General features: G+C 34.6%; 2 protein-coding genes across 4 annotated transcripts; both read right to left on the bottom strand.

The window, feature by feature from the left end:
• Positions 1-18,294: 18,294 nt before the first annotated feature.
• LOC149160167 (S-type anion channel SLAH3-like) lies at positions 18,295-25,638 on the bottom strand. 3 transcript variants are annotated; one of them, XM_089433656.1, is made up of 7 exons: positions 25,591-25,615; positions 22,890-23,094; positions 22,654-22,741; positions 22,032-22,279; positions 19,201-19,971; positions 19,033-19,064; positions 18,295-18,771 (listed from the first exon to the last, which is right to left on the bottom strand). In XM_089433656.1, the coding sequence occupies exons 2-7, from the start codon at positions 23,079-23,081 to the stop codon at positions 18,486-18,488; spliced, it is 1,617 nt and encodes a 538-aa protein (XP_089289782.1). In that variant the 5' UTR covers positions 23,082-23,094; positions 25,591-25,615; the 3' UTR covers positions 18,295-18,485. The 3 variants fall into 3 exon arrangements, with proteins under 3 accessions (XP_089289782.1, XP_089289781.1, XP_089289783.1); XM_089433655.1 differs by lacking the exon at positions 25,591-25,615 and having other exon boundaries at positions 22,890-23,260; XM_089433657.1 differs by lacking the exon at positions 22,890-23,094 and having other exon boundaries at positions 18,296-18,771; positions 25,591-25,638.
• A 23,894-nt stretch (positions 25,639-49,532) lies between these two features.
• On the bottom strand, positions 49,533-51,508 carry LOC149160166 (uncharacterized). Its single transcript, XM_089433654.1, has 2 exons — positions 49,958-51,508; positions 49,533-49,863 (listed from the first exon to the last, which is right to left on the bottom strand). The coding sequence occupies exon 1, from the start codon at positions 50,400-50,402 to the stop codon at positions 50,070-50,072; it is 333 nt and encodes a 110-aa protein (XP_089289780.1). The 5' UTR covers positions 50,403-51,508; the 3' UTR covers positions 49,533-49,863; positions 49,958-50,069.
• Between the last annotated feature and the right edge of the window lie 20,581 nt (positions 51,509-72,089).

Below are 72,089 nucleotides of genomic sequence, written 5' to 3'. Positions count from 1 at the left end.
GTGGTCTTTGCAAATACTCCTTTGATTGTATGAATTGAAGTCTCGAGTACCAAATGCAAATTTCTCTATCACTTTCCCTTTGGTATCTGCAACTTTCAAGTTCTTAATTTCATTCAATCTGATTTGCATAGGAAGAGATAGCCAAGGTGCTTCCTTCTTCTTATGCAAAGTCGCTGACAACCCTGTGGAGAGATGACATGAAACTTCTTGCATGACTAATTTATCGGTGTTATACCTCGGTAAAAGATGTGATGACTTCTGTCTGTCGAATACCCTGAGGAAAGTGCCAGCCGCTGATATTGCTTCCATTGTTGCATGTGACATGCAAGGTGGCTCTTCCTCAAAGATCATATTGTATAGCAGAATGAGGAAGTCATCAATTAGCTTCTCCATTACTCCTATATGGTTGCACTTCGAAGGAAACTTGCAATAAACATACACGGAAGGCTCCCTTGGTGTCCAAGTCCAATTCATGTCAGGGAATGTATTACGTGCATAGATTGTATCCAGTAGATATGCAGACATATAAAATATAGATTTCAAACCCTGAAGAGGACTAAGGGTGTTAGGTACATGGATCTGCAACAGTTGATCCAACAAACATGAAAAGTTGAATGGATTACCTATGTTCACAACATGGTCCAATAAGAAATCCCACCCTTCAGGAAATGTCTCGGTGCTCTGCTAACCGTAGATTCTGCAACATAGGATCATCAACAGATGATAGACCCTCCTGAGAGATTTTGTCTTGTATGTGTTGGTGGGTGTCTATCGGAACTTCATTGGCTCTTTCACCTAGCCTTTAATAATTTCCTTGGTGCTCAATTGGATGGTCTTCACATAGAAGTATGAATCCATGAGCGATTATGGGTCAGGAAAATGGTACCTGAGATGATAATCTTTCGCCAAAAAAGAAGCAAGCCTCCGTCCACTGGTACTACCAAGAGCCATAGTCTTTGGATCTGTGTGAGGCAACATCCAACTAATAACATCTGCACATGGGAATGATGGATACCTGCACGCAACTGTGTGTAACCATAACTTTTGGTCATTAATGTACACCTGCGAGTCTTCCAGTTCTGTTTTGAAGGTTCTTGCTGAGAATATTTCATTCACCTTCTTCCATGTGAGATCTGATTCCTTTTCTACAAACAGTTTAGTGTCTAAGTATACTGGCAAGTAAACTAGTGTACTCTCAATGACTTCCTTGATGCTTCTATTTGTTGTATCCTTTGAAGTAGTTCTCTTGGGTTCCATGATAACAATGACTAATAAAGAGAATTGCTTAACACCTACAATACTTGTGTGTGGAAAAGGAACTCATGGAAGACAATAAATTAGTTTCAACAAATCAACCTATAAAGAAAGATCAAGCATAAGCAAATGCATTGACTAGGAAAATTGTGCAACTATGGAAGTGAAGGGAGGGAGGTTAGTTGTGGGAACTGCACATTGTGTAGTGTCAGTAGCCATTGATGCAGCTTGAGGTTAGAGACTGCGCAATGCGCAGTCCATCCTAGGCAGATAGAGGGAGAGACTATGAATTGTGTAGTCTTAGTGGCCAAGGTGGTAGGAATGAGCCTTGGAACTACATAATGTGTATTTGGGCCAACCTCTACTATGCATTTCATAGCTTTAGAGGCCAAGCTTGTAGCTTGAGCTCCAGACTTGAGTAATGGTCGGCTAAACAAGGTGAAAATTGGCCAAGGGAAGGGTAGATCTGCCTGGTGAGAGTCTAGGAAGCAAGAAGATATGAGTGATGGTGAATTTTAAAGTGCAGATATGACCAATTATGGATATATTAGTGAAAAACAAGTGTATAATATTAACATGCAAAAGGAAAAACAAACATTTAAGAAGAGTCGTCACAACAACGATTGCTAACGGGAAAAATGAAGAAAACTAATGCAACACTTATGAAAGGAAAATGATGAACCAAATCAACAATTGAAAAAGCTAATATATATTAAAACACCAACAACCAAGAAATGAAATAAGAAAAATAACACTCACAGAATCTAAACGACAAAAAGCGACAAGAAAAGGCGACAAAAGACGATAAAAGAAAAACTCACCTAGAAAAGCGTCACAAACTCTACCGAAGGCTCCTTGATCTCCTCAGGAATGCTAAAGATCCAAGATTGAATGTACAAATGAGCTATAGGGGTGTCAATTAAATAGATCTTGACTAATTGATGTTTATGATGCGCATGCCTAAAATCAAGGAAAATGTGACACTTGGTTGAAAGTTATAAAAATAATAAGTGTGCCACCTTTGGGAAACTAATTAGTGAATCCTTATTTTCTAGGGATGCTTTTTTATTTTTTGTGTTGTTTTTTTTTTCAAGAAACTTTGCATGCACATTGCCAAGGAGGATTGGGCAATTCTTGATGATTAGGAAACTTCTTGACTCAATGCATTGGATAGTTTCTGAGCTCAAGGGATGCTTTGTGCAGTTCCCATCATCAAGGTTGGCTTGCCATCTATAATTGTGAATTTATCAAGCTCAAGGCTTGCCTACCAAGAAGCATTGTGTAATTTCTGGAGGAAAGGTTGGCCTGTCTTCGAATATTGCACAGTTTCTAGAGGTAAGCCCAACAATGTTGCAAGGTCAAGTTAAAAGGTTTCTTGTGACTTAAAATATTTAGATATGATCAAAACAAGCTAACACAAGCATGCATAAAATACAAGTCTTTGGCATACCATGAATGCTTGACGACATTACAAGATAGGCTCCTGTGGATAGAAGGAAGCTCCAAAATCAAAGCATTAGAAAAATTTTGGAGGGTGGTTGTAGCAGCTACAACAAGTTGTGTCTAATGCATCAGAAGATATGTGGAACAAATTTTTTCAATTACGACCTTGTAATATCGGTGTTGTTGAAAGTAGTTTCTTTAATTTTGAAAAGGCATTATCACATTTTTTAGTCCAAATAAATTCCACATTTCCCATTAATACATATAATGGTGCTGCAATTTTTCAAAAATATGATACAAATCTTCAATAATAACGAACATAGCCAAGGCAATTGTGTACCTCTTTTGGTGTCTGAGGAATAGGAATCCTAAGAATTACCTCAATTTTTGTCAGGACCACTTGAGTTTTTGTAGTAGAGATACAATGTCCCAAAACCACACCATCTATCATTATCCTATGCCACTTTTCATGGTTGAGGCACAACTTGGTTAATATACATCTGATGATGGCTTTATCCAGGTTATTCAAAGCGTCTTCAAATTCATCACCATAAGGTGTGAAATCATCCATATAGATTTGAAGTCCATCATTAACTAAATTGGAGAATATACCCAGAATTTCTCTTTGATAGGTTGTGGGTGTATTGCAAAGACTGAATGGGAGAACTCAGTATGCAAACATTCTCCATGGGCAAGTAAATGTAGTTTTATATTGATCTTCTAAAGCAATTTGGATTTGGTTATATCCACTGAATCTGTCCATAAAAGAAAAATATTTCTTCCTAGAGAGGCTATCAAGGACTTGATCAATAAATGGAAGAGGGAAGTGGTATTTTTGTGTAGCCTTGTTTAATTCCCTATAATCTACACAAATGCACCACTTCCCATTATTATTAGGGATGACGCCGAGTGGCAAAACCCATTGATTATCTAATATAGGATATATGAAATTAACATCAAGCAATTTTCTGAAGTTCCTTCTTAACTATATCCTTAAGGTATGGGTTCAACCTTATTTTAGGTTGACAAATATGGAAAGCATCTTTCTATATATAAATATGGTGTGTACATAATTCAGGATCAATGCCCTTCTAGTGTGTAATCCCAAGTAAAATCTTGTTTATGCTTCTAGAGGACTTGTATAAGTTATTCTCATTGTGAACTGGTAAGATTGGGATTAATTTTCAATGTTTTACCAGGCTCAATTTCCACTAGAATGTTATTATGAACAACTATTGTAGGGATATGATCGCTAGTGGAATCCTCCATAAAGTTACCTTGAGCTTCATTATACTTTACAACTTCAAGCATTCGACAAGTTGGATGTTCTACTGTAGAGGGTTGACTAATGGAGCTACTAATAATGTTATCCTCAATCTATTGTTGAAAGTAAGGGCTTTTTTATAGTCAAGATAAGACACAACTTCTTTTTTTCACAATCAAGAGAGAACCATATTGAGCTACCAAATTCTATGTTGGGTTTAGGAGGTGGATAAATAGTAAGAGTCTTAACTACTATTCCCCGAGCAATCGTCATATTCCCAGTCTAACATCTAATGTAAGCATCAGTGGTATCAAGCCATGGTCTACCCAAGATAAGGGGATGTCCTTCTAGATTTTCTTTGAGATTAGGAACCAAGAAATTGGCAGGGCACTCCCAAGATTCCATCGAAAAAATTACATCTTCAAGAATTCCTTCTCGTTTAACTACAAATTTATCAACTAATTCCAACGTAGTAGGGGTTGGTCTTAACTCATGTAGTCCAAGGAAAGCACATACCTTTAGTGTCATAATAGTAATAGCAACTCCAAAATACACTGAAGTATTTGGAAAAATAATACTCTGTACTTGTATAGTAACTATAGGAATTCCAAGGTCCTCATATTTCATAGGAATATATTTTCCTAGAATTAAATCAGACAGTTTTCCAATTACATGGATGGTGGGAGGGTATTTACGCTTCCTCTCGGGCTTCTTGACACACAATTCCTTAATATTTTTTGTGTAAATGAGCATGTATTTGATAGACTGCAAGAGAGGAATATTTTAACACACATATTTCTTAATTCCCATACAAATCAAATTCAAGGTATGTTGGTTGTTTGTATTACAGTCAATCTTTCTGGGAATGGGGGAGAAGTAGTTGTAACCTTAGTTGAATTATGATTTCTAATATGTCCAACAAGTGAATTTGATGTTGCTGGCGAGGATGAATCTCGGCCACCATAGGTTGCAGCAAATGAAAATTTTCAGGTTGAGTTTCATTTTCTCTTTATTACACCTTTCATTTTTTGATAGCTTAGAAACTATTGGAGGATTTTCTACAAAAATTGTTTGCCCCAATCTCAATTGTATTTCATCGCATTCTAAAGAGGGAAGACAATAATCAAAAGTATATATTGTTTATACAAGTTGAACGGGTCCATGATTTGGGTTGGTATTAGGTTATATGGGCAATTGAGGGCATAATAGGGGTGAAATATTCGAAGGTAATTGGAGTTGTGGTTGTGGTGGTTGTAATTGTCGTGGTGGTTATGATTGAGGTAATGGACCTAGAAATTGATTAATTGGACCAGGAAGGAATTTCCAATTCTGAGGCCATGGTGACCTCTAAGTGGCTTGATTTATCCATTGGGAAGGATATTGTGTATATTGCATACTTTGCCAAGATGGTCCAAAATATTGTTGGTTTTTCGAAGGGGACCGAGAGTATTGTTGGTTCGACCAGGAGGGTCCGGGTTATTTTTTATTATGTTAGAATGGTCCAAGGTACTATTGTTGATTAAATTGAACAGTAAAAAATGTAGAAGGATCTTGGACCATACATGGAGGATGAGATTGACATTATCTTCATTGAGCTACAATTTACACCGACTCAACTTCCTTCCCAACCTCCTTGTAGACAAATTTTAATCCTGCCATGGATGGACAATGATAAGTTAAATGATCTTTTGCACAAATTCCACAAATTTCAATCACATATAATGGTCATTCCTTTCATCCATGTTTCCAGTAACAATGAGGACAAAAGATTTCTAATGCTTGCTCCATCTCTTCCTGTTTCTGTTTCACCTACAAGACATCCAATTGTGTAGTCAGGATACTCAGTACATCAGTTTTAAATTATTCTAACAAATTATTGATTTATGTATGAGTACTCCCCTACCAGTGCGCTTCCTCGGGAACACCTGATACACAACTTAATAATTTCATCATATTCTTCTTTTGAAATATCTCCCTATCCCATGAAATTAATTGTTTCTAACCATTCATCTTTCATTCCCCTAATAAGGACAAACTTCAATACATATTTCGTAATAATAATATATGGTGACCTCTACAAGTTATATTGAAACCTTTCTATTTACTCTTCTAAACTCTCATCCTCTTTGTAGGCCATCTTAAATATTTCTTCTCTCAAGTCCCTAAACCAATAGTAGTCCTGGTATTTTTTTAGAAATGCTTCCTTCATTTTTTCTAGAGTATTAATGGTACCACCTCCTAATCCCATATACCATCTTAATTTTTCTCCATTCAAAACAAAGGGGAACGACTTCAAATTTTGTGGATTGGGGTTATAATCATACCCTCTGCAAAGGACATTGAATTCAAAGAAGAATGCATCCAGATATTCCAAAGCCAATCCATGGAAATTCGTAAGACCTTGTAGTGGCATAGCTTTCATAGGTGAAATTTCCTATGAGTCAACAATAGGAAATTCTATTGTTGAATTTTTTGTGGCTTATTGGTTCATTTGTATTGCCATTTGGTCGAAAATTTTCCAATACCCTTCTAGGATCCCAAAGTCAAGAGGTATTAATTGATAAGGACCAATGTAGTGTTTAGATCCTTGTTTTGGCTATGTGGAAATATGTCTAGGCCTCACAACACTACCTAAGTCATGTATCACAATCCCTTCCCTTGATATTGGTGTTGTAGGAGGATCTTGTTCAAATTTTTGAAAATTTGGGTTAATTGTTTAATCTCCTCCCTCTCCTAAGTTACAAGAGTGCCCTTCACTCTTATTATGAATACCGGGATGCCCAGTTGATGAGGATTGAAAACTCTCCTCTTATTTTGTCACCAATCTTGAAATTCTATTATGAATCTTATCTTCCATTGCACCAAAGGCTTTTGTCACAAGAGTAATAACAAAACTAAATCCTTTTACGGATACTGATCGAGGTCCCACTGAAGCTTGAGACTTTTCTTTATGTATGATATCATCTATAAAGGTCGGTATCCCAAGGCTGATTGGCTTTGGGTTTTATTACTCATGGGAGTTCTTTTTGGGTTCGTTTCATTTTGATTTTTACCTCTATTTCCTCCTTTATTCATGCACACTATATGACCTGAAACTACCAACTGAGGGAAAACTCCACCACAAGCTTATCTAGGGTGTGTGCGCAGGTTCTTACCTTATGTATTTAATATCCAACCCTCTTGGAGTCAAGTATGCATCTACAACCAATTATTAGTATAGTAGTACCCTTTTGAAAGCCTCCCCAACAATGATGCCAAAATGTTGGGGATTTTAATTGCTCAAAGAAAGCAACTAATTAACTAAAAATTAATCTTATCAACCCAGGAATCGTCTTTTTAATTCAAGGCAGCCGACAAAGTCTATGCAGGGAACTACTAGGGACGAATAATGGTGCTACATGAAATGATTTAAAGTCATAATCTTTCCATGAAAAGCAACTTTATTTTATACTCACCCTTACAATATTTTAGATCTAACAACACTTAAAATAAAGAAGGTAAAATTAAAAAAACAACGACAATACCGGAAATAAACTCTATATGTAAACTAAATTGTAACCTTTCTTGTAGGAATTAACTTCAAATGCATAGGTAATCAATCACATTGCTTCAAATAATATATCAATCAAGGAACAACATATAAAAACCTTGATCCTGATCTAAAACGATTTCAGCTATTTAACTATTGCAAGATAAACTAACATATATAACTAAGTAACAATAATATTTCAAGGAACAACATTAAAGAATTGAGGAAGCAACAATCACATGTTCTAAGGAAATAACTATGAAGAAATACTGTGATAAGCTAGATTGTTGATAAATGTACAATATGTAAACGAAACCCACAATAATTATTTACCATACATATGAAGAAACAAAAAATGATTAAGAAGAAACAACACAAGACTAAGATACTATACTTTAGATAAGAGAGACAACACTTTTTCCAGGGAAGCGGACTCGAACTTCCCAGGAGTCAATATGTTCTTAGAAGAAACTCAGATGAAAATAAAAATAAGTGAGAATTTAAATCAACTAATAGCTCTTTACAATAAAAGTATTTAGAAATTAAACACAATTAGAACTAAGTTCACATCTTTGTCTCAGGTTTAACAATTTTTCATCATTTGTCTAGAGGCCATTTCCTCTTTTTATGTAATACAAAAAGAGATTACAATAGAATGTTGTAAAATGAGGAATGTCCTGAATATCAAAGATTCTCAGGGCGTTCTTTCTAAATTAAGATAAATCTTTTATCTTCGACAGAGAGACCAAAAACTCATCTTCTGCAACTAGCTCCTTATTATAGGAACAAATCCCACCTGGATCAACCAAGAATTGTCCCAGATGCAACTTCCCTATAGTCGCCTTCGAATATCTATTTATAGCAAAACCTTGTCCATGAATCGTTAGCTCAATTATACGTAAAACGACCTTATTCTTTTCATTAAAAAATAATTTCATAAATAAATGAATTTCACCAAGGTCTATATCATAATCAGCAAAAGAATATAAATGTGGATAAAAAAGGACAACAAATTGATACAAGAACTAAAAAGTTAATTAGAAGAAATGAAGCAATTACAAGGCCAAACAACCTCGATAACCATTTGGCATCCATGTTGTAAGTTTTTCAGAGGATTGGGAGCCCTATTTAGTCACTCCATGAATTTTTAATGAAGGCTCATAACTTCCTCTTAATATTTTTTCTTGCCTTCGTAGATGGGGCTCCCATTGTTAAGTTGTAACACTACATTGCATAGTCATGCTTTTGTTTTTTAGCCTAATGTTAGCTTCAAGTTGATGTTTGATAACCTGTCACTTATGCATTCTCTTCAACTGCTAGCCTTGTATCTATCATTTTGCATATTAACAAATTTATTCCTAGAGGAAACACTCCTAAGAGTGTCCTTACCCTACACACATTCCTTGCATTGAGCATAGGTGTGTTCCCTATACTAGGAATTAGTTTTTTTTCCCATGACACTTGTTTCCTCCACTATATAATACATTATTTTATTCCGTTTCAAGCATGATAATATGAAAAAGATTAAAAAAAATCTCAAATATACTAAAAAATAGGGAAGGGAAAGAAATGCATTATCTAATTGATTTGGCAACAATCATGAGTAATATCACTCTTGAACAAATGACCAATTTTGAGTCTTTGTCTCAACAACTTGGGTTTTTAGTATGACTCTAAGAATTTGAACCTTATTTATTAAGACTTTACTACGCTATATGGTTACTCTTCCAATAGTTATGGAGAAGTAGTTGATGCATCCTATGTTGCAAACTTATAGCACTATTCATTATTGAATCAATGCATCAGAGAAATTTTGAGGTCTAAAATGGGCCTCAAAACAAATTTGTATAACCAAAATCAACTATAAGAACCAATAGGATTCAATATGATTATGTTAACCATCGGGGATGAATCACCAATTTGGAGTAAAAAAGTAAAAAGATTAAAAAAATAGTAATAATAAAACTACTTTTTCAACTTGTATTTTCAACTTATCTCCCTACAATTTAACTCAAATTTTGAGCAGGATCAGCACTCATTGAATCCAAAATTTAATGCCTTGTCTAAGGAGTTCCCATGTTGCATACTTTTGATGCACCCTGTTACACAAAAAATGAGAAATACATGAAAAACGTTATTGCGATCACATTTTTTCATGTATTTATCATTTTTCATGTGGCAAGGTCCATCAAAAGTATACAACATGGGTACTTCTTGGGTGAGGAATTAAATTCTACATCCAACGAGTGTTCCTGCTCAAAATTTGAGTAAAACTATAGGGAGATAAGTTGAAAATATGAGTTGAAAAAATAGTTTTTTCCTTTTTCCCTCTAAAATTTGATGATGTGATCTAACATTATTTTATTATTTCCACTATTATTTTATAATATTCCTTAGGAGGCCCATTTTAGACCTCAAAATTTCTTTAATGGCTTCCCAAGTTACTTTTTTTCATGCTTATGTTTAAGTGAAGTTTAGTTTGTGTTGTCCCTTTCTCATATCTCCTTAACCTAACATGTTATCATTTCCGGTTGTTAAATCACTTTAAGTATATGCAATAATCTCTATCTTTTACTCTGAAGGTATCCATTGATTCTTATTAGTGAGTCAACTCTTACCTACTATGACACATTGCTCTAATTTTACCTAGAGTAGTACCCTACGTCTATTTTCGCCATTAATAGGTGAATTTTCTCTCAGCAAATGAGATATCCTCACCAGTTGTTCACTAAATGGATTCCCAAGTGTTCAATGTCAATACCTTTATTCACACTTTGGGATTCATGCTATACCTTGGATTCCATTTTCACCATCACTAGAATTCCTCAACTATGTCAATGGATTTTATTATTGGTCATCAGAGTTACTCATGCATGTTATTGCGCTTGATGTATCTGAGAGACATACCTAGGGGTATTTCCTTTTAAAATTTTAATCTATGTATTTATAAATAATTTTATCTTTAGTTTCTTCAATTTGGATGATGGGGGGTTTGTTAATTCCCTCCTACCAATCGATCTCCTCCCATCTACTTCGGCTCATTTTCTATAAGATCGAGATCTAGAGTATTTGTAGTAACTTAGGGCTTATGGTCATTATTGGCAGGATCACTTGCTATTAATAGTGGGAATATGTCAATGTCCCATAATTAATAGATTCCATGTGTTGAATGTCACCTCATTCACTCGCACTTTTTATATTGTACCAGATATCTTGATACTCGTTTTCATCATCAATGGGTTTTATCACATTTGTTAACAATGTACTCCAATGACCAATAACAAAAGGGGGTCACCCACATTCAAGTTCAACTTATCTATTCAAATGGCTTAGATACCTTTAATGATTTGGTTTGAAGACCTCGAGGCTATAACAACATCACCCCTTATATGTTGCTACCCAAGTTGTATTTATAATACCACAAACATATTTGACATTGGTACTTGCGGAGGATTCACATTTTTTCCTCCTTCACTTTGGTTATGCTCCGATGTACTGAGACATAGTTCCACTATGTAGCTATATCATGTGGTCATGTTTTATACTCTTATATATGCATGGACCCACTATGTACTCATTATCATTTCCATGAGTGCTCTTTATATACTTCATGGGTTGGCAATGTCATTGACTTGGTGGTCATGATTTTCCACACCTAAGCATGGGTATTCCCACCTCAATAGGTGACATACCTTATTTGGTTTCTTTTTTTGGTTTTGATTTTAGTTTTAAATTTATTGAACTATTTTTGGACCCACTTGATAACTTCCTCTTGGATTTCATAATGTATTTCCACAATCATATTCCCTTCTAAACTCACATATTAAGGGGCCTCTACTATAACATATTTTGTCATTATGTCATAAAGATACACCCAATTTCCTTAATCCCTTCATCCCTTACATTTGCATACCTCACTTCTCCTCAGGATTATTTTGAAAATATTTTTTAGGATTGCATAATATTGATCTAGAAACATGTATACGTACACTTGCTTCTCCTAGTTTTTCACCACCTATTTCCTATGTACAACTATCCCAATCGCCTTCTAAGACTGTAAAATCAAGCCGAAGGTGGAGACTAACAGGAAGCACCCTTATGTTGGAAAATTAATGCTAGAGATTGTAGAAAAGTTATTTCTTGAGCTTTTGAGGATAGCCCCTTAGTAGGAAGCTCTTGTTTCTTGATTCATCTTCCCCTTTTAATCTAGCATAGAGGAAATATACTCATTCTCTTTCCATTCTTCATGCGCGGAGTGAGGATAGTGAGGAACACTACTGCAGTGATCTAAGTGGAGGAATCTAAGCAACGATTCTTATAGGCGTTGGCAATTGGAACTAGTAAGGTCTTTACTTTTACAAACTGCTTTTTGAATCAATAATAAAACTCATATGTTACCCTTCACTTATGTTTCATTAAATTTAGTTAGTAGGTACTAATAATCTAGTTCTAATTAATTAGGGTATTTAGGGTTTTATTTTCAAAGAAATTTTACTTTTTATTGTCTTCTTAATTTGTGTACATCAATGCGTGGAATGTTGTAGCGAAATTTTGTGACAAATGCTCTTTGGTCAAAGTCGTCATCTATCTAGGTTTGTTTTCATTAACTACCTCATTTAGTTATAAATGTGATTAAATCATTTCTATATAGGTTTAGAGTGTGTTATATTCTAATTCCACTTTGTGATTCTAACCTTAATCATTTGGGAAATTTTCCGTTAAACAATAGGTCATTCATTATTTCCATGTCCAGATTTCTAGAGCTAAGGATTCCTATTTCAATACCCTTTAAGAGGGAGATTCAAGAGTTTTTGTCATTCATTAGCTCCATTTCATTACCTCTTTTTTCGTTTAATAAGGTGTCTAGTTCATCAAACACAACCATTTTATTTAGATATTCTTTAGAAAATCTAAGGACTAGGGAATAACCTTATAATGAGATGCGATTTGTTCAAGATTTATTTTTCTCTTTATGAGCACACAGATACATTGAAATGAATTCTACTATTTGTGCACCAAATTATATTGAGAGAGAGAACTCAATGCCTAATCATATCATTATAGAGTGTGATTCTCAAAAGTCAAAATATAGGACAAAAAATACAACTTCTACTACTCAAAATAGAATAAAACTCACAAATGGTACTAGTTTAGCAAGTTCTAATTAAGATCATATGAACGTTAATGGTTCTTATACAGATATTGATATCTCTATACAATCCATATTTAAGTGCATTGATCTATAAATTGTAGTGGCTATTCCATTGGAATAGTTAATCACAACAAATTATATAAAAAAATCCCAAAAATATTTACTATGAGTGTTAATTCCATTTAGACCGTAGAGTCTTTATTTACTACACTATCATTAAAGGAGTAAATTAACTAAAATGAAATAAATGTAGAAAAATAATAAATGCATAGGCCGTCCACAATAGAGACGGATTTTTCATTAGGAAACCCTTAAGGGAGAAAGCCAAACTAGAAGGTGATGTTGTTATACTCCCTTTTCTATGATATAGAAAAAATGCAAGTATAAAGAGGTACTCCCTATGGAGTTACCTAATACCTATGGCTTGTGAGATTGCTACGAAATGTTAAGTTCCCTCTATTTTTCTCTCTAACTTTGCACTCCTAGTTTCTTGGTCAATTATGGAAGAAAATACAATAGTATAGAATGGAACCCCTACTCCTCCTAGTGCCATATTATTCAACATACCCTAATAGCCAACTACGGTAAGGTTTTACTCCATATATCCTCATCTAAAGTTATGGGTTTGAAACTTCCATGGTTTTATTCAAAGCCAACATGTGGATAGCCCAATATGCATGAGTATTAGGGGTTGATGTGGCATCCACTCATACAATTGTGTTCAACACGATAGGTCAACTTTTAGGGGGCATAATATTCGATATAAATTCTCATTAATGTGATTTTTGCACCCTTGGAAAGGTATTTGGGTGTATATTAGTGTAATGGGGTTTGGTATTAAAGAGGAATTTTTTTTACCCAAAAATATGTTTTTTAATGTGTCAAAATTAATTTGGAAGGTTTCAAACCCCAATTCTCCAAACTAGAGTTGATCGTTGAAAATGAACCCATGAACTGATTCCTCTAATATTTCCACTCTAATAGCATTGAGATAGAGGAAAGCTAATGTAATGATTCAATGTGGATCATGGATGATATTAATGTTAAATTCCCTAATTTTATTAAAAATGTTCTTGTGACGATAAATTCATCTAAGAAAGGATTCCAAAAGAAATGGACACCAATATCTACTCATAAAACAACACTTAGCAGGGTTAATGCATGAAGATAGAGAAATCATTGCTATTGAAATATGATACTAAAAAATGAGAGATAGGAAGTGTCTATGTTTTGTTCATCTATGGATTGAATGATGGTGTTAAAGAAAAAAAAGAAATGTAATTTTAGAGTGCTAATGCTTTTATGATTTTAAAGATGTCTTGTCTATCTTAAAATATTCTACTAAAAAATGAGAGCTAAAAAGTGTTTTTGTTTTACTCATCTTGTTGGATTCACATTTATATTGAGACATGGGTGGGTGAATCACTATAAGAAAATTTATTACTTATTTAAACATCCATGAATCATAACCAAACAATTTCACATATGGAACATAAGATATAAATGAAAACTTCTTTATAACATATCTTTGTAGGCACCGACCTACCAATACAAAATTTATAGGCACCTACCTACTATTAAAATCTTTTTAGGCACCAACCTACAGGAGACGCCAATACCCCTTACTACAAGATTTGTAGGCAACAACCTACAAAAGACACCAATCCCCCCTGCTGCAGAATTTGTAGGAACCAACTTAAAGAGACATCAATCCCCTCTATTGCAAAAAAAAATTATGAACTAACCTACAATATATACCAATCCCATCTATTGCAATATTTGTAGGAATCAACCTACAGGAGTCACCAATCCCCTTTGCCACAATATTTGTAGCGACCATCCTATAAGAGACACCAATCCCCCCACTACAAATATTTGTAGGCACAAAACTACTAGAGATGCCAATTCCCGCCATTGGAAATATTTATAGGCACCAACTCACTAGAGATAGTAATCCTCAATGCTACAATTATTCAAAAGCACCAAACTACTTCACCGAGTTTGCTTGCTACTTCTACCTTCACTAGGTCTATTCGTTTATTTTTTCCTTCACTAGGTTCGCTTGTTGCTTCTACCTTCACCAGGTCTACTTTTTCTTTATGTATTCAACAATTTTTTTTCTCTACTTATTCCTTTAGTATGTCTACTTGTTACTTCTACCTTCACCAGGTCAACTTGCTTCTTTTTCCTTCATCAGGTCTGCTTCTCCCAAAACTTGTTATTTTTACCTCTCCCCAAGAGAAAACTTATACAACATGCCACATATCCAATTTTTCAAATCTAATTCTAAAAGTTTTATCTCGGGAACTTCTATATGTCTCCTTTGAATTTTTGAAGTTTTCACAATTTTAAAAGTCCCCAAAAATCAGTTGTAGCAAAAATGTCAAACTGACCTATTTGAAGTCGATTTCAAGAATATTCAATAACCCTATCTTCCATAGGATATATCACCAAAATTATAACGAACCAAAATTTGAACTTTCTACCACAGTTACCTAGATATCCCTCATGTTTCCCCTCCATATTTCACATTCTATAACATCTACAAACATAAGTTACAACAAAAATGCCAACCTGACTTGTTTGAAGCATATTTCAAGAGCATTCAAGAATCCTAACTTCCTTCTAGAATACCTATGAAATTATAGTAAACCAAGATCTAAAATTTCTACAACGGGTACCTAGAATATCTTCTCTGTCTCTTCTAGATTTCACAGTATGAAGCATCTCAAGAAAAATAATGAAAATACCAATCCAACTCGTTTGAAGCATATTTCAAGAGCATTCAAGAACCCTAACTTCCTTAGATCATATATATGAAATTATGGTGAACCAAGGTATAAAATTTCTACCATAAGTACCTAGATATCTCTCTATTATTCCATATTTCACAGTGTGAAACATCTCACAAAAAAAATATTATAAGAAAAATGCCAAGTTGACCCATTTGAAGTATATTTAAGGACCATTTAGGAACCCTAACTTCCTCAAAGTATATCTCTGAAGTTATAGCAAACAGGGTCTGCAATTTCTACCACATGCACTTATATATCTCTCCCCTATCTCCTCCATATTTCACCATATGATACATCTTACTAATGAAAATTCCAATCTGACATGTTTGAACAATATTTCAGGAGCATTCAGGAACCGTAACTTCCTCAGAGCATATCCCTAAAATTACAGTGAATCAAATTTCTATCGTAGATGTGTGAATATCTCCCTTTTATCTACAACAAGTTTCAGGGTATGAAACATTGCAAAAGAAAACTTCTAGCAAAAATTCCAAGATGACTCGTTCACTTTGCAAATCATATTTTTTGTCCAACTTTAAAACCCCATGAGTATTACCCAGATTTTATTGTGCACCTCATATCTATTCTTGCTTGCATTGTCTGGAAATGCACTCATTTATCCTTTATTTATAGTGTTTCTATGTTCACTTAGGGGGCTAACTTGTAAAATTGGTCAAGCCGACTAGGATGACCAACAATTTTTGGTTGGATTATTCTAATAAAATATTTCATATCTCTTCATCCTATGGAGTTAGAGGGAGCGACATATATCATTGGAGAATTCTCAATATAATATTTTCAAACATATGTACTATGCTCCCATTTCAACTAAATATCCATAGTAAAATTCCTTCAAAAATAGGGTATCCAAATTGGAAATTAAACAAAAATTATGAGTATCCAAACAATATTTCCAAGAACATTCATCTGGTAATCATTATCTTAGACATCTATAGTCGCCCCCTATTTTTGATGTCGATGACAACAATGTTTCCAACAATCCCACCCTACTTTGACATCAATGACAACACAATATTCAACACATCTACAGATTGGATGATGATGTGTTAAAGAAAAAATGAAATGTAATTTTAGAGTGCTCAATGCCTTTATGATTTTAGAGATGCTAGTCTTGTCTTTCTTATGAAGGGATATTGGCTAGAAATATTGACGGGCTTAGAGGTTAGGACACAATGTCACCTACATATTGTACTCATTTTGTCATAGATAAATTTGTTTGGATGGGGAAGATGCTAGAACTAATGGTTGCTTTCTAAGCCCATTGTTACACACTAAGGGATCGATATTTCTAACCAACCAAGCTATTTCATTGATGAAAATAAATGCATCTTGGAGGATGCCAAGAAGGAGAGAGAAATTGGTTTTAACATGTTTACTTCTTTGGATAATGCATATCAAAGGCTTCTCTTACCAGTATGAGAGTTATGAAAACTTCCTTTCATATTAGAAAACTTCGAACGCAATTGTAAGAACATCTAAGATGGAGGGGTATTGGCAAAATAATTCTAAACTTTGAAATAATTTTCATTCTACCATTTCCCTTTTTCTATAGTGCATTATATTTTTACTTTCTCGTTGTTACAATATGTACATATTTTCGTATTTTCTTCTATTGAACTTGTACATATTATTTAACGATATCTATGTTATTGTGTAGGATAAAATATTATTTATCACACAATCAAAACTTGGAGGAATATGTACATATATTGATTAAATAGATTCAAGGGGTTTTAAATTGGTAAGCTTCACGCAATGAGTGTTTTAACAATACACTTTATCACCTAATGCTTTGTCAACTTAGGGCTCGAGCCCATTAGAACAATATACTCATAAATCTAAATTTAAGGACAAATTGTGATGCAATAATTAGTTAGAGGGAAAAGGAAAATTAAGATATTTTAACGAGGTGATCAACCATAATCTAGAAGATCAAAAGTATTAAAAAAATCAACATTGCTAAAATAAAAATAAATTCTCATGAACTTCATAAAAAAAATGGGCATTGAACAATTCCCAAAATGCCATAGGATGAAAGCATCTATCATCTTTACAATACTTGGAGAGTTGAAAATGAAAAAATAAAATCTTTTAGGATGTTCAATATATATCTAAATTAAATTTCAATAATACTATGGTGATCTTGGAGAATTCCTATTAATATTTTTTGAACTAAAAATAAAACTCTAAAAGAACCCAAGTAACCCCTTACTTTTTAAAAATCTAATAAAACAAAACAAATTTGATTTTAGTGGATGTTAATCTCCTCATCGTTATCTTATGAAAATATACTTAGTAGATTAAATTCTAAGTGATGTTGAATTGGCATTTTAACTTTATATTTTTTAATAAATTACTCATTCTAAATGTGCAGGTCTTCACAATTGGAAATCATATTGTTGATAAATTGTTTTTAGAAATCATTGTATAGAGTGTATGAAACATTTCGAGCATCACTCATCATCTAGAATAAACAAAGCTTGCATTGATGAGTGGAGTGTCCACCCAAAACCAATGTCACATGGTTCGGGTTCGAATTCGAATTCAATTAGTTAAGTGTCCACCCAAAATGTGAGATTTTTACACTCAAACAAAATTTGTATTAATAAGTGGAATGTTCACCCAAATCGTGAAGCATTTTTACACTTAAAAATTATTTCTCAACCAAACTTAATCAATTTTTTAATATAATTTAATATTTTTACTATTTTTTAAAAATAATTTTTAATATAATATTTTATTAAAATACAGCGTTCAAACATAATCCAAATGATTAAAGAAATTTAAAAATGAAAAGATAATTTAGATATGCTTCACATTAGTAATGAACAATAATAATTCATGGAATTAGTAAAAAATATCAGTGAAAAGGATCAAAATTCAATTTAAAAAAATATTAAACCCTCCCCATCGACTCTATGTTAGACATGATAATGGGAAATTTGAAAATCAACTGAAATCCTTTGATGTTGGGAAGTTTTTTTTTTATGTTTGTTCTTCATATTATTCTTTTTACTATTTGCCAACTTAGACAGCATCATATCCTTCTTTGCCCCTGCAGTTTTTTTGGCTTTTGTCAAGTTCTGCTTTGTCTGTAATTGCAATGCTAGCATCATTTGGAAAGAGAGTGCCAGGCACGCGAGCCTTCGATATGGTAATCAACAGCAGACTAAACACTATGACAGAGGAAATAATAGACAGCACCACAGCTAAGAATTGTGTAAATGGGTTTCTGACTTCATTTGAATATTTGATTGTGGCAACAGCAGCACCAGTCAAAGGAAATGTATAAGCCCACCAAGCAATAGAAAATCTGCAGATAAGACAAAATTATGTTGTTAAACACTTAGGCAGCATAACAGGAGACATGAAAGGAAAGAAGAGGTATTATAATATGGTATCACGTTTATCTGTAGATTTCAAGAATATTTTAGAATCTTATGAACAGGAGTAAGGTTAATGGTTTCATCTATTTTATCAATAAGATTCAGAAATATTCTAGATATTTTCAATAAAAATGAAATGAAGGAATTTAAAAAAATGAAATTATTTACAAAATAAAAAAATGTAATACCTGAAACCACGAAAGAAATTAAATCGAACAACCTGATGTTATCAACAAATAAAATTTCCTTTTAGAAAGTTTTTTTTTTTCGTCAGAGTAACAACGATCTTGATAGAAACTTAAAATCAAGAATCTTGATAGAAACTTAAAATCAAGAAGCTAAAGTTGTGTAGTTACCATAGAAGTGTACAGAAAGAGGGCAATGAAATAGGCAAGTTTTGAAAAAATGTCGAATTCTCCTCGAATTTTTTCCCAAGCCACAGATGCCACACTGGGAGTGGCTACAAATAAGAAAACAACAGGATGGAGCTCTTTAGGAAGAGTTTCATTTGTGGGTAATCTCTGGTAAAGTGTCACAAAAAGCACCATGTAATGGGCCAGCCCCACAGCAAATATAAAAATAGCTCCCTCCTTCCATCCAGTTGCTGCTCCAAGCAAAGCCCCAACAAAGTTTCCAACAATTGCCAAATAGTTTGTAGGGTTAGCTATTTCAGATAATCTTCTATGACCTCCTAGCATCCACTGGCCATATATCTTCAGTTCCAAACAAAGAACAGGGGACATAAAAGCACACCATGTAAAAGGATGTATAGATTTTGCTATCTGTGGTGGCACCCCAAGTGCTAGGAACATACAAGCTATCCATGGTGCAAAGAAGAAATTCACTCGAACAGGATTATAGTACTCAATCCGAACTGCTTCAAAGTAAAATATGCACTTCAGTGTATATACCACAAAAACTATAATTAGTGTCACAAGTCCTAGACACCACAATACCAAATTGATAATTTCAGGAACATGTAAAAACTCCATGGACGGTATTGCTGCAAGTGTTTTCCAAAGAATAGCTTGACTGCCAACACCAAGACAGATACCAAAGCATGATATTGGAAATCGCAGAAGAAATGGCCATAGTTGGTCAGTGGAAATCACCAACTCCTCCGAGTCCTGACCAAAATTAATAAATAATTGGAAAATAAGTCCTTGTTGCATTGCCAAAAACATGTAATTCATTGCCTAAAATAGAGTTAATATTACGCATGATATTTTCTTTGCCCTAATGTGCTCTTCTTATAGAGCATAGCCATGGTAGTATAGAGGTTGCATTTTACATGCAGGATTTCTTCATTCAAAACAGAGGTAAGCATATAATGAAAATCTGTCCATTGAGAATGCCCTGCACAGGAATCATTTTTGCAAATTGTCTTGTTTGGCATAGAATATTATTCTGAGTAGAAAAAGCATCTTAAATGGGTGTGAGACAGAATATTGAAATAGTAAGAAGTCAACTCAAGAGAGCTTTCTTTCCTCTCTTAATTATCATCAGCTTGCAAAGGCCATTTATGAGATCATAAACAAACTATAATGATGCAATCATTGTAGTTTCTTGTCAGAATCATATTGACCTTCCGTGGTATCAACTATCACTTATACACTCAGAGAAATAGATGGATTTATTAATATGTTCATAAACATTTATGTTAAAGCATCCAACAACCAATAATGGAGACACTCTTCTAAGCATGGCTTATTCAAAAATACATTGGAATTATTATTTTTTTAATAACTGAGTTTCACACTTTATCTAGGGGCAAAAAAACAAAAATATGAGACATAGTATTAGAGACATGTATGCATAATGTACATCTATTTAGGCCTTCCCATCCGTTTTAAGCCCATTATCCCAAGCCGACAATTTGTTTCTTAATGCCATCCACAACAATATTGTTACTTTCAAAGGGTCATAAAATTTCCACATACTTTGCTATCACCAAGAATTTAATCCTTGAAAATCTACTTCAACTTGTGTTTTCTATAGCAATTTCACTTTGTATTCACTAGACAAGGGGATTTTAGTCTTGCACAAGGAGTTCTCATCATCCTCTATAATTCGAGCAAGTTTTACCTACAAAGCCGAGCCATTTTACCACAAGCCTTCCATCTAGACCCAAGTCTACTTCAGACTTCTAGCACGGCCTTCTAAACTTGCCATGCCCCTGCACTTTGGAATTCCAAAGAGAGAAAATACCTTGATCGTGTGGAAACTCAAGGAGATCATCTGAAAGCATGTAGTCTTCATTAGCCCTAGTCCTTCGATCCTCTCCTATCTTGATCTTTTTGTGATTCCCAATCTTCCACTTCATCCATTTGCTGATACGAGGGAAAACATCCACGAAGGATTTCCAAACTATAGAAATATTTTTATGGATTTCCCTCAAATTCTAAACCAAACCTCCAAAGAGAGACCACCCATATATTTTGAAGTCATTACCAATCCCCAAAGAGCTTGTTGTATGTGAGTCTCCAAATATTTTTAAGCACTAAAACTATAGATATTTTTAATAAGATACTCCCTACACTCTTCAATTGAGTTATACTTGACCACATAGCTACTGGAATGCCTTGTAAATCCTCGTTTTTAAACAAAAATTACTACAAACTTTTTATTCTGATTTTCATTAAAATCCCTTTATCCTAGATGTCTAATATACTTAGATTCTCTCAGACCAACTTAAAAAAACCAAATAACTCCACAAAACAACCATCTTTAAACCCAAAAAAACATGTGACCTTCAACCTTCTCCGATAACCATAACCATAACCAATCATCAAAACATTAAACATTTGATTTTAAAAAACCAAAATAACAAACATATTTACACAACACTGAATTAATTATTCTTTTGATAATAAACAGTATTCCTTTATCATTACTCCATTAAATATTATAAGAAGCAAATATATTTCTAAAACACTAAACAATCATACCAGGCCAGCAAACAGTTTTTCAAATATGATTTTAACGAACGCAACACTTCATGTTCCATAAAGTTCTATATTAACAATTGATATTGATAATATGCTGAGGCTTGCTTATTTGGAAATGGTTAAACCATGCAAAGGATTTTAGTAATATATGATAAGTGGGGAAAATCTTAGTCTCTTGGACATGGATGGTATGTTGAAACTCATGAAAACTGAAGGCTAAGTTTTGATGCTTAGCTTACCCGAATAATCTCCAACTCAGGACCCTGCAGAGCATCAAAGAAGCGCCTAACAGGCAAATATTCTATCTCAGGCTCCTCTGAGTCCAGGACTTCATCATCTCTTTCTCGTGGGATGCTAAGAAGGCGAGAAAGATGACGTTCGAGTTTTCCAGGTCTTGTCTTAAAATATGCATAGTTGTCATCCTTTCCTCTGTTGCCACTATCACTTATAACTATTCCACTGGGCATTGCTTTAACATCTGTGTTCCCTGCAGGTAGGAGTTGTAAATAAGACTTTGTTTGTTTTGGTGAGGTTTCTGACATAAAAAAAAAATTTAAAGTTTGGTAGGACTATATTTTTATCATGTCCAATTTCTTACTTTGATTGGAGATAGCACAAAATTTGAATCCAAAATTTCCAGTTCAGTAAGAATTCATTTCCATGATCATTATTAATTGAACTAACCCAAGGAGACCAAATAAAATTAAAAAACATATATTTCAAGAATTTATGTTGAGCCTTTATATCTTCAACAGCTTTCTGATCTTGAAAACATAATTTCTATGCTTTTCCCATCTTGAAATTTAGCAGGTAAAGATCCAACAAGTTAAACGAAATTACATAAGATTGGAGAGAGTTTACCTGATACAACCGATGACCTTAATTGACAGGAAGGATGCTCAGATTTAAACGGGCTTTGCACTGTTGCTACTTCATCAGAAATATTTCTCTGGAAATCAGCCACAACATTAATAGTGCCTAATGAGTAAATAACCGATAAGAAACTGTAACCTTCAAAACATTTTAAACATCAGAAATAAATTTGCAGTATTGTCTTACACTAGAGAATTTAGTTCTAAAGGATATTGTGATGTTACCTTGGGGATTACTTGAGAAGGTTTCTCAATATCACTATCACATTTCTCAAATATTGGACTTGCTTCAGATGATATGAACTTCAATGATTGTGGCAGACTTTCAGGAGGTGCTCTTTTAACTAAATTGACGACTTCAATGGACTTCATATTGATACATATTTCAGGATCTGTAAAATTCATCTTGTGTGTCATGTTAATGTATTACCTGATGTTAAAGCAATTGCCACAACAGAACTTTTAGCAACAGTCATAACCAAAAGGTAAACTATATTTACCACCATAAAACAAGGATTGCTACAAAATTGCTGCATGAAACATTTGCTGCTAAAAGAAATCGGGAAACAGAAAAGACTATAATATCCCTACTAACAAAATAGTGATTGTGTAAACTGCAACATACAGGAACATCCCAGGACTTCGACAAAGTTCAAAGCATTTTATTTATTTCCCTTTTAATTGTTAATTGCTAGTATTATCTCTCTGAGCCATATGAATTTGAGAAACAAGAATTCCAAGATAGCTTATCCACTGTGGAACAGAACATGGAGAATTTGGCAAATCAGTTGTTGAACTCTGTATTAAAATCAGAAAGAGAAATGGACTCCAATGGAGAGGTAGAATATGAAGATTCTCTCACAATTGGATGGGTTAATACAACCCCAGCTTATGCCAAACCTGCAACACATGTACCACCATGTAGTGAAAGTCATAAAGCTTAGCAACTCGTAAGTCAGATAGTCTCATGAAGCTCTAAGAATGGACAAGCTTAATGGAATCATAATACAAAATGACAAACCATGGACAGGACAAGCCTCTATAACTAAGTGGCTATTGCCATAAATGCTGGTGTAAGAGAAAGGGCACTTGGACTAGGACTAACTGTAATAGCCACTCTCAAAGTTATCAACGAAGTTGGAGTTTTTATTTCCCTTGAGACTAGCTTTTCTCTGGTTATCAAAGCATTCAAGAATTTGAATTATCTGACCAATAAGCTCGCACTGCAGAAATCCAAGTGTGATCCAGAGTCTAGGATAATTTGCAGCAAGCTGAGAACCTCAGCAGTGATCCTTAGAAATATCCATGGAACACCCAACGGTGCAAGAATAGAGCAAAAATAAGAAACTGATAAGCCATATGAATTTGAGAAACAAGAATTCCAAGATAGCTTCTCCACAGTGGAACAGAACATGGAGAATTTGGCGAATCAGTTGTTGAACTCTGTATTAAAATCAGAAAGAGAAATGGACTCCAATGGAGAGGTAGAATATGAAGATCCTCTCACAATTGGATGGGTTAATACAACCCCAGCTTATGCTGAACCTGCAACGCGTGTACCGCCATGTAGTGAAAGTCATAAAGCTTAGCAACTGGATTGCCAAACCTGTGACATCCTTGTACCACTATGTAGTGAAAGCCTGAAAGGTTAGGAATCTGATGGAAGATTTTGGGGTTAAATTTCTTGTTTTTTCCCAAAAATAATTTCAATAATTCACTAATTAATTTTTTTTAAATAAATGATGGGCTCCGTTTTTATAGAATAATATTATTTTACTTAAAAGTTCACCAAATTTATAAAAACTATAAAATTATCACAAATGTCAATATTTTTAAAATTATTTCTAAGTTAAAATTATTTCTAAATAAATTTCCTTTTTCCTTCCAAGCGATTGAAACTCTATTTTCATTACCCTTGCTGACATGATATGACATGCCTTACTTTGATGGCAAATTCACTGCCATCTACTTCATAAAAGCGAAAAATCACCAGACACATTGGGAACAGTTCAAGCAATTCCACGCTGTGGGATATAAACAGGAACAACATAGTGGTCCTTTCGCGACATTTTTTTAGAGAGCAGAATTCATTGGCGGACTAGTTCTCAAAGCGTGAGATCTGGGCACATCCTGGGTTTTATTATTATGAATGTCTGGTTCAGGACTCTGTCATTTCTGTTTGTTTGAAGGACTATTTTTGCCTGATTTGTCCCAAACAGGCGATCATGTATTTTGTTTCTCTGCCTGGACTATGAGCCATTCTTTCTGGGTCATTCGCTGCCATATGCAGGGGCATTTTTGTTGTTTTTGTTCATCGGGAAGGCGGTTGATGGGCGAGGTCCCTGACCTCCGTATGCTCTCAGCTTTGTATTTTTGTTTGCAGCAGGGAGTATGTCTGTGGTCTATGGTCTGGTTCACTCTGTTTGACATCCTTGCAGGTTCTGGAGCTGTAGGATTGGGTGCAGAGGATTTCTGCTAGATGTAACGGCTTTAATTTAATTGAAATTTGTTATTTATTTCTTAATTTAATTGGAATTTGTTATTTATTTCTTGGGAAAAAAAAACGATATATACAATGATACTATCTAGAACAGAGGCAAAGACAAACTGTGAAATGTTTTTTTATTTTCCAATGGCCCCATTCATATAGGAATTCAATCTGCTGGCAACGTATATCAGAGCCTTATAAAGTTACATATAGAATGAATTAAACTTTTTGTTTGAGAATTCCAGAATTTTCTGTGTAGAGGTTTTTTCTGTCTCATGTTTCGAGTAGACATTTCACCTATTTTCAAGACCAAAAAACAGATTATGTTTAATATGGACCATGGACATTCTGCCCATCTTCAAAACCTAAAAATAGAGACCAATGGTGGAGGAGGATGAAATATTACTATGGAGATCTCAAAAAGTACCAGCAGGTTACCTGTGAAAAGTGGTACATGTCAAAGCCAGTGAGTGAAAGGAGAAGATGATGTTCAAGCCAAGCCTTTAGTAAATGCTAATAAGAAATTTATGACAGTTGGTTTGTTGAGCGAAGGAAACAATGTGATCTTCTTGGAGACAAAAGCATCACTTTCTGGCCAAACCAATCAAACAGGTTGGTTGTCAAAAGTGTTGCCCCACATGGGTGTGTATAAAACATCTTTATTGGAGAGGGAATTAGAAATGAAAAAAAAAAAAAAAAAACAGGGGAAACAGATAGGACAGCTAGTTTCTAAGGATGTGCATGGACATCTTGTCAATGAATAAAATCATTGTAGAGGAGATACCTTGAAAGGATAGACCAATGAACTAGTGGCTTAACTACAGGGCTTAGATATTTTACAAAACTAGATTTTATCTCATCCTGGATTATGTCTGATATTTATTTTTTAAAGTGTATTTTTTGATTTATTTATTTTTAATAATATATTGTGATTTCTATGGAATTAGGCAATATTAATGAGTTGTTTTATTTTTGAGTTTGAATGTAATTTTGCACTTTGTTTATGTTTCATGATTTTGATTGGTTTTATTTGAAGGATTTTTAATTGTGTTTTGGTGACAATTTCGATCTAAATGACTTAGGAGTGTTTTGGTTTGATTTCATTTACCTTAATGTCTTAAGTCTTGTATAATATAATCCATAGGCATTGTGTACATTGAATTGATTTTGGTTTATGTTTCAACAAGCTATAATGTCCATGTTTTGCATAGGCTGTTGTGCCTTATTTGCACGGATCAATATCAAAAGACAAACTAGAACCATATCCATTTAACACATGACATTAGAAGTTAGGTATTAGATCAACAAGTGAGTAATAAACAAATGACATATGCACATACAAATGGAATGCGGCAATATTAATAGGTTGTTTTATTTTTGAGTTTGAATGTAACTTTGCAATTTGTTTATGTTCCATGATTTTGAATGGTTTTATTTGAAGGAGTTTGAATTGTGTTTTGGTGATAATTTCAATTTAATTGACTTAGGATTGCTTTGGTTTGATTTCATTTACCTTAATGTCTTAAGTCTTGTATAATAGAATCCATAGGCATTGTGTACATAGAATTGATTTTGGTTTATGTTTCATCATGCTATAATGTCCATGTTTTGTGTAGGTTGTTGTGCTTTATTTGCACGGATCAATATCGAAAGACAAACTAGAATCATAGTCATTTAACACGTGACATTAGAAGTTAAGTATTAGATCAACAAGTGAGTAATAAACAAATGACATATGCACATGCAAATGGAATGATGTTGTGATGTGCGTGGGAGAGACAAGAACTATATTGAAACATATGGTAAAGATGTCAAGCCATGTTTCTTGAAGAAACATCATGACCAAAAAATACACAAATTTGTGTCACAAAACTCAATGACACAAACACATATGACAAGTGTGATGCACATAAACATGGTTTCCAGCCTTGTATAAGCTTTTCATATTCATTCCCTATCATTGGAAACCTATTTATCTAGTTTCATAATAAGACAATAGGTTTTGCCATGTTTCTCTCATAAGTGCATTTGGCACTCAAAGGCGACCTTTCCCATTTATAATTATTTTCATGTGTGAGGATCTCAATAATCTTAATTACCGAAATCAAACACTATATCAAGGAAGAAGATCACATAGAGAGTTTTTAATTGAAGAAGAGTAGTGCTCCAAACAAGAGTCAAACTTCAGCCTCTAAAGGTATTTTGCATATAATTCAAGTGTTATAGAAAGAACTTGAGAATTATGAAGGAGGTTACTTAAATGTTTTGGGTGCATTATAAACCCTACAACTACAAAGCAAACATTCAAAAATTCCAATTCATCTAGGCAATTTTAGCTTTGTACAGGAAATTAGGGTCTTGTGGCCAAAGTATTTTGAACCTAAAGGGTTGGTTCGTCGAGGCCTCCTTTTTGTCCACGTCAAGTCATACTAGGTAATGATTTGAACCCAAACAAGGGATAATGGTCCCTTCCACAAATATATCCTCTATCATCAAAGATTTAGATTTAAAGAAACAATGAAGTATGTTCGCTACCTCGTTCTTTCCTCCCTTGCGATTATTCTAGGTGAAAATACCGTTAATTGTTTCTACATCTACCATCTTCATATCCTGAATTAATCCTTAAAAAATGTTTACTTCTGAATCTAACTTCCTAATCTCACCTTTCTTCTCTTCCAAATACCTTATTAGATTGAAATCACTGCCCACTATCCAAAATTCATCCTAGTGTACTCTTATTTTTCGCAAATTATCCAAAATTCCCCTTTCTCGCTTGGGAGATGAGACCCATATCTATATATATATATATATATATATATATATTTATATATTTATATATTTAGGCTATCAATATCCTTAATATTGACATAGCGAAATCTCCCTGATAGGATTCTAGGGCAGGATACCTAGCCTTAAAATGACACTTCTAGTAGGTTCCAGAGGATCACTTGACCTGCCGCACTACCTCTTGCATCCAATGACATGATTTTGCAACCCCTCTAACAACTCTCTACTATCTCTTGTGCCTTTCCTGCAGGAACTTTACTCTCTTGCAAAATGACTATTATATGTTTCTTCTTGTTGGTTCTCTCCTTCATATACCTTTGTTTCCCCTTTATATTAATACCCTCAATGTTCCAGGTGACTATCTTCATTGGGTAAAGTGTTTAGGTGAGACAAACATCTCCAAAAGCACCACTGCTTGACCTCAATCTATCAAATATCCACCTACATTTTGTATTTTTTCTTTTGTTGTCCTTCTCCCTTTCCTTCTACAATTCTCCCCTCTAACATCCTCCCTAGTTTCTCCAGTGTACATATAATTAATAGTACAAATTCTTCTAGTCCTATGAGATCTCTTATAATTCCAAATGTGCCCACTCTTGGATTAATTTCGCCACAAATGATTCATTTAGACTTAGGGTTTTCATATATTCCTCTACCACCAGTTCAAACTCTCTTGACCTAGGTTATGTCAGCCTTCCTGCACTTGTCATTAAAGCTTATAGGGCTTTCTCTTAGAGTGGGGTTGCCCTGGGACGTTTCCTCCATTGGCTTACCTTGAGTCATCTCTTCCACCATATCCATTATCATGAGGTCGTCAGGAAGGATTATGTCCTCCTCCGTATTCTCTAATACTGTGAAAGCATTATCCCCCATGGCCTTATTCTTCTCCCTCTATTGTAGTTGTTGTCCAAGGTTCCTTCTTCTATTTGTTACCTTCTATAATCCATCTACGAGCCCCCTCACTACCTCCTCTTGGATCTCCCCCTTCCTAAGCGAGCAGTCTTTGAACAAATTCCCATGTCCATGGCATCTACCACTTTTGAATGGTATGTGTTCATAGTCAAGAGGTTGGACCCATATTTCATCCTAAAATGTTATTTGTACTAACTTTGAAAGTGATTGTGAGATGTTCATATATATGCATATTCTTGTATATGACATGTACCAACCACTTTTAGTAGTCTCTAAAATATTTACAACATTACCTATGGAATTCCAAATACCTTCTAAGATTTATGGGTCCCAAAAGTTTAACAGAAGTGAGTACAGTCATACCCATACTAGGGCTTCCACGAACTCTTCCTTGTATGTATTAAAGCACTCTTCTTAGTCTCTCATATATAAATCAACATTATTGTAAAAATAGGGCATATCGACAAAAACCCTTATCTTATCCTTCAAATTTGAGAATTTTGTTGTAAAAACCCCTTGGCCCTAAGTTTCAAGTTTATCCCCTTCGGCTTCCATTTTGAGTGAATACATTTCACTAGATCCCTCTATGTCAACAAAGTCCCTATGAATTTGCATATGAGGGCATGGTCCTGTTATCACTCCAGGAAACTCTCCTAGGTTGCAGCTCGGAGATGCCCGGTAACATATAATCTTCAATATTGTTCTTAGAACTATTGGAGTGGATGATAGTTTGGATCAAGTTAGATAACCATTTCAGCTCTATTCTCACTCAAGACATGCATGAACACTCTCAACAATACAAGGCTTTAGACCACTAATGCTCAATAATTTATAGATTCAATGGATAGATGGAGAATACTAACTGTACCAGCAGATTGCATACATAAACACATATGAATGGCCAACTATAGGAAGTAAATGAGACTTGCAAATCTAATTTATCAATGCAGAGATAAGATGACAATTATCTGGCATTAGATACAACATAAAACATGAATAACCTATTCAAGTGCAAGCATAGAATAGTAGAGAAAGTGGACATTGAACATATAATCGCAAAAGTAGCTTATATTGCTAGAATGAAGATGTGAAGCTTGAAGAAACAGAGGAGGAACAATCTCTAGAAGTTTGAACCCTTGTTATATCTAGTTTTAAGATATTTATAGCTTTTTACAATGCTCTCAAGCATTCTGAGGCTCGAGAGGTCTCAATCTATCTGATCTGACTTGCTAACAACTTTGATGCCCTCTAGGCAAGCATGGGCTCAGAGGTTTCTTCTTCTGACAGAAGAATAACCACATTCTAATATTTTGGGTAGCTTGCTCCGCTGTCTGGGAGCTCTCTCATGCTAGAGATGCCCCACAATGTTTATTGTTGTGGCTGTGTCGTGCTATGTTACTCTGTGGCCCCTTTTATTCCCTTTCCGGTCTTTGTTTTCCAACAGCCTGCCTCCCGGACTCTGCCATGTAGTGGAATGGGTCTTCGGCCTCTGTAATCCCTTTAAAGGTTTCCTTTGATTGTTTCTTGTATTTACACAAAAAATGCTGCAATCACTGATAATTCCCGCCTTCTCTGTGTATTTTGGACTTCAAAAGTCCTCAAAAATAGTTTATTAATCTCTCGAGTTCGCCATTGTCACCATCACAAGTCACAAAAAGCCTGCTCCTGTGTATTTTCCTTGTATTATGAAATACGTGAAAAACACTAAAAAATGCATGAAAAATGCTTTGGTGGACTTGAAAATATATGCTTTTCTATTTCGAGACCCATCGGGTCCATCCATGTCACCACTGCAAGTTGCACTCGGCATGTCCTATGGTTCGCTTTGTATTTCGTTTAAACAACGAAAACACAAAAATACATTGAAAAATGGGCTTTGGTGGATTTTAAATAATATATATTTTACTTCCCAGCCCCTTTTGGGTCCAGCTTCATCACAATCACACTACCCCAAGGCTCCCTTTGTATTTTCGTTATATAACGAAAATACACAAAATACATTAAAAATGGCCAATCCGCGGACTTCAAATATTATAAAACATCATATATAATGTCGTCGGGTCCGGCTATCGGGTCGCCCATATGTATATGCAAAGGCCCTGCCCCATGGTTTCCGTCGATAGCGATCCGACGATGTAACGTGGGCTGTCGATCTACGCGCACGATCGACGGTCCACGTTTAATCGTTGATCACAGTCGCAACTTCCATATTGTCTGCGCCGATAAAGTCGATTTTCCTACGCCGATTGCGACCTTCTGATCCGATCATCGGCGATCGCTGATCGGCGGTGTCCAATACCGATTGCCACTACCTGCGACCGTCGATTTTCAATTTTCTGCTAGATATGGGCCATTGATCGGCCAGATCTAACAGCTACTGTGCATTCTTGAATTTTAAGCCTCCAATACATGGTTTTTCATGATTTTGAAGTGTTTTAGCCTCCCGATAGTGCATTTCTGTCCTTCCAAGGGCTCTCCTCCCTTGTTTGGATCTTTAGATGATCTTAAGCACTTTTGAAGACTTAGGGAGTGCTTTGGAGCATATTTGGATCCATTTTCATGATTTTAAGCAAACTTTGGAGACTTTGGGAGTGATTTGGATCCATTTTTGGGCCAAACACCAACAAAGCTAACATTGGCTCCTTCTAGGGATGAAAGCCTCCCTGTGAGGTTTCAAGAACTACAGAACAATGCCTTTCCTATAAAAAACAAGATCAAATATTCCTCCTAGTGTTGCATTGGGCATGGAGTCTATTTAGCATGAAATAAAAACTTGAAAACAACATATTTATAATACCGAGGCTTGAAAGCCTTAACTGAAATAAAGTTTGAAGAACAACCCATTGAATGGGCCATCAAAAACATCTCCTCCTTCCTTTGATGCATTCCTTTTGAGAAAACAGTCACCAAACTGAAAATTGACCCTTTTTACCTTTCTATGAAAGGTTTCTTTCTCTTGGTCAATGTGCATATTAGCCAATTCATCAAAGACTTGCAAAAGCATATTGATTTGATCCTTTACTTCAAAAAATTTCCAACATTTGACATTATCAGGCAGAGATGGTCTATATTTCACCTCATCTCTGTATGCTTTCAGCCTTGGATGTTTTTCTTGGAAGGTTTTGTACACCTGCTGAATGATAAGGTCTGCTTCATACTCTATTCTTGCAGCTTCCTTAGAGTAAGCCCCATCAAAGAACATGTCCCAAATCTGTGGGCCTTCTTCCTTTGTGATCTGGCAAACTAGTTTTTTAAGTTGCGTAGAGGTCAACCGATAAGGCTTTGTAATGTCAATACCGAGCTTATCCATGACAGCCTTAGGCATTGGATTATGGCTGGCTCTAGTGTCCAGAAGGCAATTATGAATGATTTCATCATGAATAGACAGAGAAACATAGAATGATGGGGAGTTGTCTTCACAATTTTCAATCATTGGGATGAGAATAACAACTGGTGGTCTTCTTGCAGATTTACATAGTCAGTGGAGGCTTGGATCGCTTTAGGCTCAAGATCCTCAAGGATGGATGCTTTGAAGGACTCATTCTTCACTAGTTCAATCAGAGGCATAGGTATTCTTGGCTTCTGAATTTCTGATTGAAAACTGAAAGAAGCGGACTTGTAAAGGCCTCTTACCTCTATGGCTGGAGCTTTGAGGATGATAGGATCAACTGTTGGTTGATTCTTCTTATTAGCTTGTTGTTCTGCAAGGACAACAGTTTTATGAGCAAGAGTTTCCTTGACATTATTCATCTTTGACTTCAGATTATATCTTTGTTGATCTTCAATTTGTAGAATAGCTTCACCATCCCATTCTTGGCTGATCTAGTCATTGAATAATGACTTCTCATAGGCAGCGTTGGTAAAAAAAGTGGCGCTGCCTTTGCCTTCCATACAATGGATCTCCTCCTCTTCTTCAAACTGCTCTTCTTCCATGACTACATTTTGAAAAGGGGTCTTCACCCTTTGGTCTTCATTGGCCTCTTTGCTTCTTTGCATAATCTGCAACTGCTCATTAGGTCTTCTATATGGATTTGGATTTGGAGGAGCAAAGGTGTTAGGGACTCTTTCCTTCCCAGAATGCTGCTCAACCTTTAATTTGGAAACTTCAGAGGCTAATGACTCTATCATCTTGGCCATTTTATCGATCTTGGGATCTGAAGATGATGAAGGCTCGCCCCTCTGTCTCCTTCTATCAGCATTACCTTTGAGCTTTTCTGTAGCCATGATGTTTGATTCTACTTCTAGGGTTGCATCTTGCATATCAGCCAAAGAAGCACATCGCCTCTCCATCAACAATAAACAGAAGTCAGAATCAAAGGCATTGGCATAGATGAGTCTAGAAGAGGTAGTGGTGGGTTTCACTTCAGCTGGTATCTTTCTGTACATGCGGTTAAATCTCTTATTAAAATCATACAGCAGCTCACCATTTTCCCTCTTTAAGTTCCCAAACTCAGTGTGGTAGTAAAGGAGATCCTTCTTGTCCCCCCAATTATTTAGAAATGCATCATCCAATGCCTCAATATTTGCTATAGATCTTGGGGTCAGTTCTCTGAACCATTTTCTAGCCTCTCCATCTAGGCTTTGGACAAAGACTCTCATCCACACATCATCTTCCCTAATGTCTAGATTATCAGCATAGCTATAGAATGACTCAAGATGTTCTTCAACAGTAACACCTTCAGTCCTAGTGACTATATTTATGATATTCTCCAGTAGGCATGGAATTCAAAGGAGTGGGCAGTATTAGAGGTCCATACCTAGCAGCTATGATTCTTTCCATTTTGGTAGGTGCTTGTGGACCCGCCATAGCTGTGGTGGCTAAAAGAGTACTGACAGTCTGAATGATAGAGGGTTGAGGACTAACTGATAAGACTAAAGGAGTATGATGGATAGGAGGTGAGGTTTCCTTTGGGCATACAACAAAAGGAAAACCCAAAGAATAAGGAGCTTTATGAATCTCTAAGAGTTTTTCTTCACTGCTAGTATTAGAAGCTATACTCTCAACATATATTTGTTCTATTATAGGCCTTTCTTGAAGAGATATAAGAGATTGTTTAGGTTTACTTGAACCTGATGCTCCTTTCTGCAATACCTTTCTCTCTTTGATGATTTTTTCAGGGTCAGGTACTGGATCAGCTTATAACTTTTGAGGGTTTCTCCGAGTATGCTTCACAAACTGAGCCAGGACTATGAAGTGGAGTCGCCAGATAGATGATTACAACCAAAAAAGTGCTCAGAATTTGTCTATCATCAAAGCTCCATCTATGTCGTTTCCCAGGGGAGTTGAGCTCCAGTTTCCTCTCCCCGGCAACGGCGCCAATTATGATATCACTCCAGGAAACTCTCCTAGGTTACAGCTCGGAGATTCCTGATAACATATACTCTTCAATATTGTTCTCAGAACTATTGGAATGGATGATAGTTTGGATCAAGTTAGATAACCATTTCAGCTCTATTCTCACTCAAGACATGCATGAACACTCTCAACAATACAAGGCTTTAGACCACTAATGCTCAATAATTTATAGATTCAATGGATAGATGGAGAATACTAACTGTACCAGGATTGCATACATAAACACATATGAATGGCCAACTATAGGAAGTAAATGAGACTTGAAAATCTAATTTATCAATGCAGAGATAAGATGACAATTATCTGGCATTAGATACAACATAAAACATGAATAACCTATTCAAGTGCAAGCATAGAATAGTAGAGAAAGTGGACATTGAACATATAATCGCAAAAGTAGCTTATATTGCTAGAATGAAGATGAGAAGCTTGAAGAAACAGAGGAGGAACAATCTCTAGAAGTTTGAACCCTTGTTATATCTAGTTTTAAGATATTTATAGCTTTTTACAATGCTCTCAAGCCTTTTAAGGCTCGAGAGGTCTCAATCTATTTGATCTGTCTTGTTAACAACTTTGATGCCCTCTAGGCAAGCATGGGCTCGGAGGTTTCTTCTTCTGACAGAAGAATAACCGCATTCAGATATTTTGGGTAGCTTGCTACACTATCTGGGAGCTCTCTCGTGCAAGAGATGCCCCACAATGTTTATTGTTGTGGCTGTGTCGTGCTGTGTTGCTTTGTGGCCCCTTTTATTCCCTTTCCGACCTCTATTTTTTGGCAACCCTCTTCCCTGACTTTGCCATGTGGTGGAATGGATCTTCGACCTCTGTAATCCCTTTAAAGGTTTCCTTTGACTGTTTCCTGTATTTACATAGAAAACGTTGCAATCACTGATAAATCCCGCCTTCTCTGTGTATTTTGGACTTCAAAAGTCCTCAAAAATAGTTTATTAATCTCTCGGGTCCACCCTTGTCGCCATCGCAAGTTGCAAAAAGCTGTCTTCTGTGTATTTTCCTCGTATTATGAAATACGCAAAAAACACTAAAAATGCATGAAAAATGCTTTGGCGGACTTGAAAATATATTCATTTCTATTTCGAAACCCATTGTGTCCGTCCATGTCGCCACTGCAAGTCACACTCGGCCTGTCCTATGGTTCCCTTTGTATTTCGTTTAAATAATGAAAACACAAAAATACATCGAAAAATGGGCTTTGGCGGATTTTAAATAATATATATTTTACTTCCCATACCCTTTCGCGTTCAGGCTTCAAAGCAATCGCACTGCCCCAAGGCTCCCTTCGTATTTTCGTTATATAACGAAAATACACGAAATACATTAAAAATGGCCAATCCGCGGACTTCAAATATTATAAAACATCATATATAATGTCATCGGGTCCAGCTATCAGGTCGCCCATATGTATATGCAAAGGCCCTACCCCATGGTTTCCGCCAATAGCAATCCGATGATGTAACGTGGGACGTCGATTTGCGTGCATGATCGACGGTCCACATTTAACCGCCGATCACAGTCGCAACTTCCATATTGTCTGCGCCAATACCACCGATTGCGACTCGCCGATCCGATCATCAGCGATCACTAATCGGCGGTGTCCAATGGTGATTGCCACTACCTGCGATCACTGATTTGCGATTTTCCGCTTAGATATGGGCCGTTGATCGGCCAGATCTAACGGCTGCTGTGCATTCTTGAGTTTTAAGCCTCTGATACATGGTTTTTCATGATTTTGAAGTGTTTAGACTCCCGATAGTGCATTTCTGTCCTTCCAAGGGCTCTCCTCCCTTGCTTGTTTGGATCTTTAGATGATCTTAAGCACTTTTGAAGACTTAGGGAGCAATTTGGAGCATATTTGGATCCATTTGCATGATTTTAAGCAAACTTTGGAGACTTTGTGATGCAGGAGCATCTAGCTCAACATGACCGAGTTCAGTCTCAGCCAGGTTGGAAGGTTGTTAGTTGTCTGGATTGTTTTTTTTATTATAGGTTATGAGTCATGAGATAGGAGTTTAATTTGTTTTTGTTTCTTTAAAGATGTTATGACTAATTCAAGGTTAAATAGACAGTTAGGGTTGTTATGATCTAAACAATAATAAAGCTATAGTTACGAGCTGATCTGTTAATTTAGAAAGAAAAAAAGACAAAACTGTCTAATCAGAATCTTGCAATGTCAACCATAGCATGACTGTCTAAATGAAACCCAAGACAGTTTAATTAACTGTAATCTTAATGTATAAAGTAAGAAATGTAAGACAGAGATAGGGTTCAGCAATTCTGGAACAAAGAAATAAAGAAAGAAAAAGATAGATTTCATTTGCAGAGATAGTCCATCTAATTCATTGCCTATTTCTGTATTATAATGTTATATTCTTTTTCATTTGCTATGTAAGTTAAAACAATTCCAATGTACTACAATTAACCACTACAGATCACAATTCCCGACATTTTCAACAAGCAGAAATTTGTGAAAGCATTCGCATGATACAACAGAACAAAGGCATACCAGTTGGGGAGCATGAGGACTAGATCTCCCGTAGAATTACAGTGGAACAAAGTGACAGAAATAGACATAGGTAATCCTGGTAAATTTTCCAAGTTTTTATAATTAAACAAAATACATAGAACAACGTCCACAGAAATTGTCATTCAAACAATATTTATAATCCAGTCATTGTACACCACAGATGAGTAACAAAAATTGTCATTCAAGCCATACTATAATACAGTCATGGTAAACCAAAGACAAGCAACAACATCCAGGAGGGACAAACCCTAGGTTAGGGTTTCATGATAGAGTCGGTTCTTTTTTTTTTTATCGAATAGTGGAGAACCCAAACAGAGGCCGAAACCAGTTCACATACCTTCCATTGACAGCGTCTCGAGTCAAATAAAACCACCAGACAACAAAAGACCGACCATACTAGAACCAAAATAAGACCCTGACTATAAACTGACGGGAATTAGGCACCAGAGCCTACAAGGAGGAAAACTGTTACTTCGAGAGCCAAAAATCGTGAAGGAGTCCAAGCGCCCAGGTCGAACCACAGACCTGCAAGGGTAAAGCAAGGGTTTGGTTAGCCATTATTATAGCAAGATTAGGAGGAAAGAACAAAAAAAGAGGACAAATGGAAACCCTAGCGTATCTGAGTCAGTTGGACCAAGAAGCTGAGGAGTTGAGCCACTGACAAGCTTACAGAACCTAAGACAGAAGGCGCATTCTGGTTAGATTCAATACCAGATGAAGAGAGGGATAAATCAAGGAGAAGAATAGTTACCTGTGCATAGTTTCCGAAGCTGTTCGCTCTGTACCTGTGCTCGAATCACCAACAACAAGGAAGACCAGTTCATAAAACGAACAGAAACTAGAAGCAGTGGGACTGCATTCACAATATTAAAAGATTGACCAAAGCCGAGGGACTTACAACCAAGAAGGAGCTCGCGCAGACATACCTCCAGAACCCTGACAGGCTCGAGTCACAGACGAAAACCATAGACCATCACACTGACAAGCTCAAGAGACCACTTCACGTTTGCAACCGCAACCGATGAAGGGACAGAGACCACCATAAACGTTCGAGGAGGAGCCATACAGGGGAGCTCTCAAACCCTCATCAGACTGCACAGAAGCGGGGAAGGGTCGCGGATGACCGGACCACCGAGAAATTTTGGCTAGAGCGAACGAAGGAGTCAAACCCGAGGCTAGTAGCGGGGTCATAAATTCCACATTAAAACATTCCATTTACCAACAAAAAATATCCATTGCCACATCACATACAACCACCGGCATAAAAAACCAAATCCACCACATCACAAAAGTCGAAGACCAAGTGTAAAGGCGAGCTTACGTGTAAAGTGCGGGCCCATGTGGGCTGGGCTACATTAGAGTGGTATCAGAGCAACTTTTTATGTTAGTAGGAGGAATGGAGAGAGGAAGACGAGGTCGTGGCAGAGGTGCTAGAAGATTGGCAGAAGAAGGATTGAGAGAGGAGATCAGAATTCTTGCTGCCCATTTGGAGGCAGTAGAGGCAGGTAGACAAAGAGATTTGGAAATAGGTGATGACAGTGAAGAGGAAGTTGAAGTAGCAGCAGATGGACTAGAAGGTGAATCTGCAGAAGTGATACTATTGAGATCTATTTTAATAGCGAGCAGTAAACCCAAGCCAGAATTCCCGACGTATGATGGCAGCTTGTCTATCGAAGTTTTGTTAGATTGGATCAGTGAGATGGATAAGTATTTCGAGTGCGAGGAAGTCAGCGAAGACCGCAGAGTTAAATTCACTGCGACAAAATTGAAGGGACACGCAGCCCTATGGTGGGATAGTGTTCAGAATGAGAGGAAAAGGTTGAACAAGGCGCCGATTAAAACCTGGTCAAGGATGGTGGCCAAGTTAAAGGGCAGATTTCTGCCGAGGGACTATCAGATTGCGTTGCACATGCAGGTGCAAAATCTGAGACATAAAGGATTGACGGTAAAATAGTATACGAAGGAGTTATATCGAGTGAATTTGCGGGCCGAATATACAGAGGATACAACAGAAAGAACATCCAGGTATGTTAATGGATTGAGGTTAGATATTTTGGATGAAATCAATATTTTATCTTCGAACAACACTAAAGAGGCGTATCAGAGTGCGATAAAGGCCGAGGAGAAAACTACCATAAGGCAGAATGCCCGGAGAGGACGAGGGCCAGCAGAGGGAAAGGCCAGTCCTATGGCAGGAGCCAAACTGCTAACAACAATGAGCAAGCCAGTAGTTCTAAAGCTTCCGAATCAGCAGATAGAAGTGACAGCGCAAGAGGTGGTAGGTCATCCCAGCGAGGCAGGGGAAATGGTTGAGGTAGAGGGGCTGGTTATCAATGTTATAGGTGTCATAAATGGGGGCACCGCTCATTTGAATGTCTAGAAGCAGATCTACGCACTCAGAAGAGGCAGCAACACCTCCCCAAGAATCAGAGAATTCTCCAGAGATGGGAGAAGCTTTGGTGCTGCACAAGGTGCTGTTGAAACCAGTTAAAGAGATCACTGAACAAACGCAGCGGAAGGCTTTGTTCAGAACAGTTTGTAAATCGCGAGGTAAGTGCTGTAAATTAATTATAGACAACGGTAGTACTAACAATTTAGTGTCTACAGAGATGGTAGAAAAATTGGAGTTGAAACGCTCGAAGCATCCTAACCCCTACAGAGTTTCGTGGCTGCAAAAAGGCCATCAGTTGCTGGTGGATGAACAGAGCGAGGTTGAGTTTTAGATAGGCAGATACAAGGACAAAGTTGTTTGTGACATCATGCCAATGGATGTATGTCACATATTGCTGGGCAGTCCTTGGCAGTACGATAGAAAAGTGGTCCACGATGGATTGACGAATTGTTATAAATTTGTGAAGGATGGAATCAAGCATACGCTTGTACCCATCAAAGAAGAAGGGATAGCAGAGACTAATGAACCAAGAACATTGTTGGTCAGTGGCAAACAATTTTTAAAATAGGTGGAGGAAAGTGAGGTAGGTTATGCAGTGGTAAAGAAAGCAAGGACAATCTTGTTGCATATAGAAATATCAGATTTTCCCAGAGAGATCCAACAAATGTTGGACGAGTTTACAGACATAGTTGTAGATGACTTGCCAGACAAGTTACCCCCCAAACGGAGCATAAGTCATCACATTGACTTCATACCTGGAGCCAGTTTTCCAAACAAAGCGACACACCGAATGAGCCCCAAGGACAATGAAGAAATTAGGAAACAGGTGCAAGAGCTATTGGACAAAGGATTGATAAGGGAGAGCTTAAGCCCTTGTGCTGTTCCAACGGTCCTCATTCCCAAGGAGGGAGGAGAATGGCGAATGTGCACCGACTCACGGGCCATCAATAAAATCACCATCCGGTACAGGTTCCCATTGCCACGGATGGATGATATGATGGATTGTTTAAGCGGGGCAGCTTATTTCTCGAAGATAGACTTGAAAAGCGGGTACCATCAGATTCAGATATGAGAGGTGGACGAATGGAAGACAACCTTTAAGACGAATGAGGGGCTGTACGAATGGCTGGTCATGCCATTTGGGCTGAGTAACGCGCCTAATACATTCATGAGGTTAATGAATGAGATGTTGAAGGAGTATATTGGGAAGTTCGTAATAGTTTACTTGGATGACATCTGTTGACACCTAATCCTCAACGGATGGGTGAACTGGAACGTGAACAGTCATCAAGAAGATGAACTGTTCCGTCTTCTTTTTGTATATAATCAATAGTTCTCTAATGAAATTACATATCAGTTTTTCTTCTGCCTATTCTGGAGTTACCCTGGCCTGACATGGTATCAGAGCACAGGTCCAGGTCCCTTTTTTTCTGGCGTGCCTTGTAACTCCTCTACCTCTGCCAACGCTCTCTCCTCTAGTGTAATTGCATTCATTGTAACACCCCTGCCTCTGCCAGCGCTCTGTCCTCAAATGGCTATGTCAATCTACCACACCTGCTCTGTCCAAAATCGTTCTAGCGTTCCTCTGCGTGACAACGCTTGTCTCTCACCTGCTCTGTCCAAAATCGTTCCAACATTCCTCTGCGTGATTCTCTGCACCTCATTGAGTTCCTCGTGACCGAATTCTGAAATTGTTCTATGTCCAAAATCGTTCTCTGCACCTCATTGAGTTCCTCGTGAGTTCACTAACATTCTGAGAGCCTTGCATTGAATCCCGCTGCCTCGAAAACGCCATACCTGTTATCAGAGTTTGTGTAAAAGGCGTGCTCGATTTTATATGAATCGAATACCATTTTACACCGGAGGCTCCACATTTTATAAATTTGTCGTGGCTGAAGTTCTCGGCCCCTTGGGAGTTGTTGTCTCAGACCTGTCACCTGTGGAAAAGTTTTGGACTTATGACCTAGTTAATTTTCAAACTATTGAAAAGTCTCGAATCTGCTTCGAACCTGTGGCTGTATTGTCTGACATATATATTGTTTCTTTCATCTCGTATGAGACGCAGTTTGTATTTTGTGGAGTGATGGAATCTGCGAGTTGAGGCTGGCAGAATTTGAGAAGTCGTTTTTGTGTGATGAAGAAATAGTTATTGGGTAGAGTGCATGTGAATGAATTGATGTCGCTTTTGTTCAAGAACAGTTGAATGGCGCAGAGATGCAGTGTGTTGACAACAAAAGTCAAGTCAACTTAACACTGTACATGTGGCTGTATGAACCTTTGACTACCCATCTTCCTGTGTGAAATTTATGAAAAATGCGTACATTAAGTTGTTGGATCAGTAGCAAGGCTTGGATGTGCAATAGTCTTCCTCAAAATTTGATCATGTGGTGATTAGGTGTTGCGAGGATCTCTTTCAGATTTTGGTCCTGTGGTGATTCGGTTCTGTGGAGAAGTCCTTTCGGACTTGTAGAAAAACAAGTGCGTTTACAGTAATAGATTCTGCTGCTAAACTGAGATTGTATGTGCGTTGATTGCATGCTGGTGTATTTACAATACATTAAAATTTTTTATGATCACTTTATATGCGGTGTTCCTTTTATCTGAGATGGCGGTGCTTTATATGTGCACTAACGCTGTATATATGTGTGCACTGTGGTTACATTAACCAGCGTTTGAGTTTTGAATGCGTAGTCTATACATATGTAATATGGTGAGGATCTTTGGAGGGCTTTGAAGAAACAGTAAAGTATTTGCCCTTTTTTGAGTACAATTTCACTGTACATCAGTAGAAGTTTTTTTTATCAGCAGAAATTTCTTATCAGCAGAAGTTTTTTAGCAGAAGTATTTTTTTTACAGAATGCATTCAATCATTTCTATGGTAGGAATAGTTCTCACTGGCAAGGAGAACTATTTTGAATGGTCTCGGATGGTAAAACACACCCTCATCTACAATGAGTTGTGGAAAGGAGTGTGTGTCGGAGAAGAAGACAAAGACCCTGTGCAGCGTACATCAAATAAAGAACTTGTCATTTGGGAAAACAAGAACAACAAAGCCTATGCATGGATCGCAACATCTGTAAATGAAGAAGTAAGTCGTCATATTTCATCCTATTCCACTGCCTTTGAAGCTTTACAAAAGCTGAAAGAACTCTATGATTCACATTCTGCACTTGAAGTTGTTCAGCTCATGATTAAACTCTTCACTCTTGAACTGAAAGATAATGATCCCCTTGCTCTTACATCTTAAATAAAGTCTATAATGCATGATATTAAATCCACTAAGGTTGAGCTGGATATCTCTCTTATTGCCTTTCTCAAAGCACTCTATCCTACCTACTCCAATTATCTTGAGTCTTTACAAGCAAATGGAAATCTTAAAGACATAACCTTTGAGTCTCTTGTGAAAAAGTTTTCTGAAAGAGAGAAAGCCTTTGGAAAGAAAACAGTCCCTGAATCTTCTGAAGAGACTGTTTTCCTTGCTCATAAAGAAAAGCATCCTGCTCAAGATTCGACAGGAGGAAGAGGTGGACGAAGAGGAAGAGAAAGATACTTCAGAGGCAGGGGGGGAAGACATTCTCAAGAAGAAAAAGCAGATCTGCATTGCATTCGCTGCAAACGAAATGGATCACATGATGTTCTACATGCAAGCTACCATGGGACAAAATTGAGCAGAGAAGAAATCAGCATAAAGGTAAAACTGATGACACAGACAAAGGTAAAGCACCTGAATCCGCTCACTATATTGAGGCACAATGTAACATTGGAGTAAATGAAGATTTGTTTAATGCTTCACTTGCTTCTTCGAAAAATGATTGGTTGCTTGATTCAGGAGAAACCTGTCATATGACTCATAGGAAAGATTTTTTTGAAGATTTCACTGACAATGTTGATGGAGCAGTATACTTTGCAAATCAGTCAAAAATCAAGCCATCAGGGCTTGGCACAATCAAGCTTAAACTGCCTGGTCTTCCAGACTTTCTTCTGGATCATGTTCTATATCTCCCACAGCTCAAGAGAAACTTGTTGTCCCTGGTCCACATCCGCCAGCAAGGTCACTCCATTCATATGTTTGATGGAAAGCTTGAGGTAAGAAAGGCATCTGACCACTCACCTGTCATGAGGGGTATAGAAGAAGAAAGACTTCTTAAACTGCAAGGAACCTCTGCTCATGCACAACATTTCTCATATATTTCTCATCATGAAGAAGGTACACTTGCGTCAAGTTTATTATGGCATGCTAGATTTGGACATTTAAACTATGATAGTCTCCGCTTGTTGAAGAAAAATGGTGTTGCTGGTTTGCCTACAATTCCTAGAAAACATAAGCAATGTGATGCTTGCATTCTAGGAAAGCATAGCAAACAGTCTTTTCATGATTCACATTCAAGAGCACATAGGAAGCTTGAACTCATTCATTCAGATTTATATGGTCCAATGCCTGTTCCTTCTGCAAATGGAAATAAATATATCAAGACATTTATTGATGATTACACCAGAATGTGTTGGGTTTATTTATTGAAGAACAAATCTGATGCTTTTCAAACATTCAAGAATTTTCATAAGTGGATTGAAAATGATGCACAATCTCATATTGGGTCTATTCGCACTGATAATGGAAAAGAATATGCATCAAATGAATTTGAAAACTATCTTCGCCAACATGGGATCAAACATCAAACAACTGTACCTTATAATCCCCAATAGAATGGTGTAGCAGAAAGAATGAATAGGACAATTTTGAATATGGTCCGATCCATGCTTTTCTTCAAAAATGTAAAGATAATGTTTTGGGTTGATGTTGTTCTATGTGCTGCATATATAAAGAATAGATGTCCATCTAGTGCTATAAGAAACAAGACTCCTTATGAATTATGGTATGGACATGTTCCTTCAATAAAACATCTCAGGATCTTTGGTTCCACCTGTTATGATTTAATACCAAAGGTACATAGAAACAAACTTGGTGCTAGAAGTAGTAAGTGTATCTTCCTGGGGTATTCAAACACCTCTAAAGCATATCGTCTCTATGATGAAGTAAATAAAAAGTTTGTTGTATCTAGAGATGTCATTTTTCTTGAATCATCCAAATCTGACAGTGTTGTTGAGCGGCAACTTGATCGCTTGGATAGATTCACAAAAACGAAATCATTTCAAGAGTTTGAGAATCAGATTCCACATCTTGAAGGGGGGATTCCTATACTAGATCAACATATGGAATCTTCTTCTGAAGAACAATCTCCCTTGCATAAAACTCCAACACCGGATGATCCTTTAAGTGATGTAATTGATAGAATTGGGAGACTCAATCTTGATTCAGTCCCAACTCAATCAACAGAGCAGCCTGGACCATCTCAGAAAGGTCCCCCAAAGTGGCTGACAAAGACACTTGAAAGTGTTCATCCTGATGAAATTGGAAAAACAGGAACCAGAAATACAAACCGACAAGATGGAGGTGATGTAGATAACTCTAATTCACCTGTTGATATGGATGTTACTTATGATTGTGAATTGAACTTGTCTACAGATTTTGAACCAACTTCCTTCAAAGAAGCTGCTTCTCATGATGAATGGAAAGAAGCGATGCAAAAGGAGTATGATGCCCTCATAAAGAATGGCACTTGGAAGCTGGTTGATCCTCCATTTGGAACCAAACCAATTGGCTGCAAGTGGGTCTACAAGAACAAGTACAAAGCTGATGGATCACTTGACAAGCACAAAGCTAGGCTTGTGGAAAAAGGTTTTGCACAGAAGGAAGGGGTCGATTATGAGGAAACTTTTTCCCCCACAGCAAAATGGGCCACCATCCAGACACTCTTTGCACTAGCTGCTCAGAACGGTTGGAAAGTCCATCAAATGGATGTAAAAACTACATTCTTGAATGGAGATCTAAAAGAGAATGTTTTTATGTCCCAGCCTGAAGGATTTGCTGTGAAAGGACATGAACACAAAGTATGCAAACTTATGAAATCCTTGTATGGCCTCAAACAAGCACCACGAGCCTGGTATGAAAAACTAACTGAGCATCTTCTGAAACTCAACTTCAAACATTTTGATCTTGATGATGCAACTTTATTTGTCAAGAAAGTTGGCAAAACAGTTGTATATCTTGTGGTATATGTAGATGATCTTTTAATGACAGGGAACAATGAAAGCTATATTGCATCCATAAAGAAAGAATTAGGAAAAAGTTTTGAAATGACTGATTTGGGCTATGTTCATTACTATCTTGGCATTGAAGTAACCCAACATCCAAAATCCATATTTCTTTCTCAAAAGAAATACATTGGACATTTGTTAAACAGATTTGGCATGACAGAGTGCAATCCTCTTTCTACTCCAATGGAACAAAACTTGAAGCTCACATCTATTGAAGGAAAGAAATTTGAGGATGCAACAAAGTATAGACAGCTTGTAGGAAGTCTCATCTACCTCACTACTACCAGACCAGACATTTCATTTGTTGTTGGAATCCTCTCCAGGTTTATGAAAAAGCCTTGTGAGTGACATTGGTCTGCTGCAAAAAGAGTTCTAAGGTACTTGAAGGGAACTCAAGACCTTGGAATCAAGTATACACAGGTGGACGACTTCAACTTGATTGGATACTCTGATTCAGACTTCGATGGAGACAAAGAAACTGGGGTATCTACTTCAGGATATGCTATGAGTCTTGGATCAGGAGCTGTCTCCTGGAGATCACGCAAAAAATCAGTACCAGCAGATTCCACAAAAGAAGCAGAATACGTGGCAGCAGCTGAAGCAATGAAAGAAATTGTGTGGCTCAGGAAAATTCTTGAAGATTTGCAGGTAAAACAAATACAATCAACTCCACTCATGATTGATAACACCTCTGCAATAAAGTTGGCCAAGAACCCAAAGTTCCATGATCGTACTAAGCACATCAATACTAAATATCATCTGATCCGACATCATGTTGAGACCAAAACAATCCATCTCCGTCATTGTTCCACAAACAAGCAAATTGCAGACATCTTCACCAAAGCGCTTGGAAGAGAAAAGCTTGAAAGATTCAGAATGATGCTTGGACTCACCAACATCCCTTCAGATTAAGGGGGGGAATGTTGACACCTAATCCTCAACGGATGGGTGAACTGGAACGTGAACAGTCATCAAGAAGATGAACTGTTCCGTCTCCTTTTTGTATATAATCAATAGTTCTCTAATGAAATTACATATCAGTTTTTCTTTTGCCTATTCTAGAGTTACCCTGGCCCGACAACATCCTTATTTTCAGTAGGACAAGAGAAGAACACCTTCAACATGTGCGTAAGGTGCTGGAGAAGTTACAACAGAATAAACCGCTGATAAACTTGAAGAAATGTACTTTTCTGCAGAAGGAATTAATTTATTTGGGGTTTGTAATAGCAGAGAATGAACTGAAGATGGATCCGAAGAAGGTGGCAACAATAGTGAATTGGCCATCTCCAAAAAATTTATTTGAGGTACGTAGCTTTCACAGATTAGCAAGCTTTTATAGGAAATCTATAAAGAATTTCAGCGAAATTTGTGTGCCAATGATAGACACCATAAAAAAGGCCAGCCAACCTTTTCGATGGACAGAAGCAGCAGAGAGAAGTTTCCAGTTGTTAAAGAGAAAGATTACTCAGAGGCCGATCCTGAGACTACCAGATTTCCAGAAGTTGTTTCAGGTTCGCTGTGATGCCAGCGGGACAGCAATTGGAGCTGTTCTCAGTCAGGAGGATAAGCCTGTAGCATTTTTCAGCGAGAAGCTGAATGAGAGTAGACAGAAATACTCATCGTATGATAAGGAGTTCTATGTTGTGGTACAGGCATTAAAACATTGGAGGCATTATTTATTGGGAAATGAATTCGTGTTGTTTTCAGATAATTCTGCACTACAGTATGTAATGCAGCAGCACAAACTGAACCACAAACACGCCAAATGGGTGGAGTATCTGCAGAGTTTCAATTTCGTATTGAAACATATTAGCGGGCAAGCTAATAAAGTAGCGGATGCGCTGAGTAGGAAAACTCTACTTCTGCAGGAAAGCACTATGCAAGTGCTAGAGTTTGAGCACTTACGAGATTTGTACCAGACGGATGCAGACTTTAAGGAGGCCTATGAGGCATGCCAGAACCCCTTGGTGAGGGATAACAGCCCTTGGTTAGATTACAATTTGCAGGAGAAGTTGCTGTTCAAGGGGGGACAACTATGCATACCTGACTGCTCGATGAGGGAGAACGTTATTCGAGAAAAGCATAGCGGAGGTTTGGCTGGGCATTTCGGCGTGGATAAAACACTCGAGCAACTCAAACACTTTTACTTTTGGCCAAGGACGCAGAGGGATGTGCGGAAATTCGTAGCCAGATGCAAAGTGTGCCAGTTAGCAAAGGGTCACAGTCAGAACGCAGGACTGTATACACCGTTACCCGTTCCAGGAAGACCGTGGGACTCAGTCAGCTTGGACTTCGTCTTAGGCCTACCTAAGACACAACGAGGATACGATTCGGTAATGGTAGTGGTGGACAGATTCTAAAAAATGGCACATTTTATCCCTTGCAGGAAAACCAGTGATGCCACCCACGTGGCTCACTTGTTTTTTAATGAGATCGTCAGGATACACAGATTACCCAGATCCATCCTGTCAGACAGGGACGTGAAGTTTACGGGACATTTTTGGCGTACCCTGTGGAAGAAGATGGATACTCAGCTGAGTTACAATTCTGCTTACCATCTACAGACGGACGGACAAACAGAAGTTGTAAACAGGAGTTTAGGGAATATGCTACGAAGTCTAGTGGGAGAGAATTCGCGGATGTGGGATCGAGTGCTGGTGCAGGCAGAATTCGCTTACAACGATTCACCTAACCGCAACATAGGCTTGAGCCCTTTCCAAATCCTGTACGGCATGCATCGTCATGGAGTGCATGAACTGCGGGATCTTAGATTGCAAGAAAGGCGAAGCGCAAACGAAGAAGATTTCGCTAACACGATGAGGGATTTGCATGAACAGGTGAAACTTAAATTGCAGGACAGCAGCTTAAAGTACAAACAACAAGTAGATTTGCAAAGAAGGGAGGTACAATACAATGTAGGAGATGAAGTCCTCGCATATTTGCGCAAGGAACGTTTTCCTAAAGGTGTGTACAACAAATTAAAGTACAAGAAGATAGGACCTTGCAGAATCCTACGGAAGTTTTCAGCAAATGCCTATGAGATCCAGTTGCCACCAGGAATAGGCATTTCGCCTATTTTTAGTGTAGCAGACCTATTTCCCTACACAACTGACCTAGAGGAGAAGGAAGAAGATGGAACCACATGACCCACACGGAATACCCAGGACGAAGGAGAAGCTTGGAAGAGACAGATGCCTTACGTTCAACCTCACAAGATCGAGAGCATTCTCGAAACTTAGGTGGCTAAACGAACTCAGCGGAAAGAATACTTACAATACCTGGTCAAGTGGAAGAACCGTCCAATTGAGGACAGTTCGTGGCTTGATGCCAGGCAGATCGAACATGTCAGTACTTTTGTCGAGAAGCTCATGGACCAGAGCCATGATTTTGTTTTTGCCCCGGAAGCCTGATGCAGGAGCATCTAGCTCACCATGATCGGGTTCTGTCTTAGCCAGGTTGGAAGGTTGTTAGTTGTCTGGATTTCTTTTTTTATTATAGGTTATGAGTCATGAGATAGGAGTTTAATTTGTTTTTGTTTCTTTAAAGATGTTATGACTAATTCAAGGTTAAATAGACAGTTAGGGTTGTTATGATCTAAACAATAATAAAGCTGTAGTTACGAACTGATCTGTTAATTTAGAAGGAAAAAAAAAGACAAAACTGTCTAATCAGAATCTTGTAATGTCAACCATAGCATGACTGTCTAACCGAAACCCAAGACAGTTTAATTAACTGTAATCTCAATGTATAAAGGCAGAAATGTAAGACAAAGACAGGGTTCAGCAATTCTGGAACAGAGAAATAAAGAAGGAAAAAGACAGATTTCATTTGCAGAGACAGTCCATCTGATTCATTGCCTATTTCTGTATTATAATGTTATATTCTTTTTCATTTGCTGTGTAAGTTAAAACAATTCTAGCGTACTACAATTAACCACTGCAGATCACAATTCCCGACATTTTCAACAAGCAGAAATTCGTGAAAGCATTCGCACGATACAACAGAACGAAGGCATACCAGTTGGGGAGCGTGAGGACTAGATCTCCCGTAGAATTACAGTGGAACAAAGTGACAGAAACAGACACAGGTAATCCTGGTAACTTTTCCAAGTTTTTATAATTAAACAAAATACATAGAACAACGTCCACAGAAATTGTCGTTCAAACCATATTTATAATCCAGTCATTGTACACCAAAGACGAGTAACAGAAATTGTCATTCAAGCCATATTATAATACAGTCATGGTAAACCAAAGACAAGCAACAACGTCCAGGAGGGACAAACCCTAGGTTAGGGTTTCATGACAGAGTCGGTTCTTCATTTTTTTTATCGAATATAGCGGATAACCCAAACAGAGGCCGAAACCAGTTCACATACATTCCATTGACAACGTCTCGAGTCAAATAAAGCTACCAGACAACAAAAGACTGACCATACCAGAACCAAAATAAGACCTTGACTGTAAACTGACGGGATTTAGGCACCAGAGCCTACTAGGAGGAAAACTGTTACTTCGAGAGCCAAAAATCGCGAAGGAGTCCAAGCGCCCAGGTCGAACCATAGACCTGCAAGGGTAAAGCAAGGGTTTGGTTAGCCATTGTTACGGCAAGATCAGGAGGAAAGAACAAAAAAAGAGGACAAATGGAAACCCTGGCGTACCTGAGTCAGTTGGACCGAGAAGCTGAGGAGTTGAGCCACTGACAAGCTTACAGAACCTGAGACAAAAAGCGCATTCTAGTTAGATTCAATACCAGATGAAGAGAGGGATAAATCAAGGAGAAGAATAGTTACTTGTGCATAGTTGCTGAAGCTGTTCGCCCTGTACCTGTGCTCGAATCACCAACAGCAAGGAAGACCAGTTCATAAAACGAACAGAAACCAGAAGCAGTGGGACTGCATTCACAATATTAAAAGATTGACCAAAGCCGAGGGACTTACAACCAAGAAGGAGCTCGCGTAGACATACCTCCAGAACCCTGACAGGCTCGAGCCACAGAAGAAAACCACAGACCATCACACTGACAAGCTCAAGAGACCAGTTCACGTTTGCAACCGCAACCGACGAAGGGACAGAGACCGCCATAAATGTTCGAGGAGGAGCCATACAGGGGAGCTCTCAAACCCTCATCAGACTGCACAGAAGCGAGGAAGGGTCGTGAATGACCGGACCACCGAGACATTTTGGCTAGAGAGAACGAAGGAATCAAACCCGAGGCTGGTAGCGGGGTCATAAATGCCACATTAAAACATTCCATTTACCAACGAAAAATATCCATTGCCACATCACATACAACCGCCGGTATAACAAACCAAATCCACCACATCACAAAAGTCGAAGACCAAGTGTAAAGGCGAGTTTGCGTGTAAAGTGCGGGCCCGTGTGGGCTGGGCTACATCACTTTGGGAGTGATTTGGATCCATTTTTGGGCCAAATGTCAACAAAGCTAACAGGTCCTACCTATGTTGATGATAACCCTCCAAATTAATGGGAGGAATCACAAACTTAGGGTTAATGACTACCTTAGGAAGGCATCTCCCCTAAAGTAAGGATTTCCATTGAGCCCCTAGGACTGGGTTTTCCCGCTTGCTGCCATTTCCGGATGGTTTCCATGACCCCCAAATTATTTTTGTTGGGTGGATATCACCATGTTATTTTAGGGGGGGATTTCACCCCTCCTTCCCGAGCTACTCGTTTCTCCTTGTCATAGCCAATCAATAATAAAATATGTGAAGATTCTTCTTGGTTTTATAGAAATTGTGTTCGTAGCCAATGTGACTATGGAGTTATGATATTTTGTGTTGTAGAAACCCTCGCCACCATGAAACCCTCTTATTAAAAGATCACTCTATTTCATAATTATACTTTAATTACATTGTGTTTTTTGAAATAAACTTTTAATAATAAATTAATATTTTTAATTTATAAAATTTAATAATATTGACATTAAAATAATCAAATATTTAATGCTATGAATTATAATAAATAAATTTATATTTTTAAACTAAAGTTGAATTAGTTGAGTGTTGTTGTTAAATCACCTTTGCTATTGAGAGGTCATAGGTTCAATTCGCTAAATTAGTTGAGTGTTGTTGTTAAATCACCTTTGCTATTGAGAGGTCATAGGTTCAATTCACTAAATTAGTTGAGTGTTGTTGTTAAATCACCTTTGCTAATAAAAAGTCAAAGGTTCAATTCTTTGACACTCTGAGTCACACTCTATGATTGAGCCCAATCTCTTCATATAAATCTACTTAATACAAATATTCCATAAATATAACAATTACCAATCTCCAAAACCTATAAACCACATTAAAAAAAATTAAACATAATATATTTAATATTCCTATATTATAATAATAAATATTTATTTTAAAATTTATAAACATATAAAAAGGTTTTTTATTATTAAATAAAATTCATAAACATTTTAAAGTTCAAAAGCTAAAATGATGAAATATGTTATAATGAATAAAATAACAATTATGCATAATATCGCCTTTATGTTCTATAGAAATGTTGATAAAAGTAAGTGAATAGCCCTGCTTTTCTATTTGCGCGTTTTAAAATTAATTCCACAACATGAATACATCTTTTTAAGATGTGTTACAAATACAGAACATAATATCTTGATTGCGATTTGTTCTTCTTACTCTACTACGAGGCGTTCATGATGATCTCTTCAAAATTATGAAAACAAACTTTTAACTTTTAAAGTGGTAATGAAGTTTATGTTCATTAAAATATTTAAGGTTTAGTTTTACATGTAGATGAATAGTTTTTTTAATTGTAATTTATTAAAATTTGATAATATAATTTTAAGATATTTTGTTATTTAAAATATATTTTTCATTTCAATGTCTAAATAGATTTAAGATCCTAAAAAACTTTTAAGGCACTTAAATTATGTAGATTAAACCATTTAAACTCAAGTTTTAAATTTTTTTTATTAAATTTTGATTAAAATTAACGAGAAAAAATATGGCGAGAAAAACAATTTCATTTATATGTTAGACTATGCCTATCTAAAATATTTTATTGATATGGAATAATGATATTTAAATTATAGATCCATTTTAAATACGGATATCTAAGAATTACGATATTGTTTAAATATTTTGTATAATTATTTACACTTACATTTATTTTTTTATTTTTAAAATTTATATTTAAATTAATAAAAATAAAATTTCAACTTTAATAACAGATAAACAAAAATACAAATAAAAAAAATTATTTTAAAATTCGATAAAATTTAGATTAAAAAACTAAAATTCTTAGTTATTTTAAAATACCCATACCACCGAATCTCAAAAATAATAAAAAACACACATAAAACTTTAACTACTTTAGAAAAACCGCCGCATAAAAGTTGGTTTCAGTTGTAGCAAAAGTTCTCAAAAAATAATAAATAACACACATAAAACTTTAACTAATTTAGAAAAACCACCTCATAAAAGTTGGTTTTAGTTGTAGCAAAAGTTGGGTATTAAGGGGCTAGGTATTTCGGTCATTATCCATTACATTTGAGATATTTGAATTAGGTTTATTAATATTGTTATTATAATAGATATGATTATTTATAATTTGTCACTATATTATATCATATAATGATATAATTGTGTATATATGTATTATTATATTATATACCTACAATTATTTATATGTCTTATTACGGTATTTATAAATAGTTTTTATAATTATCTATATTTATAAATGTATTATTATATTGAATATAATTATTTATAAATAGTTTTTAGAGATTTGAATTTATTTAGTAGGTAAATAAATTATTTAGCGAGCTACTATTTTTTGACAAAAATATTATTTTTAATTATATATTTGACTTTTTTTTGGCTCGGGATACTTTGAACAGGACCTTATTTCAAGGAGTTCGTACAAAAATATACATGTTCATCTTTAATTCAAAGTCTTATGGGTTATTATAATAACAAAATAATTATTCTATTCTAAAGTTATTTTTTCATGGAAAACTAAGTGATTGGTATAGTTGGATGTGATCTCTTCCATCTAATTTCAAATTCCATAGAAAATATCTTTGATCTTTTGTAATAAAGCTTAAAAAGTAACTGACCTAATTTACTATAACTTATTATCAATTCACCATAATTTAATAAAAAAAATGTAAATAATCAATTTGATCTTAAATTAAATTACTACAACTAATTATCAATTCACTATGATTAAATACACATCTTTAACTTAAATTACTGTAACTAATTTGAAACTAAATTACTATAACTAGTTTTTGGTGTTATAATGACAACTAATTTATAAAATTAATTGCCTTTATAATAACACACATATTTGACTAATGTACATCAATATCCATCGTTCTCAAACAACAAATTGCCAATCACAACGTTTACTGTAGGGTAGACTCTTTTCTTCAAATTTGGACGGTAAAAAGCCGAAGTACATGAATTAGGGCCCAGAAATCTTGAATGACTTGAGGACCTGCGACTTTCGATCCATTGCTCTAGTAAAAAAGAAAGTTTATACACAAATTGCGAGGTAAAATTGTTAATAAAGAGTTTGTTGAAAATATGCACAGAGTCAAACTTAGGTAAAGAGGTAAAATATGTCCTCTCAAAATGATTATATTATTTTTTCTTGTCTGTTATATTGGAACAAAAATCTTTTACTCCGGAGGTTTTTCAAAGGAAAAATTGGCAGGGGCCGAGCAGATGTGCCATGTGTCTCAAAGAAGGGGAATCAAATCTGCATATGTTCTTTCAATGTGCCTCGACTCTTAATATCTGGTATGACTTGTCTTTACAGTTTGGTTTTCCTTACATGATTTTTTCTTCTGTTCAGGATGCTTTTAATTGGTGGAGTAGGCAATCCTCATCTTGGAGGGCGCTGTTTATTATATCCTGCTGGTTCATATGGACCTGGCGAAATGCACAAATTTTCCAGGGTTCAAGGGAATCCCTACATGCTATTCTTCGGCGAATTCTGGCTTGCTATGAATCTTCTGGGCATGCTATATGATTCTGTCGCAGTTTGGTTCTGGCATCGTTGGCTTTAGTCTTTTGGATCTCCGTTAGAAGGAGAAACTGTCCGATCTTTATGAGGGCTGTCTCATCCAGTTTTGGAATCTGTTGTAATCTGTGGCAATCTTGGACTAGTGGGCTATTTAGATGTGATGTATGGGGCTTTTCCCTGGTTCAGATAATGGTGGATATGGACTATATATATATGTTTTTTCTGGAAATAGTGGGGGCTTTTTCTTTTAGGCCATCCAACAATCTTATGTATTGAAGACTTTTATATTTTCTTAATATAAATCTATGCTAGTTTTTCTCCTCTCACAAAAAAATCAAACCCAATATCACTAAAATCTTACAGTTTTAGACCAAAGAACATAGAAAACCTGCACTATTCGAAATTTAAAGGTCAATGTATGTGTTTAAATACCTTACCTGCAATAAGGAAGAATCCGTACGCCCATGATAAGGTGGAAATGCGATCTGGTGAATCCAATTTATGGGCGAAACTTTCACAAAATTGGGTGCGGGAAATGAAAGCCTTGCAGCACAAAGTTTGAAATCCTTAGCTCCCTGGCCGCGCCCCTCGTCCAACTCCCGAAGGAAATCCACCACGTCGATTGCTGCGCCACTCTGACATCATCCTCTGAAACACTTGGAAATACTTTCAAATTTAGTAAAATGTGGGCAAAATTTAAAGGTAATGGTTTTCGATCGTCCTTGTTGATATTTTAACATTCGTATCAACGTTCGTCCGAGCGCTGGACGACAAACGTGTTGATTGGAGGAGATTCTCACGCTTAGCACACCGGTCACGCAACGAATCGAATTATTTCATTTTCATGAGAAATTATTAATCACGACAGGCACTTGAGACATTCTCAGAAGTAGATTATATGAGATTCTCATAAGTAGATTTTAATGGCAATAGATATTTTTTTGTCTATAGATTCATTAATGCGGTTTGACTGTATATGCATTTTATTTTCATGACAAATTATTAATTTTTCAGTCTACAGATTCATTAATGCGGTTTGGCTGTATATGTATTTTATTTTTATGAGAAATTATTAGTCACGACAGCCACTTGAGAGTCCTAAGGCATTCTCAGGAGTAGATTTTAATGGCCATACATATTTTGCAGTTTATAGGCTTATTAATGCATCGGGCTATATATGCTTATTATTAAATTTAGTACTGGTTTAAATCTGACAGTAGGCATATATAACCCGACTCCATTAATAGGTTTATGACATGTTAAATTTGGTTGCCAATTTTCATATGGGGTGTGGAAAATGATGAGCAAAGGTGGAATTTGATGTGAAAATGTATTCATTGTTGGGATTGTCATGGAAGTTTTGATTACATATCAAAATTGAAAACTGTTAATTATTATTAAAATAGTTATATAAATTAAATAGTTAATATTGTTTAACATATATGATACACATCAAGTCACTTATTTCATCATAACTCACATGTAGTTAAAAATTTAAAAAAATATAAAAATTAATTAAATTATACTATATACAGCAAGAATAAAAAAATAAAGTAACACTAAGTGGTAATAATTTAATGTTATAAATAAAGATAAAAATTTAATGTTATAAATAAAGATTTAATGGAAAATGAATGATTTATAAGAATGATATTTTTTTAAATAAATTGAAAAACAAAATATCGCTATTAAAAAAATGATGATGATGATGGTTAACGTTCGCTGAGACCAAATAATGGTTTGTCTGACCTAAATAAACAAATTAGCTATTTTGATTTAAGATTTTATTCCTATGCTCAAAAAGCTTGGAGAGAAGCCTCCCAAGCTCACTATAATTTTGACATTGTAAAAGGCTAGGAAGGTCAGTATTGTAACAAAGATTGTGAAACTGAGATCTAATGTGGTTATACGCGGGGCACTCTAAGAGGAAGTGGTTTTCATCCTCGATGTTCCTATTCTCACATATATGGCAGATCCTTTCCGTCCATGGCGTTTTAGGAACTGCCCAACGACCCGTTTCACTATGGAGCTCATGAGAATTCGTTCTAATCTTTGCTATATTAATTTTCTTCTTTGAGCTAGTTAAAATAGAGATATACTTTTGATCTTCTAGGGTGGGGTTGATGACCTTCTTATAATAACTTAATTTTCTTTTAGCCGCTAAGTCTTTCTCACACCACATTTTTTCTTTGAACTTAGAAGTAACAATATCTTTAATGTTATTTATGTTTTGCAATGCATCATTTTCGTTGATCTCCCAATAGTTTAACCAGGCCCTTGTGTCTTTATGCCACCCTCAATTGAGCCTTAGGTGGTTTTGGCTAGAATTTAAAGCTAGCTTAGGAAGTCTATGATCGTCTATGTTACTGATTTTGTGCTTGTACAACAGAAACCTAAGCATAGCTAGGCTCTCAATAGGGGAAAGACCTGCTTCTATAAGGAGAATAGGATAGGGTGTATTACTTTTAATTTTCAGGTTATAAGTTATAAAACGCTTCTGGATTTGCTCAATCTTTCTCCATGATTCTCTAGAGATGCTGCAACCCCAAACCTCACAGCCATATAAGATAACAGGAGTGACTAAAGTTTCAAAGAGGAACTTCTTTTTATCCCACATTACAAGGTTTGCTATTTTACAATTATTTTAAAGACCAAAGTAAGCTTTCCACCCCCCATTAATCCTTTTCTCAATGCTATGGTTCCAGTTGAGCTTGTGATGAATATCAATTCCTAGGTACTTGTAAGAATACACTTCCTACAAGTTATTATTGTCATACATAAAATTAGCGTAAGTGTCCTTCTTGGATTTGATAATCACTTTGTTTTGTCAGTGTTAACAGTCATACCCATAGTAGAGCAGAAATCCTTAAGAAGCCTGAGTTGCTTATTAAGATCAGATGGGCACCTTGCCAAAAGAACAATATCGTCAGCATAAAGAAGAAGGATGACGACTATCCCAGCTAAGATCGTGCCATCACATCCTGCTTCCCCTAAATAGCCTTCGAGCTTCTCGATGTAAATGCCAAATAGGGTAGGGGAGAGGGGGCAACCTTGTTTAACTCCGATGTTACACTTAATATCTTTCGACCACCCTTCATTGCTCTTTAGCTTGGCAATTACATTCTCGTATAACCTTATAGCGACAGCTCTCAACTCGAGAGGAACCTTTAGCTCTTCTAATATTCCAAAGGTTGTATCTAGGAACCATATCGAAAGCCTTTCTAAAGTCCACAAAGCAACAAAATAAATTGGATTTATCATTACGAGATTCCTCCGCAATGATCCTAAGCGTAACAAGGTGGTCTATTGTTGAGTGATGCCTTCTGAAACCTTCTTGGCCTTTAGCCCGCGTACCTTCACTTTCAAGCCATATGCTTAAATTCTTTTCCAAAATACTACCATATAACTTGGCTAAGAGAGGGCTGATCATAATTGTTTGATAATTAGAGGGGTTATTTTTATCCCCACTTTTAAAAATAGGGATAATGAGGTTCTCAGTCCAAGGTTTAGGGAACCCTTTCTTGACTGCTTGATTGAAAAGCTTGTGGATGTGGGGGATGAGGACATGACCTCCAATTTTTAAGATTTTTGCTTGGTAACCTTCAATGTCCTTAGCTTTCCCATTAGCGAGGTGATTAACCCCAAACTTAATGTCTTCTAAAGAGAAAACTTCTTTCGTTGTGAGAAGGGTTTCTAAATTATCCATGACATTTGGAGATTCATAAAGCTTTTTAAGATAGGAATTCCAATCGTGAAGAGCAATTTTATTATTATCCTTAGTCTTCCTAGTTAGAATCTGCCTCCAAAATTTCTTAGGAGCTACCTTAGAGAGGTGTAAGAGATTCTCCTGTCTTTGACGAATGTACTGCCTCTTTTTCCTTTTAGTTAGGGCTTTGTATATTTTTATCTTGTCCATTTTAAGAGATTCATCAACAGCTTCCTTAATTGCTCTCCTTGCACTTTTACAATCTTTGTCATACCATGGATTGGTTTTGCTATTTCTTTTATTATTTGAAACTTCAATTGAGAACTTGTTAATAGAATATGAGAGGGTTGTAGTAAAATTATGATAGAGGTCTTCTATGTTGTCTATATTAGATAAAGGAAGCAAATTAGTTTTTAATTCATTTAGAAAGAGATCATTTTTATTTCTATCAAATATTAAGTTCTTTTGGCTATAAGTATTATTTTCTATGGGAACTCTATGCATGACAAAATTGAGAGTTATAAGTAAAGGTCTATGCTCAGAGTCAGGTTCGTGGTCGTTTAAGATGTCAAAATTTATTATTTCGTTGTATAATGGGAGATCGGAAATAACGTAGTCTACCACACTGGTACCAAGTCCATGGATGCAGGTCATCTTGCTAGAATTGGGCCACTTCTTTAGACCGTTGCAAATTATGAGATCCTGAGCACTACACAGCTTGACTAGCTCCGACCCAAACAAATTTTCCCTGAGATCTTCAGAGTTCCTTTTGTACCTGCTAGCCAGAGTAGGGTCTTCGTCTAACCAAAGAGGATTAGGGTTGGAATGATTGCTTAGAATAATAGCTTGGTTGTTTGAAGTTCGAACATTAAAGTCACCTATTAAAAGGATATTACTGTCATTCCTTAGGCTAGAAATATCATTCTCTAAACCATTATAAGGGTTAGTTTTATCTAGATTCTTCTTCTTATAGAAGTTAGAATTAATGGGGGGAAAATAACATATTGCTATGTAGGACTATTTATTATTAATATCTTTGATCTCTATCCAACTATATTGGTTGTGGGGGTCGTTTTTATAAATGTTTTGTGAAAATCAAATTCTTACTTTCCATTAATAATTGAATTAAAATTTTGAAAATCCTATTTTACAATAAACACATTAGTACACATCTTTAAATATTTTATAATTAAGTAAATTATTGTTATAATTTTTAAACATTTTATAATTAAGTAAATTTAATAATCTGAATGAATTTAATGATTAAAAATCTACATTTATTTCTAAAATTTCATAGAATAATCAAATCATTGTAAAAAAAAAACTATTTAATTATTATTATTGTAAAATTAAAACACTACACAAATTCTTTCACAATCAAATCATTGTAAAAAAACTATTTAATTATTATTATTATAAAATTAAAACACTACACTCAAATTCTTTCATGTTGATTATTCATCATAACTCTCCATAAAAACGGCCAACAACATGGAAATTATAAGTATAAATCCTATCATTTTAAGATATTTCCATTAAATTTCAATGATTTTTCTAAATAAATAATATTTATAACGGTGTAAAAAAACAATAATTATAAAATTATCAAAATTAGTATCATTTTTATTTATTAAATAAATAATTCAATAGTACTATGGGATTTTTTTTAATATTCAATATTTTTATCAAACTATTTATAAATTTTAAGTATTAGAATCGTTTAATTATAAGTATTATAATTAAGATAGTTTTTCAAGTTTAATAAGAAGAAATAGATTGATAATAAGATAATTGAAGAAAAAAATAAATGTTTTAAGTATTCAGTAATATAAATTAAATGGCTAATACAAGTCTATAGATATTAATTTATAATAGGTATCAAAATACTTATTTCATCATAAATCTCACATTAACAAGAATACAAAAATTATAAAAAATAACTAAATTATAACTTCATTTTAAATTAGTATTATCGTTATTAATTTAAACAGAATTAATACCTAAGTTACACATTTTAAAAACACATTAGGAAGAAAAATATAAAAAAATATAAATAATAAAGACATATAAAAACAACAATAAGAGTTAAAGGCCATAAATAAATAAAAATATAATGGAAATTCAATTTAACACCTATGGACATGACATTTTTCAAATTAAATTGAAAAGAAAAAAAGACCTAACAACTTTAAAGATAAGTTTCAACCCTCTATCCCTTACCACTACTAAAGCCTTTTGTCCCTTACTACTATTAAAAATATTTTGTAAATATTCCAGGAAGTTTAAATCCTGGGTAATACTTATTGATAATTAAATTGAAATTTCGAAAGCCTTATTCCAAAATTGATAATTAAATTAAACTTCTAATTTTTTTATTATCCAAAATAGACATCTGTATCAACATAAAAATAATAATATTTACATTAAAAATTTAAAAATTAAAAAAAAAATATCTTTCAATATAGTCCAAATGAAACATCTTACTTTTAGAAACAAAAAGTAAATGAAAGTATATATATATATATATATATATATATATATATATAATTTCTTTTTACTTTTTTATAAATGAGAGAGGTGTAATTCTTTCGGTATTTAATATGTGAGGATATGTGTAATTCCTTATAGCTTGAGTGAACCTAATAGTTAAGAGCATGTGTTTCCTCATGAGAGGTCACAAGTTCAAAACCAAAGGGGGTAGAGTATGTATGCCCATTGCCTTCTTAGACTTAGCAGTCAAATCATTGTGTGGGGGTGGGTCCCTTGTCCCACAAACAAAGGGGTCTCATACACCAATGTGGTGTCTGGCTTGGCAGTGACCTTAAAATTGGATAATAATATGGGTCCCTTGTTCCACAAACAAGGGGGTTTCATACACCAATGTGGTGTCTCGATTATCATTGTGAGGAGGTGGGTCCCTTGTCCTACAAACAAGGGGGTCTCATACACCAATGTGGTGTCTGGTTTGCCCATGACCTTAAAAAAATGGATAATAATATGGGTCCCTTTTCATACAAACAAGGGGGTCTCATACACCAATGTGGTGTGTGGATTGGTCGTGACCTTAAAATTGGATAATAATAATAATATGGAGGAGATGCAAAATCGAGTTATCTTCAGTGCGACTTTTTGGAAGCTTTTCCGGCTGCACAATCTAAGTGTCCTAGGGGTTTTTGAAGGCGCTGAATCCATATATATAGTAAAAAATCAGTTTAAATAACACAATCAAGATTTGAGGGTTTTTGAGGGCGCTCAATCCATATATACAAGTAAAAAATCAGTTTAAATAACACAATCAAGATTTCTGGGTTTTTGAGGGCGCTCAATCCATATATACAGTATGAAATCAGTTTAAATAACACAATCAAGATTTTACCTCAGTTTTTTTGCGACCAGAAATTCCAAAAAGTCCCACTAAAGACAACTCCATGCGAAATTCCTTCGATACCTAGAGTTGACACACACATACAAATATATAAGATAAACTATTAATAACACAAAATCTAAGAAGAAATTGTAGGGTGATAAAGATTTAGAGAGAAAAAGAAAACTAAAATATCATAAGAAGGTGATAGACTCAAATCTTGAAAATAAAAAATATCTATTTGCACTGAAAATCATGAAAATTTCGGCAAGATTTTCATAAAATCCGAAATTTTTATAAATCTAGATTACAATATTAAACTCCAAAATTTTACATGCCTCAGAAATTTTTGATGACACTGTATCATTTCCAAACAATTTTTCCGCAATAAACACTTCTCAAAATAATTCTAATTACATTGAAAAGGCACAATTCAACCTCTGAACTGCAAATGCAAGTGGCTGCCTAGATGTCCGTACTCCGCTTGTAAGTGAAAGATCTGTAGCTTAACTAATTATAGAACAATGACATCACTATGAAAAGAAAAGGACGTGAGTAAAGACAAAGATGGTAGCAATTTCTTAGAAGTGGACGTGCCCACCCAAGATGTCAACACTTACATTATTTAATCATAAAGCATCACGTCCATATGATAAAAATGGAAAATTACAAAATTTGAAATAATGAGCACTATTGCTAATTGCATTTTCGGACACTTATCGAGAGGTCAGTGTTCTTTCATATACCTCATACTAAAGAAGATAAAAGAATTTTCCTGAAGGGTTTAGGTTTTTAATCACGGAAGGACAAAGGGGAAAATGAGTTTTGTGAGTAAACTGGATTAGAAGTTGTTTTGGCCTAAATTTTATTATCAGTTATATAAATTAGATGTTAAGTTAAAAGAGAAAAAAATTGAAAAATATTTTTATTTATAATAATTGGATTTTGGATTTTTTTAATATTTTATATAGAATTAAGATAGATTTATCTTTTTATAATTTGAGTTAACTTAATAATTAAAAACATGTGTTTCCTTTTCTAAAATTACAAATGAAAAATTAAAAAGAATAAATCAAACTTAAATCCATAGATATCTATAAATGCCCATCCATGATAAATATTAAAATAGTTATTTAGTATACATCTCACATTGTCAACATATTAAAAAATCATTAAAAATACTAGATTATAATTTTCTTTTGACCATGTGATTTCTCATTGGCAAAATATGTTTAGTAAGCACGAATTGAGCTAACCCTTGAAGCTAACTGAATTGATGATGATGATGATGATGTGAGTTAAAGATATGTACATTTAAAAAACATGTAACAAGATTTTTAACCATGAAGATTCTTAATCTAGGCTTTCTTACAATACCATAGATTATTAATCATGGTCATTTTCAAGAATAACACCCAAATAGGGTGGGTAATTGAACTAGTCACTTAATTAATTAAGAGGGTAGAAAAAGCATAACCAATTTTGAGATAAATCTTAACCCTTGATTTAAGATTACCACTAAAACTACATTAACCATATAAATTAAATGGATGGTAAATGTTGATAGACATCAATCCATAATAAATATAAAAATATTTACTTCATAACATAACAAGTTACTAAAATACAAATTAACTAAATTATAACTTTATTTAAATTTATTATTATTGTTATTAATAAATATAGGAGTCGCTTTCGTATGGCCAAAAGTGGTTAGAATCTGGGCAACTTGTAAAGGTAGTGTTTGAATCATGTTTTTGATGGTGGAAATTGATTCAGCGCCATCAAAAACGTAACACCTAAAATTTTGAAGTTTAACAACTATAACTTGGATTTAAAAAAATCCTTATCGAATTTTCTCTAAATATAACTAGAATTTCCATAACTTTCCGGGCAACTCATCTACTTCGTAAAACCACATAATATATATAAAATTAAACATATGCACATTTAAGAAACAAAAAGTAACAAATTTTTTAACCATAAATATTATTATATAAAAAAATCAATTTTTTAACCATTTAAAAAACTTCAGATTCTTATCAATGGACAAGGATTGTACAGCAAATAGCTCAACTTGCACCCTCAATCATCCGCGCCGACATATTGTGACTGTGAATCGACCCGGAGAAATTGGCGTCGTCCATGTTTGCCTTTTTAGTCATATCAAGGTTCTTTCGAAATAATTTTTCATGGTGCATCTTGGCTGGAGATTGTCACGTCTCAGTCGGCAGTCACACCACGAACCGATATTTTTGCCTGTTTATCAGAAATGGGAATGGACGTCCCAAGCAGGTGTCGTTGATCATATTGCGCAAGAAAAATTCACTGTAGGTGCCGTGTACTGCCAGGGTCGAAATGCTTGATCTCCAAGAATACACGTTAGAGGTATCATTGGAATTGATTATTAAGCTCGATTTATTGAGTGGTCCGCCGTGGTTGGATTTTAAAATACGTTTGTTCATCAAATTGATGATCAGCAAAATGGCGTGACCATTTCCTGTGCATGGCTGACAAATGGGTGACATGTTCAAGGCCTTCGCTTTGGAAAACCCTAAAATCATGGTGACCCTCATGACTTCCCAGCTGTAGCCTCTAAACGGTTTCTCGATTCTACAACGTGCGCTGCCCCACGACATACTCAAGATCGATAGATTCGTCGAGAAATTTGATCAGATTTGTCATCCGTTTATGGTCTTAATTATCATTATTATCTAATTTTAAGGTTATTTTAAGTGAGACACTAAAAATGTGTATGAGAATATCTTGTTTGTTGAACAAGGTATATATACTCTAACTTTTTTAGTTTTGAACTTGTGACTTTTTAGGAGGAAACACATGCTCTTAAACAATTAGGCCCACATTATATGCAGAGCTGATCGTTAGGTCTAAGAAGGGATACATACTCTACCCTTTCTAGTTTTGAACCTGTGACCTCTTAGGAGGAAATACATGCTCTTAACAATTAGGCCCACACTATATGCAAGGCATTGTTAGGTCTAAGAAGGGATACATACTCTATCCCTTCTAGTTTTGAACTTGTGACCTCTTAGGAGGAAATACATGCTCTTAACAATTAGGCCCACACTATATGCAAGGCATTGTTAGGTCTAAGAAGGGATACATACTGTACCCCTTCTAGTTTTGAACCCGTGACCTCTTAGTAGGAAACACATGCTCTTAACAATTAGGTCCACACTATATGCAAGGCTTTTAACTCCGTGCTAGTTCATTGACCTCTTGCCTCGAATTGCAGATTCTAAAATCCACCATTTTTTTTTTTATAATTGAGGTAGGTTTATTTTGAAATAAAAAAATTTAAAAATTTAATTTAATTATGGATAATTATTAAGTGTACCATAAAGATTTAATCTCCACTAAATATTCTACCATATTGAGATTTATCTCCAAAATAATTATGTCATTATAATTAAATTGATTAATTAAAAAAAGTCAAAAATATTTTGCCATTTACTAATGTGGTTGTACATGTGCTCTCTCTCTCTCTCTCTCTCTCTCTCTCTATATATATATATATAGGTTTATATAAGGCATATATGTCTATCTACATATATCAACCACATTAATAAATGTGGATGTGGTTTATAATATTTATCTTAGGGTTTATATACCTTGAGTTTATAATATTAATTATTTGAGTTTAATATTATTTCTCAGGTTTATATTATCAATCCCTTGGGTTTATTAATGTAAGGATTCATATTCCTAGGGTTTATAATATAAATTCTTTGGGTTTATGATATTAATAATGGCTTACTTTTATAATATGAATGCCAAGGGCTTTTAAAATTATTGACCAATTTTTTATTATAAAAAAACAAATTAAATAATTATTATGTTTGTTTGTTTTTTTGTAATCTCAGTAGGACTCCTATTTTCGTGTTTTTACATGTCCATTATTCACCCTATGGGGGAGAGGGTAGCACAAGATTTGAACCAAGACTTCGGGTTAAGTGAGACTTGACTTCATTTCCACGACCAATGCCACTTGAGTTACCCCACTTGAGCTACCCCAGACAAACATGTTTGTTTGTTTTTAAATATAAATAAATAAATTATTTAATATTCATTATTTATTATTAATATATAAGTAAATTATTAATTAATAAATATTCAATTCCCTAAACTCTAACACACTTCTAATCTTTTTTACTAATAAGATTTTGAAGAATCACAACTAGATTTTTCTTCTTTTCAAGGTCCCATAGGCCGCATTGGTCTTAGCAGAAGTTAATCATCATCATCATCATTATTTAATTAAATTATTTATCATCATCATTATTAGTTAATTAAATTATTTAATATTTTTTTAATTATTTATTATTATATAATTATTTACTAAAATTTTTAATTAATAACAATAATCTTAATAGTAGCCATTATTTAGTTTGCTTGGGTAGTTCAATTGGCAATGGTGATGGAAATGAAGTCTCACTAAACCAAAAGCCTTGGGTTCAAATCTTGTGCTAGTAATAATTATTTAGTAATAAACATAATTATTTTAAAATGATTATAGAAATCTTTAATAAAAATTAATTATTGTAATATTTTTTTATTATTATTGTATATATATTAATGACTTGTGTAGTAAATACGAATAAAGCTCTTGATTTATAACAACCACATTTAATTAATTAAATATGGTTGTACTAGTGTTACCTAAATCAATATTATATAAATTTTATGGTTTATTTCGTTTTTTGAATAAGTAATATTAGTAAGGGATAGTATTATAATAAACCCTATTCTCCACTTTTTAAAATAAAATTTTCAAAAATATTTGTAAAATTAAACTAAAATTTCGTATATATAGATAACAAAAACTTATAAAAAAATGGAGAGATGGTGGGACTAACAGAATCAACCTTTCAAACCCTTACTCTTATGTTTTAATCTTATTTTAAAATTTTATTTATAAAAAAATATTGATGTTACCTGAAATAATTTATAAAATCTTGCCATCATATCTATAGGGAGAGGAACCAGATTTCCAATAACCTTTCTAAGAAAGCAGCGCAACAAACTTTCGTTATTGATTGGATGTTGATTTTAATTTTTTACTGTTTTGATTTTTTTTATGTGACTACATCTTCATGTCCAATATATCTCCCCGATCACCATGGGGAATTGAATAGGTGAATTCACATCAAGAGGAGACCCGATCACTGTCTATCCAAGACCGTATAGACATTGTTTAAAAATGATTAACAAATGATTTGATCACTTTTAATTTTAGGGAATTTTTATGTATATTATAATCAGTTGATTAGTTTGTAAATTACATTGTTTTGAAATTATTAACAAATAATTTGATCACTTTTAATTTTGGGAAAATTTTATGTCTATTGTAATCAATTAATTCATTTGTAAATTTTTAAAGGCTATTTTCAAAGTTTATCAAAGTCTTGGTCAAATTAAATATTATTTTTTAGAAATTGAAAATTAATTTTTGAATTTCTAATTTTTGATTGGTGAATGACTAATTTTATGTGGTTTAAAATCAATTCATTAGAATTAAAATTTGTTAAAAAAATAAATTAGAAAAAAACTCTCTGATTACAAAGTGTCATTATAAATTATTTATCCAAAATAATTCAAATATATGTTTTTTTCCATAATTAATATTTTCTTTACATTCATTTTCATACTTATTTTTAACAATAAATATTTATTAACTTATAATATTTCCTTGCTTACTTTCTATTAATTGTTATAATTTTTCTAATAACAATGTTTTTTTCTAATAACAATCTAATCGCCAAGTGTCCTCATAAATTAATTACCCGAAAAACAATTAAATATGTGGATTTTTCCTTAATTAATATTTTCTTTCCATTCATTATTATACTTATTTTCAACCATAAATATTTACTAACATATAATCATCCTTGCTTACTTTCTATTAATTGTTGTGATCTTTCTAATAACAATGTTTTTTCACATTTTTTCCATTGATATATTTTATTAATCGTAGTATTTTTTTGATAGTTTAATTATTTAATTATTGCTGACCCTTTTTTCATAGAACTGTGTTATTATGTACCAATAGATTATTAGTAATTTGATTCCCCTCGGCCAATGTTGTGGTGCTTAAATCATGCATTTAATATAACTAACTTATATGATTACATTCACCCCATAAGGGTTCTCTACTTTTTACATAATAGGTAGGTACTAATAGACAACCATGTATCAATAGATTATTAGTAATTTGATTCCGCCAATGTTGTGGTGCTTAAATCATGCATTTTAATATAACTAACTTATATGATTACATTCACCCCATAAGGGTTCTCTACCTTTTACATAATAGGTAGGTATTAATCGAAAAGGTTGCATATGACACTTGTTTGAATTTGATTAAAAAGATAAATTAAACTTTTAATATAAAATTAATATATATATATATATATATATATATATAAACAAAACTATTTTTTTTTTTTTTAATAATTTTTTCCCAGCTGTTTTTAGTGAGGCTTTCTGGAAGTTTTTCCGGTGGGTCTAATTTCTCTAAAATCTGGCAGGAATTTATTGAAATCACAAACTTGATGGGTAACTGCTGCACAATCGAAGTGCCTTAGGGGTTTTTCAAGGTGTTGAATCCATATATACAGTCAAAAAACCAGTTTAAATAACACAAATCAATATTTCACCTCAATTTTTTCTGTCGGCACTTGAAAGTCCAAAAAGTCATACTATAGACACCAATTTTTCAGTTTTTTTTTTTTTTTTTAATTTTAATTTTAAATTAATTTTTTAAATTACTTTGATATAATTATTATTTTAAAATATTTTAAAATTTAAAAAAAAAAAAATCTAATAATATATTTATTTATTTGTTATTAAGTTGAAATTCTCTAAAGACAAATCCCACTTGAAAGCTTTAGGGTTTCCATATTCTAGTACTTATTAAATCTAAAAATTAGTATAAAGAATTCTTCAATCCTCTTCTTATCATCATTCCCTCTTCCCTTTTTTCTCCACCATATTCCTTATACCCACCACCATCCACCTCTTCTTATCATCATTCCCTCTTCCCTTTTTTTTCCCTACCATATTTCTTATCCCCACCACCATTCACCTCCTTTCTTTTCTTTTTTTTGTTTGTACCATCTTTCTTATTCCACCATTATCCACCTTTTTTTTTGGTCAATGCCATCTTTCTTATCCCACCATTATCCACCTCCTCTTTTTTTTTATCAATACCATCTTTCTTATCCCACCACCACCTTCCTTTCTCTCCACTTTTTTTTTTTTCTTGCCGCAACTTTTTTTATCACTTTCATAATTATCTTAATATCTTAATTCTCATATTTTTTTTTCCAAATTTCAAGCTAATACATTACATTGAAAAATAAAAACAACCACTATTTAAACTAATGCTACATATCTAATATTTTGATATACCACCAAGCGTAGATTCATAATACAGAATTAATCCCTCTAAAAATATAGAGAAAATGTATAAGAATAAAAAAAAAAATGCATTTTTTGGTTTCCAACCATATATTCATTTTAGACATTGTTTTTTACTTTTATAAACTTCACATGAAAAACCAAAATTTTGTTCATATAAGAATGAATTTATTCGTTCATTCGATAACATCTAGATGTAGAGTTAATGCGTGATCTGATAAATTTGTTGTAATTCTCAAATAGTTACCTATTCATATGAACAACATTTATCACTTATATATTAGGTTAAACAAGTAATTTATAAGTAAAACTATAATTTTTACCAAAATCATTTTACTTACTTTTAAAATTTTTGTTACACGTCTTTGTATAAAATGTACTTTAAAGTTTTATGTTAATTAATATCAACTATATCCTATTTGTCCAATCTACCAATCACAACCTCTGCATGCAATCTTTGTTCAACCCATGCAAATTCCATTATCTAAATTCATGTGTCCATCTCTTGAACTGAAATGTATAATTCTTTTCTCTTAAATATACTCATGTGATTCGTTGTTTCTCTCAAAGTTTTATAAGCGAATGAAATTGTCAAAGCTAGTGACTAATAATTTCAATTTAATTTATAAAGTTTTCTGCTTGCGCGAGGTAATTTATTTGGTTGTATTTTAATTTTTTTTTAATGGAAGAAGGTTGTCAAATTAGTTGATAAACTTATTATATACAAGGTTGCTTTACCTATGGGGACATCTAGTTTAAGATTTTTTTTTTTTATGGTTAATTTCAATTTGCTTTTGTTTATTTTAATTTTTTTTAAATAGAAGAAGGTTGTCAAATTAGGTGATAAACTTATTATATACAAGGTTTTATGCTTTATTTATGGTGACATCTAGTTTAAGATTCTTTGGGTTAATTTCAATTTGTTTTTGTTAATTTGTAATTAATTTATTTAATATTTTATTAATATAATTTGTTTGGGGTGGTCTAATTAGTAATGGTTATGGAAATTGAGTCATACTGAACTGAATCGGAAGCCTTGGATTCAAATCTTGTGCTCCCAAGTTAGAAATGAAAAAATATAATACTACCAAACATACCCAAAAAAAACAGAATATTTTATTAATATAAAGTATTTTAGTTATAATATTATCATTACTTTATTTAAATATTTTATTAAATTAAATTATTTTCCCAATATTATTCTTTAGCTATTAATTATATTTAAATGATATTAAGTTGTTATTATTAAGAATTTTTTAATTATTAATATTAATTATTATAATTAATTTACAAATTTTAATATTAAATATTATAATTAATAATAATAATATAGACTATAATAGATTAGTCATCTGATTATTATGTTTGTTTTAATATCATAGTCTATTAAAAATATGACTTTGAGTGGTATATATGTGCTTAAATATTAATGGCCTATATGTGCAATGAGTGATGATAGATATATATAGAATTCAAAATTTATAATGAATATATTATCATGTGTTTTAGATATGTGAATGCATTAGAGTGTTTGGAGGAATTTCTCTAAGGAATTATTGTGCAACTCGTCTCTCTTATAGATTTTTGGAGCTGTGTTGCAAGTTCACATTTTATGTACATTATGTGTACTCTTGTTTCTTATGATATATTAAAAATTTGATACATAACAACCAAGTTCATGGTAAATATGTATCTATATTAGTTGCCTGTTCATTGAAATTGCTATAGAAAAATAATGACGATACTGGAATCACATATTTAGGTAATCAAAACACCTATATGTTTAGGATTGATAGCTTTGTATGTCATTAATTAAATGAACCAAATGTTGGTTGGTTTATATTCATTAAAATATGGTTTATGAGTGAGAAACACAAATTTTTAAATTCATAAGATGAGAATATGGAACCACCATGTGTCTACTAAAAAAACTCACTACTAGAGTACAACATGTAACATACCTAGTCCCTCTATACCTAATTAAGGATATGAGGTACTAAATTTTTATTTTCACTAGATCAATGATCAATTATGATAATTTTTATTTTCACTAGCTCAATGATCAATTATGATACCACTTTATCATGCTTTTAATTTAGAACCAAAAAAAATTTGAAAATTCCTATATTTATTTATTTACCATGGAATAGTCACTTAAAATTTACAAGCTTTCCATTTACTTGTCATAAACGAACCTCACTATTTGTAATTCATTGTATTGTAAAATTAACTATACATTACAGTCCAACAAGAGATTAAATATAATTTTTCTATACTCAATTGATTAGTAAGAAATTCACCCTCATTTGTGCACAATAATTATTCCAGTCATTAATGTTGAACTAATCATAAAGTAAAAACACCCAATACTAAAAATCACTCGTAAACTTATACATTTTTTAAAATCGCGATGAGAATATTGTATTAAATCAAATTCCACACCTAGATCGTGGTCTGCACAACAAGTGATTACAATGAAAATCCTTCAAGGCCAACTACACCTGTAATCTCACGATGGTATTTATTCTCAATATTGATTAGCCATTTTATTATCCTAAAGGACAGAGGGTCTTTGGAGATATAGATTCTCCAAAATACATGTAGATATAGAAAAAATTTACATTACATGGAAGACCCATTCTTAAGGAATAGTTGCAAGGGAAGGAATATCATTTCTCATTTGTTGGAAATAATACTGAGAGGCGGGGAGGGGGTGAATCAGTATTAGCAAGTCAATAATATTTCATTTCCATAATCAGATTCATATACTCTACTTCAGTTAATGGAACTTGCGTGTATACGCAACTGTATTTAAGGCAACTAGCGTATATCCTGCAAACTTATGATTCAGTTAATTTATCATATGTTGATCTTTACTCAGTGCATCAGAACCATATAAACAGTAATCAGGTGCAGTAAAACAGAACATACAATCACACACACATGAACACAAGATATAAGGTGGAAACCCAATGTGGGTGAAAACCACCTGCTGCAATCGTCTCTATCTTATTTTTAATAAGAAACTTCTTTTTACAATTTTTGTACTGGTGCAGTCTTATACCAGTACGCAGGCTTCTACTTGCAGAAGGCTACAACCTTCTCTTGTTCTCCAGCTTCTCCTGGAAGGGAGCTACAACCCCCTAGCTCTTGTACTAGCTGATATGTTTACTAGTACGTAGGTGTCGGCCTACCAAAAGCTAAAACCTTCTCTTTTCTTCCAGGGACCACGTTTCATAAATTTTCAGACTGGATCCATCAATAACATCATTCA

The sequence above is a fragment of the Pinus tabuliformis genome, chromosome 5_2, assembly GCF_031772625.1.
Source record: "Pinus tabuliformis cultivar Carrire ecotype Pingquan chromosome 5_2, CPIR1, whole genome shotgun sequence".
NCBI classification, from domain to species: Eukaryota; Viridiplantae; Streptophyta; class Pinopsida; order Pinales; family Pinaceae; genus Pinus; species Pinus tabuliformis.
Note: the sequence above shows the minus strand (reverse complement) of the source record. Positions and strands in the feature narration are given on the sequence as shown.

Bases quoted from the DNA above. Each gene is read 5' to 3' on its own strand.
- LOC149160167 (XM_089433656.1), bottom strand. From the start codon at position 23,081: ATGACACACAAGATGAATTTTACAGATCCTGAAATATGTATCAATATG. The intron at 19,065-19,200 runs GTAACTACACAA...TGATAACATCAG, and splicing joins TCTTTCTGTACACTTCTATG to GTTGTTCGATTTAATTTCTT. The intron at 18,772-19,032 runs GTATTACATTTT...TCTTATCTGCAG, and splicing joins AATTTCTTTCGTGGTTTCAG to ATTTTCTATTGCTTGGTGGG.
- LOC149160166 (XM_089433654.1), bottom strand. From the start codon at position 50,402: ATGGCTCCTCCTCGAACATTTATGGCGGTCTCTGTCCCTTCGTCGGTT.